This window comes from Lissotriton vulgaris, chromosome 2_1, assembly GCF_964263255.1.
Source record: "Lissotriton vulgaris chromosome 2_1, aLisVul1.2, whole genome shotgun sequence".
NCBI lineage: Eukaryota > Metazoa > Chordata > Amphibia > Caudata > Salamandridae > Lissotriton > Lissotriton vulgaris.
In genome coordinates, this window is record NC_141687.1 from 1960001810 (window position 1) to 1960073898 (window position 72089).

Here is a 72089-nt window from a genome sequence, read left to right on the forward strand (position 1 = left end):
TTGAGCAAAATATTTGTCTAAAATTAGCCGAACTACGAATTCTGATTTACTCACCTGTTATCACGAGAGACGTCAGTACTGCATCTTTGAGCCCAGTACGGACCCTGAAAAGTAAATCTAAGTGTACTTACCAGTATCTTGTATTTCCTTCCATAGGAATCTATTGTGTGGTTTTCACCAGAAAAGTTTCGAAGTGTCTTTTTTTGAAACATTCAAATATTCCTCTAAAATCAGCTGAACTACGAATTCCGATTTACTCACCTGTTATAAGGAGAGACCTCAGTGCTGCATCTTTCAGCCCACTACTGATCCTGAAAAGTAATTCTAACCATACTTACAGTAACTTGAATTTCCTTCCATAGGCTAACATTGACTGGTTTCACTTGGAAATTCTTCTAAGTGTGGAGTTTTGGAACTTTAAAAAATTCCTCTAAAATCAGCCGAACTACGAATTCTGATTTACTCACCTGTTATCAGGAGACAACTCAGTGCTGCATCTTTCAGCCCAGTACTGATCCTGGAAAGTAGTTTTAACCGTACTTACCAGTAAGTTGAATTTCCTTCCGTAGGATATCATTGCCTGCTATATAAAATATATATACATTAAAAAAATATAAAATATAAAATAAAAATATTACAATTTCAATATTTGTAAAAACATTTTTTTCCAATTTATATTAAAAATATTTAATGTAATTTAAAAAATAAAATATCTAAAAATAAATACTTTAAAACAATGTAGTAAATAAGTATAAAAAAACATAAGAATTAATACATTTAAAAATGATCATTTACAAAACCTTTGAAACTCACTGAAAAAAACATAGGTTTCAGCCACGTTATAGTCAGGAATTAGCATTTAAAAAAACCTTAGAAATTCACGGAAAAAAACATAGGTTTCACACATGTTATAGTTAGCTGGCCATTTCACTCATACAAAACCATTGAAATTCCCCTGTTATAGTTAGTTCAGCTAACTATAACTCACGTACCTGCAATGCACTGCTGATGACGTCACATATTACTCATGACATGGTCAGTAACATCACTCATGACATCACTGATGATGACAGGTTTTGTATGAGTGAAATGTCCAGCTAACTTTAACATGCGTGAAACCTATGTTTTTTTTCGTGCATTTCTAAGGCTTTTTAAATGCTAATTCCTAACTGTAACGTGGCTGAAACCTTCAGTGATATATATATATATATCGTACAAACAGCATTGCTTAGGTGCTGGTGCTGGTCGCACGATGCCGGTGCCGTCGATGGAAGCTGCAACCATCGATACAAGAGTCAATATTCATTCTTCGTATGAAATGAAAAGACGGCACACCAAGTAGTTTTACACTGATATTTTTATGTGCAAAAAGCCTTCGTCAAGTTTACAAGTATTTCTGGATTGGGTTGAGCACACAATGTAAACGTGATAAAGGCACATAAAAATCTCAGTGCAAAACTACTTAGTGTGCTATCTTTTCATTTCATATGATGAAGGAATATTGACTCATATATCTATTCCTGCTGTGTCCTCTCAAGTACTTGGAATTCGAGTGCCTTTTGTGGATATTTATCGCGCTGGCCAGGAGCGCGAGGAGAGGACCCGCCCTCCAAGTTGGCCGAGGGTTTTGCTGGCAACTCTGCAATTTTTCACCCAAGGTATTGGATGACCTAGGCCCACCACGGAGACATGTGCAAGTAAGGGCTGCTGTTAATACAGTCCGTCATTGCATGGGGTGGCGCGGTCACTGTACGAGTGCTGCACGGCCCGACTGAAGCATGTCATTGCGGCTGGGGCATCTGGGGACTTAAGGAGGGCCCTTTGCCATCTCAGAATCGGGACTTATCATCTGTTGCCAGTTCTCCTTACAGCAACATCGAATTCATTGTGGGATCATCATGGTCCGGTCGGAGATTCATTCCCTACAAAGATGCATGCTGGGAATTGTAGTCAAGCCATCTATGACTACGGAGTATCCCGACAACAGCCAACATGGACCAGCTGACCTTCCACCAATGGATAAAGGACGGCAACAGTAAAGGAGCGACATGGCAGATTGCTGATGGTTGCAGCTTGGCTGGCCGAAACGCGTTATGACAGGTTGCGGGAGCACTGCATACAAAAATGAATAATAAAAACTAACTTGGAATCACAGGAAGCGGTGTTCGTGTGTCTCTTCATCGCCGAAAGGAGGCTGAGGATGTCATTGGATTTAATGAGATACATATTTATATATATATATATATTTCTTAAATATATATATATATATATATATATATATATTCAATGAAAAAACCATTGGTTTTAGGCCATATATAGTTAGGAATTAGCATTTACAAAACCTTATTTTACTCGCATAAAACCATTGAAATTCCATATATAGTTAGAAGCGCTAACTATATATCGCGCACCCGCAATCCACTGCTGATGATGTCACATATTACATCATTCATGACATGGTCAGTGACATCACTGATGACATCACTGATGACATCTCAAATGACATCACTGATGACATCACTGATGACAACATCCAGTGATTGTATGTGTCTGTAAAGTTTAAATATGTTTTACATATTGAAGAATGAGTGGATGTATAAGTGTCTGGATGAAGAATTTAGTAGGTGCATGACTGACTGTATGAAAGAGTGATTAAATGTGTCTCACTGAGTGCATGGGTTAGTGACTAAACTGTCTTAATTTGTGCATCAGTATGTTTGTTGTTGTGTAAGCTGCTGCATGTGTTGATCAGTAGCTATAAGAGTGGCCATATGGGTTATCGATTGGTTGCCCAAGTATTTGAATGGGAGGCTGAGTGTGTGTGTGGGTGGCTGGGAGGTGCGTGACTCTGTGCATAGATGTGTAAGCAGTTGATTCACTAGGAGTATGAGTTCAAGAGTGCATGTGGAAACAGCTATATGGGCGGTTGACTGTGCATGGGTCTGTTGGTGAGTGAATGGATTTCTCATTGCTACATGTGCAAGTAAGTACGTATGTAAAACACAATACATGTGAGAGTTGAGATATATAAATAACTGAACATAAGAGCCAGTGAATGTGTGAGTGGCTGTATCGATCACTGTGAGCTTGTATCAGGGATTATATAAGAGAGTAAATATGTGTTATTATATGTTTGAATAAGTAAGATGTGTATAACTGTATAGTTGAGGAAATGGAGGTGTGATTGATTCTTTGCATGACTGACTAGGTGTGTGAGTAACTCCATGGATGAGTGACAGTCTGTGAGTGTCTGTTTATACTGAGTGTATGTAAGGTTATATTAGAGTCTGAAGAGGTTCATTGTATTATCACATGAGTGATGTGATCAGTGATGACAAATGAGATGTCATCAGTGATGTCATTTGAGTTGTCATCAGTGATGTCATCAGTGATGTCATTTGAGATGTCATCAGTGATGTCATTTGAGTTGTCATCAGTGATGTCATCAGTGATGTCATTTGAGATGTCATCAGTGATGTCATCAGTGATGTCACTGACCATGTCATGAATGATGTAATATGTGACATCATCAGCAGTGGATTGCGGGTGCGCGATATATAGTTAGCGCTTCTAACTATATATGGAATTTCAATGGTTTTATGCGAGTAAAATAAGGTTTTGTAAATGCTAATTCCTAACTATATATGGCCTAAAACCAATGGTTTTTTCATTGAATTTTCAAGGTTTTGTAAATGCAAATTCCTAACTATATATCCACTATAACCTATGGTTTTTTCTGTGAATTTCATTGGTTTTTTAATAGCAAATATGAAAAGCTTTAAAATGTCAAGTACGTGATAGATAAAAACATTTTCGTATTTATGCACGCTGATGTGCTTTGAACGCTGCACCCCCCCCCTCCCCTCTTTTGTCTTAGTAGTACTCTCTCTTTGCAGATACTGAAGGGTAGTTAACGCAGGCCTTTACCCCCGTTGTAATCCGTCGTGCCTCCTTGTCTCTCCATTTGATTGATTGTTGTCCAAGCATTTACTGTTTTAGAATTGGTTCTCTTTGAATCATTCTCTATTTACAAACAAGCACAAAGTCGCAATACTCTGTTTAGTCTTTGCAGATAGTGAAAAATCGTGTAAAAAAATAAAAGTAATCGAGCAAAATCAGTAGGCCACTAATTGGATCTCTTTTTGACCTCGCTAAAATAGAAATATTAGGAACAACCCTTCATGAGAAATACGAAAATAGTGAGATGAACTGAGCTCCACACCATGAGGGCTGCAAGACAGCTCGGCTCCATCACCCATCCCGCACAAAATAACGACAAACCCTATGCAAATATTAAAAATATAGACAACACACCAGCAAAGAAACAGGGTAAAACATTTTATTAAAAAACTATTTACATAACGTTGGTTTATAAGATGATGTCAGTAGTGGACCGATGTGTGAATAGATCGAAAGCAGCACAAGGCTCCAAGATCCGGATGGCAAGCTCCTGGATGTTGGGTGCCATAGTTTAGAGTTCTGAATTTCAGCCTTTTTCAATGCCTGTGCTTTGTTGAATCAAAATGGCGGCTTGACACAAAGCTGACTCAAGCGTTGCTACTGATGCTATGCAGACCAAAACTGGTTTTCAGTTTGTACATTTTTCTAGATTTTTCAATCCAAGTTTGGTTGACTTTGTAGAACGATGGCTTCAGATTTTCAACATACGGTGTGGTGGCGCTGACTGGGAGGGGGCGCTTCGCTCCTGCCCCCTCCCCAAGTAAGATTTTCATACGTGAAAGTACGTTAATGGTTTTGGTCCCTGAGATGCTTCGATGTCACTGCCATTCTCAAATAGCATAAGTTCTGGATGTTGGGTGCCATAGTTAAGAGTTCTGAGCAGTGCTTGTAACACTGTCTAAAGCTTATTTCCACCTACTGCAGCTTCACTATTCTCAAAGTAAGTGAGTGTCGTTTGTAGACCTGACTGCATTAGAAAACAATGTGATATGTTACCTTCCTAAACAGCTTGACGGAGGCCCCTGAGGGGCGGTGTGATGGCCATGGACTCGGAGAAGACGCATGGCTCCGACACCCTCCCCAAGTCTTATAGCACTGGTGTAGCCTGAGATCGCCCCCGACATAGGCGGCCGGCTCCCGGGGTCCGGCGGAACTTTTTGCCTTTTGATGACTCTTCAATTCTGGACCTTGTCCCACAATCCGTTTGACCTGAAGACAAGCTGTAGTGGGGCGCCCCTTTATCGTTTTAGTTGCCATTCCGCCCGCTTTTGCTACACTGTGCCTCTTCCGCCATTCAGCTGTTTACAGCCCGCTCTTGCGACTACAACGTCTCGCTCACCATGTAGTTGAGTTGCGCCCGCTCTTGCGGTGCAGCGATAGGCGGCTGCCACAGGACTCTCAAAATGGCGGCCGGCTCTTCGGTTTTGGGCCTGGTCCACTAAAATGGCCCTGGGACACCTTGGAACTCGGACGCTTCCCTGATAGGGCTTGGGTCCCATTCTCGAAAAGCGTCCCCTCAGCCGTGAAGATTCTACAAAAGTCTTGGGGGCCTCCGACTCCCGCAGGCTTCTGGTGGGGAGCGGCTGCCATGATTGCTCGTGGAATGGCCACGACGGAGCTACGAGATGGTAGTGGTCTCATGCTGACGCCTGCTTAAGTCTGAAACATCCAGAAACACTATAGACTACCAATTCGATCAGTTCCGGTAGCGCCCCAACATGACCCGGAAGAGAAGAACTTGCCCTCCCCTCTTTGACTGATGGTTCTTGTTGCCTGTCCCCTCTGTTCTCATTTAACAGAACTTTTTGGACTGCTGAAAGGGGTTGTGTTCTGAACGCTGGTTGGTGGAGACATTTAGACTATATTCTTGACCTACGTTGTCGCGTAATGCGTTTTATGACACGCCGCGTTAGCGCACCTGGAAGTGATCCGAGGCGCGGCGCGCAGCGCGTAACGTAAGCATAACAGGTCATGTGACTTGTTAATAAAACTTTTCATTGGTTCATTTTACTTTTGTTAATTTAATGATGAAAAGCTTGGTCATATGACCTAAAAATTACGCTTTTTATTATTTTCGAACAATATTTTTTTTTCAAACATATGTTATAATATTCCAGGCTAATGTACTTTCCCGGAAAATTTACAACTGTCTTGCAAGTAAAATATATTCCTTTTTCGAGAAAAAGGGCGTTTCTTCCTTCCATGATGGAGCCGTTGAGTAAAAGAGATTCGGCCTGCTGTCTTAGTCGCCGATACGCCTGATTATCAGATTCTTATCGATCACTTTATGTTGCAGACATGAAAAACACAACTGCCCTTGACCATTTATCTTTACTGAGTTCCTACATATTATACCTTTTATCCGTCATGTAATTGGACTGCTTTATTTCACTTGCCTTTTACTGATTCGAAAACAGTGACTAAAAGTAAAAACTTTACCAATGTAAATACTACTACCGTGTTTTGTTTTAAAAACCTTTATTGTGAAAATGTCAGTATACAAATACGGGCCTATAACCACGTGGGCCGGCCACGGAGCAAACTGAAATCGTATATGATGAGGAGACATTTACACTGTAGAGGAACGTAACGAGCGGGCCATTAGGTTGCAAGAACTAAGGTGTCTAACAGTTGCGGAATCGGTGGACATACATTTTGTAATTAAAATAGAACAGGGCCACTTACAATAACATTTTCTAGATATACATTTGCGGGCAAGGAGTTACGAGTCCCATTTATACCGGCGCCATTTTGGGCGAGGCCGGGCAGGTCCAAGATATAGTCAAAATGTCTCCACCAACCATCGGCCAGACCAGAACCCCTTTCGGCCCTTTATGCTACAAGATGGTGTCTTCCATTCAGAAAATATTGTTGGCAGCATTTTGAAAGGAAACAGAAACAGCCGTTCTCCTAGTGAGTTTCACATTGTTACATTTAGGAAGAATGTTGAAGAGTAGTATGTGGAAAATCTGAAGCCATTTTTCTACAAACTCTCAATCAGACTTGGATGGAAAAAAAAAACCTGAAGAATGTACAAACTGAAAACCAATTTTTGTCTGTATAGCACTAACAGTAACGCTTGAGTCAGCTTTGTGTCAAGCCGCCATTTTCATTCAATCAATAGCGTCCCCCTGCACACATTCAGGGACCTGATCGTGTCTTCAGATGAAACGGATTGTAGGAAAAGAAGCAGAAAGGAAAAGGCAAAAAGTTCCGCCGGACCTAGTGAAGCTGCAGCAGGTGCAAATAAGCTTCAGACAGTCTTACAAGCACTGCTCAGAACTCTCAACTGAGGCACTCAACATCCAGGACTTGCCATTCGGATCTTGGCGCCTTGTGCTGGTTCCGACCTATTCACACATCGGTCCACTACTGACATCACCTCATAAGCCAACGGGGCACCCCACGCCGACTTTCGGCGCAGCATTGTAGGATGGCCACACCAGTGCGGCAACTTGCTGGACACAACATCGGGGCCATCCAGATCTCGGCGCGTTCGACTCACTGTACCGCAACAGTGACCGCAACTCAGCTGGACACGCCGTCTTTCGGCGCAGCATTGTAGGATGGCCACACCAGTGCGGCAATTTGCTGGACACCACCTCGGTGCCATCCGGATCTCGGCGCGTTCGAGTCACTGTACCGCAACAGTGACCGCAATTCAGCTGGACACGCCGTCTTTCGGCGCAGCATTGTAGGATGGCCACACCAGTGCGGCAATTTGCTGGACACCACCTCGGTGCCATCCGGATCTCGGCGCGTTCGAGTCACTGTACCGCAACAGTGACCGCAACTCAGCTGGACACGCCGTCTTTCGGCGCAGCATTGTAGGATGGCCACACCAGTGCGGCAATTTGCTGGACACCACCTCGGTGCCATCCGGATCTCGGCGCGTTCGAGTCACTGTACCGCAACAGTGACCGCAACTCAGCTGGACACGCCGTCTTTCGGCGCAGCATTGTAGGATGGCCACACCAGTGCGGCAATTTGCTGGACACCACCTCGGTACCATCCGGATCTCGGCCCGTTGTGCTGCCTTCGGCCTATTCGCACATCGGTCCGCTACTGACGCCGCCTCACGTGCCAACGGATTTTCTACGCTTTTTGTAGCCCTATGCCGCATAACAGGTCATGTGACTTGTTTATAAAACTTTTCATTGGTTCATTTTACTTTTGGTTTCCTAAAGATGGAAGGCTTGGTCATATGACCTAAAAATAACACTTTTCATTGGTTTAGAACATTTTTTTTTCCCAAACTATGAAAGCCCCACCTTGTTTCTAGATCATTCAGACTGAAGCTGGCGTCAGCATGAGAGCACCACCATCTCGTGGCTCCGTCGTGGTCATTCCGCGAGCAATCATGGCAGCCGCTCCCCACCGGAAGCCTGCGGGAGTCGGGGGCCCCCAAGACTTTTGTACAATCTTCACGGCTGAGGGGACGCTTTTCGAGAATGGAGCCCAAGCCCTAGCAGGCAAGCGTCCGAGTTCCAAAGTGTCCCAGGGCCATTTCAGTGGACCAGGCCCAAAACCGAGGAGCCGTCCGCCATTTTAAGAGCCATGTGGCAGCCGCCTATCGCTGCACTGCAAGAGTGGGAGCAACTCAACAACATGGTGAGCGAGACGCTGTAACCGCAAGAGCGGGCGCAACTCAGCTAGATGGCCGCCACCTGGGGAGGCCCGTTCACGCCGCCTCCCCCACGCCCCCCCCCCCCGGGCCGCCGCACGCCAATTTTCGGAGCAGCATTGTAGGATACCAAAACCAGTGCGGCAGTTTACTGGACATCACCTGGGTGCCTGTCGTACATGTTGTGTCAGCCATGTGACACTGGACACAGACCGCTACTGACGAGGCCTCCCCCCGCACCACCCGGGACGCCCCACGCTGTTTTTCTGTGCTGCATTGTAGGATCCCTAAACCAGTGCGGCACCCAGGCGACATCACCTGGGTGCCGTCCAGAACTCTGCACGTTGTGCTGCCTTGGGACTATTCGCACAACAGACCACTACTGACGAGGCCTCCCCCCGCCCCACCCGGGACGCCCCACGCCAATTTTCGGAGCAGCATTGTAGGATCCCTAAACCAGTGCGGCACCCAGGCGACATCACCTGGGTGCCGTCCAGAACTCTGCACGTTGTGCTGCCTTGGGACTATTCGCACAAAAGACAGCTTCTAACCATTGTTGCTTTTTGTGTTGAGAAATGTTTAAATGTTTTTAGTTTTTGTTCCGTTCGTTAAAGTTAATAGTTAATAAAGTTTTATAACCTTACTTTGTTGGAGTGTTATCTATTTTTTTAAAAACGGGTGAATGGGGCCTTGAATCGGGTTATTGTCATGTGTGGGCTTTGGAAGTGTGCTGCTGCAGGATCGGACATTTCAAACTCAAATACACGTTCTTTTTCTTACCTTTCCGAAGCATGGAGCGCAATAGCAAGCAGAGAAAGGGTGATGCACGTGTTAAACACTACCTGACCTGGCAAGTTGCTGGCAGTGCCCCCCCGCCCGCTCCTGAAAGAGGAAACACACACACCGCCGCTCCGAGTACTTCACAAATCTTTAAAAGACCATGCGCTTGTTCATGAGGCTTAAATGGTTTATCACCTCTTCTAGAACCCCTGCATCGACCCTCTGACGTTTCCTGGAAAAATTACCATGTAACACAATACCAAGCCCTGTCAGCTGAAACCCCCAAGGAATCGTGGGGCATATTATCAAGGGGGTTTATCTCCGCTTTTTTGGCTTTAAAAGCCTTGAAAGCGGAGATAAAATTATCTCCCTATTACCAAGCTGTCGCTAACACCAGTTAGTGACAGCTAAAAGGAGATAGCGACCATCTTGGGCCCCGCTTTGCATGTCAGTGATACTTATCACTAATGACATGCAAAGTGGCGTGCCAAGATGTTAGCGACTGGAAACAGTCCCTAACATCGCTACCTGCTATTACCAACTTTTGGAGATATTCGCGCTAAGCGCGAATATCTCCAAAATCTAACACCTGCCCTGAGCAGTTCTTAGCCATGTTATCCAATGGGAGGTGGATAACATGGCTAAGAGCATTTGCTCGATAATACATGAATATCGCTGACTTTTCTGCGATAATAGCAAGGTTTATCTGCGATAAAAATCGCCGATGTACGGCGATAATTTTTGTCTCTAAACAAGTTAGAGACAAAAATTATCGCTAGTTGTTCGTAATATGCCCCCGGGTTTTTGCTTGCAGAAATCGGGAGGCGGGAGACTAGCACTGAAATCAGTAGTCACATGCCTGAATCGGGAGGGTTGGCATGTCTGAATTCTCTACAGCTGGGGCCATAAACTACATCCGCAGGGTTAGGTGATAGCATGGGACCAGCCTGGCATCTAAAATGGCTGCCGTGCACGACAAAATTGTGGCATTGGAAAAAAGGCAAGATGGCGCAGCCACTGGAAGAGATGTATCAACATATATCAGCCTCCTCAGCCACCCTCAGGAAACATAGGGGATTAGGATACGTCTCCCGCACCCCCTTATACCTAGTAATTTAATTAAGGAAGCACAAAATGGCGAATTCCCGTTTCGCTACCAGTTTGCGGCCCAGTTCGCGGCCCGTGAAGCGCTTCTACCGTGAAAAATCATTTTTTTTTATTTTCCCCACGGGACCCTTTAATAACCCCAACAACATTCCTAGGGGGTCAAGAGGGGGATACCTTGCCCCCTTTCATTAAATTCCCCTTTCGTTTTTCACCTCTTCTTCTCTCTCGATCCTACCGAGAGACAAGATGGCGGCCGCTCCGGACTGTTTAGAATGTTGACAGACACCGGAGAGCCAATCAGCTTTCTGCGCGCAAAGTTCCGATAAGCGAAAAGTAAGCGGACCGGATCGCTGCCCGGAGCGCTGTTACAGATATATATCTTGATTTAAACGTTAATTTCTCAAAATCCACTGAAGCACATATATTGAGACCTAGCAAAGGCACATCGGGCTAACAGTCCCTACAATTTTGCCAAGTTTCGTGCAAATCCATTCAGCCGTTCGAGCTAAAAGTGAGGCCAACCGCCCTATGGAAATTAACATGGGAAAAACGCGTTTTGGGACCCCCCTTTTTTCTCAGCCCCCCCTTGACGAAACCCCCCCAAATTTTCAGGGGCTGCTCAGAAACAAAATGTGCCATTTTCCTGAAAATTTCAGCCGATTCCGTCCACAAACGCCAAAGTTATTAGACATAGAATTTTCAGAAATCCCATAGGGAAAAAATCCTAACTATATATACCTACTGGCGAGACGCCAGTAGGTAATATATATATATATATATATATATATATATATATATATATATATATATATATATATATATATATATATATATATGTATATATATATATATATATATATATATATACATATATACATATATTGCGAATATACTTTTTCTTTCTCGGTTCAATGCCTTCGGAACCAGAAACAGGAACAGACTTCTCTTATTTTGGGCACATTTTTTTATTGTTACTTTTGCTTTATGCGCTGTATATATATATTTATTTTTATGGAGTGCAGATTTACTTAAAAATCACGAAATTCAAATCAGCAAGGCAATTTGCTGTGCTGCGTAGCATGAACGGGGAGGGCTGAAAAGCACCATATCTACTAAGCTATGACACTCTTCAGCTCTCTCCCTGCTCCCTCGCTCTGTGCTGGCACAATAGAGGTCTGCCTAGTGCCACACTCTCATGGTGCACAGTGGCCTCCGTTACAGGCAAGATTGTTCATTTGCAGGCAGGGATCCCTTCATGCATAAAAACAATTCTTAGAGGCATATTCTTCTTTCTATGTGTGCTTCTGAAACCTTTCCTTACTTCCGCCGATAACTACAGTCCAGCCATGGACGTAGATATTGAGCAAGAAAAAGAGTGATCCATAGAGATAATTTTCAAGGCAGAATTAGAATGTAACTGTCCCACTAGTACTTGCAGTGTGACCTTTTTGTGTGACAGGGTGAGTTTGAATGTATTAAGTCTGTCACTTTCTCTTGTGGAAGCCCGCATTCGTCTAACATGGAGTCAATCACAATCCCTAGAAATGTAATACATGTTGACAGTTTCTCGGTTTATTTCCTTTTCTAAAGGGACTCCAAGACTCTGCAACAAGGAAACAAAGGTACTGAGTGACTGGCTGCATCTAGTAGACCCAGCAGGGCCTTGGAAAAGGAAATCATCGGGGTAATGTATCAAATTGGGAGATATAAACCTTACAGAAAAGATCCACTGTAGGCAATAACTTAACTGCTCTAAATAAGCACACGAGACCACACAATCCATTGACATACACCTGTCATAGTAAAACATGTCATTAAACTGAAAACACAGAAGACGATAATCGACCGGGTGCACCTGTAACAGCCTGACAGCTGATTAAATGTCTGCCTTTGCCAAGAATACTCTGTGGCCTAGATTACTCAATTTATTTAGGTCATGATCTACTGAGGCATACCTGAGAGTACAGAGGAAGTAACAAGTAGAAATAAAGATATTCCTCCTAGTTATACCTCTGTCAGAGAGGCGCACAGTTTTGGCACTAACCCAGGATTACAATTCTTTGTGTACCTGTGATTGTATTGAAATGCATAGGTGAATGACTGGGAATGCCCATGCTCCACTCACATAACGAATACCCATCGCAAAGGGATGTACGTCAGCGCTATGCACTGGCTCGCATTACTTGGTATTTACTAAAGTACATACAGCCCCGCAAAGTGACTTTGTGTGGCTTTGTAAATGCAGAAAACTATTTTGTGTTGGGACTGCAAAACAAAAATGATACATCCCTTCCACAAAATCTTAGTAAATCTGCCTCACAGGCTCCATGTCATTTACATGCAACAAAGCAGCTGTGGTGCCAATAGGTTTGGAAGAACCAGACTCGTTCACCCATAGGCCCTGCCTGCGCCAGTTGGAGAGAGAGCGTAGTGATAGGTAAGAAAGCACTAGGACTATTAATCTAGTGGCACAGTTAGCAGTGTGGCAGCCTATGCAGTGACACCCAAGTCCAGAAATTAGAGGTGAGTGCAGAATGCATTGCACCAACTGCAGTTTATTTAAGAGACCATCCTTTCCATTCAGAATATTTTTGTTTCATTTTGAATGTGATGAACATAGTCATGGAGAGTGCAAAAGACATTTATTTATTTATAAAGTTTTATATAGAGCTAGCTAGACCTGTGGGTATCAGAGCGCATTACATACACAAAGGAAAATAAAAGATTGCATAACAACGCAGGACATTAGGGTGCATAAAGATAAAAGCAAAGACATAATACTCATATATCTAGTGAGGGGAGAAGGGTGCAAGTGGCAGACAGTCAGCAAACCAACATCCTTGAAGGTCAGAGTGAGAGGGAAGGCCATTAGGTCATGATCCCACATACCCACTGGAAGAGCCCAAAAGTATAGAAGAGGTGGAAAGACATTTGAACTCTGTATACCTGGGGCACTGCATAGAAAAGATGTTTTTTATAGAGAAAAGAAGGAGAAACTAAAGTAAAGTGGGAGATAGAGGAGGCAAAAAGGAAGCAGCAGAGAAACAAAAAGGAAAATAGCAAAAAAGTATGAAGGAGATACATGAAGAAGGAAAGAGGTTACACAGTGGTATAAGGACGAGGACAGCTGGAAAGGTGCTATAGAAGAGAGGGTGAGGAAAATTAGTAGAAAGCAAATGGAGGGAAGGAATGTAGAGAGTGATAAATTAGATCAATGGTATACAAACAAGATAGCATAACGGAAGAGCAGAGACAATGAGAGAAAGAGTGCAGATGAGAACATGAAGCATGATAGATAGATAGATAGATAGATAGATAGATAGATAGATAGATAGATAGATAGATAGATAGATAGATAGATAGATAGATAGATAGATAGATAGATAGATAGATAGATAGATAGATAGATAGATAGATAGATAGAGGATGGGAGAGGAAAAAGTAGAATATATGAATGACAGAGAGAATGGAAAGAAAAGGAAGGTCTGGGAGAAGAATGGGGAAAACATAGGATAATAAGATGTAATGGAAAGGAAGAAATGCAAAGTGAGAGGGAGGAAAGAGATAAGAAAGAAAAAGACCAATGGACAAGGGGAATTTGGGGGGAAAGAGAGAAATGGTGTACATAAACAGGGAGGCCAAAGAGAAAAAGAAAACATCTCATGGTAGAGGACAGAAAAGGAATAAGAACATAAATTGGAATGAGAGAATTGAAAAATGAGAAGGGATTGCAGAGGAAAAGAGAAAATATAAGAAGGACACAAAGTAAAGAACCAAGAGGATGGGAAACGAGAGGTAGGAATAAGATAGGAAGAAAGAGGGAGGAAGAAGGGAGATGTCAACATAGACTAATTGTAGGCAGAAATGGAGAGGGCAAACAGAATGAAATAGAGATCAGCTTTAGAGGTGAGGTAGAAAGGATGATGCAAAAAAAAGGAAGCACAGAGGGACGAGTAAGATGGATGAAGGAAAGAGAGAGATTGGAAGAATTGAGGGAGTATAGGAAGTGAAAGGACGGAAGGAGATGAGAACTGAGAGACCTGTCAGCACAAAGAGTGGATTGAACTGGTGTTCAGAAGAGTGAGGGTCTCTCTACCTAAATTATGGCTGCTTTTACTAAAGACATTAGGTGCAAGTGAGCTAATTTTCTCTGCTAGCATTAGGCCTTGATATGACACCCTGGCAACAACCATGCTATATCTTGTAAGGAAACAACACCTCACTAGATGAGATGAAGCCCTGAGCTCAACTGGGCTACATCCGAACAGTGTGATTTTCATATAAACTGTATTAGAAGCTGTGGAAGTAGCATGGGGCACAAGATGCAAAGACACAAAGTATTAACGACCTTGTGTCAAAAATGACACAAGCTCATCCTATAGGGTAAACATGCAGGTGTGTGTTCCTGATTGTCATGGGCACACAAGGAAACTTGCTCTCTAACTGCATCTCTCTGACACTTAATACCTAACATGACTCTTAAGGCTAACCATGCCTGTCCCCACCTGGTTTAGAGGCATGAGATCCCAGGGCAATATGCCAAAGCTACAAAAATTAATCTGGAATCCAGCAAGAGGCACAATACAAGTGCAAACAGCATTCATACCAAATTTCAAGACATGCCATACCTCTCCATCAACAGAATTGGTATGCTTCAAGTTCTCATTCATTCTTTTAAGAAAGTGACAACAAGCTAACATGTTCTCCATTGCTACCCCAGGTCTACCGGCAGCTGGCAATGCCAGGCTCGTAAATAATTCCTCACCAGAGAATGACAACAAAACTGTGTCATTGGAGACTGCATAATCAATGACTTTAGAATCCTAAGAGATAAGTGAAAGTAGGCAGGATACATAAATGAATTGCCATAAAGGCCAGTATGTTGGAGATATTTGAATAATATTAAAACGTATTATCATTAAATGCCCATCTGGTACATTGCTTAGCCACCACAAACCAATAACTCTGTTCAAGGAGCCTATCCTCTAAGCATCTGTTGGCATATTCCTATTGAAGTTAGTGAGAATAGCTGCGTGTTGCAGGTTATAATATTTACTCAAAAGACAATTGTTCGCTCTCTTTTTCTGATAATAAAATTAATAAATAGTAAAGTAAAAACGGAGCAATAGAAACATTTAATAGATTGAACGAAGTGGTGTAATTCTTTCCCCTGGTATCACAGTCACAAGCTGTCTGGTCTGTTCCTCCTGTCTTCTCTCTAAAGAGGAGCAGATTGGCAGCTGTAGATCAGTTATAAACAATTACTTCTCTTTAACCTTACCCTTTCCCACTCAGTACCGAATGGATACGTCATTAATGTTAGCTGAACCCCCCACCCTAGTCAGTGACTAGAATAGACATCCACTTGTTTCTGAAAACCAAACCAATTAATAAAATAATTTCCTTTATCCGAAGGGAGTTATTTTCCTGTAAGTGGCAACTAATGTTAAATTTCCCTGCCTGGCATGGCCAACCCAAATAGGGGCCAGCATCAGGAAACCCACCTAATATGGGGCAGACCTCCCTAATGCACTGATAGTGGGGACTCTGTGGTGGATAGACCACCACCCCTGATAAACTGCCAGCATATTAGCGCTCAGCTTTTAGCATCCTTAACACTTCCGTCCAGAAGTACTGGTAAAACGCGGATTAGTCACTCTGGGATATAGGATTACCAGATTTACCAGGGCTACACCAGTCACTCAGAAGAAGGCCTTACATGGAAAGTGGAACTGCCGGTCTTCTAAAATGGGAGGACTATGAATTTATATTAGACAAATGCGCTCTGCCAAAATATAAATGACCCCCATAATCTTCACGTTTTGATGGCTAGGTTTAATTTGTATCTGCAAATCCCTTGCAAACATACTCCTTTATTAAGGTGCCATTGAAAAAAACATACAATCAGCTCCAAAAGTTCAATTTTGTTAATAAAAACAATAATATAAACATAAAAATATTAACACAGCTCCGTTTTCTGTATGCATCTATGTAGAGCATACTCGTGGTACAATTATAACTTTTTTCTCTTTAACACTTAGAGCCTGATTACGATGTCCGCCTCACACTGTTGCAGTCTCAGGTCCTGTGTCCAAAGTCCGCACTGTTTGCTCTGTTTGGCAACCGATAGAGAGGTTGCCTATCAGAGCAGCCTTTGGATACAGATACAGGTGCCCGGGTTGGTAATATTTTGACCCTAGCCTATGTAAGTGATCCTTTTACGGCAAATATTTCGTAATATGATCAATTAAAAGGATCTTATGTGAGGACATGTACCGAGGAGCATACATGATAGAAAAACCTGATGAAATTTAGCATGGTCTGAACGAAATGCCCTGGCCGTAATCCTTGGCTGTTTTTATGGAAAAGAAATAAAAAAAATTGAAACTAAAGGCGAAAATCTACCTACAAAAAAGAACTGTGGACTTTTCTTTTGGTGCCCCTTCCAGTGATTCACTCTTAAATATTTCTGTTTAACAGAAGTGTCAATCAACGGTTGACATTTTGGTTGCATGCACCATACTTGAAATTGTAGTGAACTGTTGAGAGAAGCGGGCCAAGGGTTCTTCTGTTGCGAGTATTGAGTATACAATCCCTGCAAAACTACTACGTGCCATCCAAATATTCTATTCTATCGTATTCAAACAACTGGGCAATAATCAAACTTTGCTCAAATATTGGCTTGTTGTCCAAAAGAGTAGTTAAAAGGGGCTTGAAACAAGGGTGCATCCTGGCTCCACTGTTCTTCAATCCGTTTACATACGATCTAAGTGCACACCTCAACAAGTCAAATCACATCCATCAAGACTGGGACATCATCAGTTGACCTTATTACAATATGCGGACGCTATAGTTCTGATGAACTTGCAAGTATTGGACTCCAGAGGCTCTTAAACAATCTCCACACTTACTGTGACAAAAAACGAAAGGGTCGTGAACCTCACAAAAACCCAGATCATGGTGTTCGGAAGGAAAGTTCGGAAGAAAGGTAATTGGCTTCTGGGTGGACTGCCAGTCTCAAGGAACACCTATTATAAATATCTCTGTGTTTGGCTGCAGAAACGCCTTTCCTTCTGCTTGCATTTAAACTCACTAAAGCCACAGACATCATCATTAATTGCAGCCTTTCAATCCTTACTCCCAAAACTACAAAGTCCTACCTTGGCTACTCTTTTTGCTGTGATAAAATCCAAACTCATTCCAAGAATTAGCTTTGGCTCAGCTGATTTTCCAGGAAATATCGGGCCTTTCTTAACTCCGCTCAAAGAAAGGTATTTGCATTCTTTTCCACATAATGCAAAGCACTGCCCCAGCACGATTGTGGCTGGAATTTGGTTTGCTGGACCAAGTATTAGTACAACATGGTTTTCTACTTAAGTACATGTCATTACTAAGGCTATCTGACCGTCGACACTGTGTGCTCAAATATGAGAAGAAATCCAAATGGCAACTCCGAAGACAGACAGCTGGGTGCAAGCTAATGGTTTGGCTGTGAATGCCTTTGAGGCGAATGATCTATGGGAAGCAACACTGTTGCATGCGCTCTTCAAAACATGCTTAAACAAGCAAACAAAGAAGATCTCATGGTTGAGGGAATAGAGATTTTAGTAAAAGAAGCCACATGTGGACAGTAATCGACTCTTACAATCAAACTCACCCGCAACCATACTATTTTATTGAGTCTTTTATTAAATTCAAGTTCCTTCAAGTACACTTCGGCTTGGGACAAACTAAGGACTGCCTGCCGAAATGGACAAGAAAACCTTAGTGTTCTAAATATAGGCTTTGTCTTTACCACATGGAAAGTTACATTGTTTCAACTTGTCCCAAGTTTCTAACCGAACATAAGTTGTTGCTGCCTACCCTTTTTAGGTTTCGCCTAGCGGAAGCTGCGCTCTGCGCAGCTTTTCCGCGCAGGCGAAATCCTGTTGAGAACCGTAGGGTGCTTTGGTTCGGCCCTCGTCGTTGATTGGCTGGCTCCGTAAACGGAGCGTTGCCATTGGACGAGGGGCCTGTCCATCAATGCCGGACCAGACACGGGGGCGTTCCCGACATTCTTTGGCTTTTGCCGACGTCACGGGACGCCGGGAACGCCCCCGTGTCTGGTCCGGCATTGCCGGGACCTGCCTTTGGTGACGTGTCGGGTTTCAGTGTTTGTGGCGGAACAAATTGCAGGTAAGCGATGATGTCTTTTCTAATCTAAATAAGTGTCTCTTTTGAATGCCCCAGCCGAAATGTTTAATGACGTATTTTTTTTGTTTTTCTCTGCAGGTTGCCGGGACCTGCCTTTACTGACGTGTCGGGTTTCTTTGTCTGTGGCGGAACAAATTGCAGGTAAGCGATGGTGTCTTTTGTAATATAAATGACTGTATTTTTTGAATGCACCATCCGAAATGTTTAATCGCGTTTTTTTTTTTGTTTTTCTCTGCAGGTTGCGACGGCCCGGCGGGGGGAACAATTTCCGGTCGGGATCCTTGGCTCGCTGTCTGTCTCCGTCTCCGTGCTCCAAGGGATTTCTTGCAGGTAAGCGATGGTGTCTTTTGTTTTCTCTGCAGGTTGCGACGGCCCGGCGGGGGGAACAATTTCTGGTCGGGATCCTTGGCTCGCTTTCTGTCTCCGTCTCCGTGCTCCAAGGGATTTCTTGCAGGTAAGCGATGGTGTCTTTTGTAATATAAATGACTGTATTTTTTGAATGCACCATCCGAAATGTTTAATCGCGTTTTTTTTTTTGTTTTTCTCTGCAGGTTGCGACGGCCCGGCGGGGGGAACAATTTCCGGTCGGGATCCTTGGCTCGCTGTCTGTCTCCGTCTCCGTGCTCCAAGGGATTTCTTGCAGGTAAGCGATGGTGTCTTTTGTTTTCTCTGCAGGTTGCGACGGCCCGGCGGGGGGAACAATTTCTGGTCGGGATCCTTGGCTCGCTTTCTGTCTCCGTCTCCGTGCTCCAAGGGATTTCTTGCAGGTAAGCGATGGTGTCTTTTGTAATATAAATGACTGTATTTTTTGAATGCCTCATCCGAAATGTTTAATCGCGTATTTTTTGTTTGTTTTTCTCTGCAGGTTGCGACGGCCCGTTGGGGGGAACAATTTCCGGTCGGGATCCTTGGCTCGCTGTCTGTCTCCGTCTCCGTGCTCCAAGGGATTTCTTGCAGGTAAGCGATGGTGTCTTTTGTTTTCTCTGCAGGTTGCGACGGCCCGTTGGGGGGAACAATTTCCAGTCGGGATCCTTGGCTTGCTGTCTGTCTCCGTCTTCGTGCTCCAAGGGATTTCTTGCAGGTAAGCGATGGAGTCTTTTGTAATATAAATGACTGTATTTTTTGAATGCCCCATCCGAAATGTTTAATCGCGTTTTTTTTTTGTTTTTCTCTGCAGGTTGGGACGGCCCGGCGGGGAGAACAATTTCCGGTCGGGATCCTTGGCTCGCTGTAAGGTAAGCGATGGTGTGTGTTGTAATTAATAAATGACTGTCTCTTTTTAATGACTGAGTTTTTGTAAGTTTGTAAAGCTTTTTTTAGAATTAATTTATCTCACTTCTTTTGCAGGTTTTTTTTTTGCGTCGCTGCGTGGTCCCGGGATGTGGGCGTGGTCGCTGTTTCCGGTCGCCATTTTGGACAAGGTGTCTGGCTTCGTGGGACGATGGATTTCAGGTACGCGGTTTAAATTTGTATGTTATTGTAATTTGTTTTATATGTATTCTGTCTTTTTTAGTTTATATTGTAATGTATATTTATTTTTGGGGTCTGTTCTCTCTAATGTTTCTGTGTCGGCTCTCCTTCGTGGCGTGACGACTTGCAGGTAAGCGATGGTGTGTGTTGTAATTAATAAATGACTGTCTCTTTTTAATGACTGTGACTTTTTGTAACTTTGTAAAGCTTTTTTTAGAATTAATTTATCTCACTTCTTTTGCAGGTTTTTTTCTGCGTCGCTGCGTGGTCCCGGGATCTGGGCGTGGTCGCGGTTTCCGGTCGCCATTTTGCGCTCGGTGTCTGGCTTCGTGGGACGATGGATTTCAGGTACGCGGTTTAAATTTGTATGTTATTGTAATTTGTTTTATATGTATTCTGTCTTTTTGGTTTATATTGTAATGTATATTTATTTTTGGGGCCTGTTCTCTCTAATTTTTCTGTGTCGGGTCTCCTTCGTGGTGTGACGACTTGCAGGTAAGCGATGGTGTGTGCTGTAATTAATAAATGACTGTCTCTTTTCTTTTTAATGACTGAGTTTTTGTAACTTTGTAAAGCTTTTTTAGAATTAATTTATCTCACTTCTTTTGCAGGTTTTTTTTTTGCGTCGCTGCGTGGTCCCGGGATGTGGGCGTGGTCGCGGTTTCCGGTCGCCATTTTGGACAAGGTGTCTGGCTTCGTGGGACGATGGATTTCAGGTACGCGGTTTAAATTTGTATGTTATTGTAATTTGTTTTATATGTATTCTGTCTTTTTTAGTTTATATTGTAATGTATATTTATTTTTGGGGTCTGTTCTCTCTAATGTTTCTGTGTCGGCTCTCCTTCGTGGCGTGACGACTTGCAGGTAAGCGATGGTGTGTGTTGTAATTAATAAATGACTGTCTCTTTTTAATGACTGTGACTTTTTGTAACTTTGTAAAGCTTTTTTTAGGATTAATTTATCTCACTTCTTTTGCAGGTTTTTTTCTGCGTCGCTGCGTGGTCCCGGGATCTGGGCGTGGTCGCGGTTTCCGGTCGCCATTTTGCGCTCGGTGTCTGGCTTCGTGGGACGATGGATTTCAGGTACGCGGTTTAAATTTGTATGTTATTGTAATTTGTTTTATATGTATTCTGTCTTTTTGGTTTATATTGTAATGTATATTTATTTTTGGGGCCTGTTCTCTCTAATTTTTCTGTGTCGGGTCTCCTTCGTGGTGTGACGACTTGCAGGTAAGCGATGGTGTGTGCTGTAATTAATAAATGACTGTCTCTTTTCTTTTTAATGACTGAGTTTTTGTAACTTTGTAAAGCTTTTTTAGAATTAATTTATCTCACTTCTTTTGCAGGTTTTTTTTTTGCGTCGCTGCGTGGTCCCGGGATGTGGGCGTGGTCGCGGTTTCCGGTCGCCATTTTGGACAAGGTGTCTGGCTTCGTGGGACGATGGATTTCAGGTACGCGGTTTAAATTTGTATGTTATTGTAATTTGTTTTATATGTATTCTGTCTTTTTTAGTTTATATTGTAATGTATATTTATTTTTGGGGTCTGTTCTCTCTAATGTTTCTGTGTCGGCTCTCCTTCGTGGCGTGACGACTTGCAGGTAAGCGATGGTGTGTGTTGTAATTAATAAATGACTGTCTCTTTTTAATGACTGTGACTTTTTGTAACTTTGTAAAGCTTTTTTTAGAATTAATTTATCTCACTTCTTTTGCAGGTTTTTTTCTGCGTCGCTGCGTGGTCCCGGGATCTGGGCGTGGTCGCGGTTTCCGGTCGCCATTTTGCGCTCGGTGTCTGGCTTCGTGGGACGATGGATTTCAGGTACGCGGTTTAAATTTGTATGTTATTGTAATTTGTTTTATATGTATTCTGTCTTTTTGGTTTATATTGTAATGTATATTTATTTTTGGGGCCTGTTCTCTCTAATTTTTCTGTGTCGGGTCTCCTTCGTGGTGTGACGACTTGCAGGTAAGCGATGGTGTGTGCTGTAATTAATAAATGACTGTCTCTTTTCTTTTTAATGACTGAGTTTTTGTAACTTTGTAAAGCTTTTTTAGAATTAATTTATCTCACTTCTTTTGCAGGTTTTTTTTTTGCGTCGCTGCGTGGTCCCGGGATGTGGGCGTGGTCGCGGTTTCCGGTCGCCATTTTGGACAAGGTGTCTGGCTTCGTGGGACGATGGATTTCAGGTACGCGATTTAAATTTGTATGTTATTGTAATTTCTTTTATATGTATTCTGTCTTTTTGGTTTATATTGTAATGTATATTTATTTTTGGGGTCTGTTCTCTCTAATGTTTCTGTGTCGGGTCTCCTTCGTGGCGTGACGACTTGCAGGTAAGCGATGGTGTGTGTTGTAATTAATAAATGACTGTTTCTTTTTAATGACTGTGACTTTTAGTAACTTTGTAAAGCTTTTTTTAGAATTAATTTATCTCACTTCTTTTGCAGGTTTTTTTCTGCGTCGTTGCGTGGTCCCGGGATCTGGGCGTGGTCGCGGTTTCCGGTCGCCATTTTGGACAAGGTGTCTGGCTTCGTGGGACGATGGATTTCAGGTACGCGGTTTAAATTTGTATGTTATTGTAATTTGTTTTATATGTATTCTGTCTTTTTGGTTTATATTGTAATGTATATTTATTTTTGGGGTCTGTTCTCTCTAATTTTTCTGTGTCGGGTCTCCTTCGTGGTGTGACGACTTGCAGGTAAGCGATGGTGTGTGTTGTAATTAATAAATGGCTGTCTCTTTTTAATGACTGTGAGTTTTTGTAACTTTGTAAAGCTTTTTTTAGAATTAATTTATCTCACTTTCGTTGCAGGTTTTTTTCCGCGTCGCTGCGTGGTCCCGGGATGTGGGCGTGGTCGCGGTTTCCGGTCGCCATTTTGCGCTCGGTGTCTGGCTTCGTGGGACGATGGATTTCAGGTACGCGTTTAATTTTTATATAATTGTAATTTGTTTTATGTGTTTTACAGTCTTTAGCCTATTTGTTTTATATATTTTGCGCTTGTTCTCTCTAATGTTTCCGTGTCGGGTCTCCTCCGTGGCGTGACGACTTGCAGGTAAGCGATGGTGTGTGTTGTAATTAATAAATGGCTGTCTCTTTTTAATGACTGTGAGTTTTTGTAACTTTGTAAAGCTTTTTTTAGAATTAATTTATATCACTTTCGTTGCAGGTTTTTTTCCGCGTTGCTGCGTGGTCCCGGGATCTGGGCGTGGTCGCAGTTTTGGTCGCCATTTTGCGCTCGGTGTCTGGCTTCGTGGGACGATGGATTTCAGGTACGCCATTTAAATTTGTATGTCATTGTAATTTCTTTTATGTGTTCGGCCTGTTTTGTTTATATTGTAATGTATTTCTTTTTTGGGACTGTTCTCTTTTGTGTTTTTGTGTAGGGGCTCATTCGTGGCATGACGACTTGCAGGTAAGCCATGTTGTGTTTTGTAACAAATGACTGTCCCTTTTCAATGCCCGTGAGTTTTTTAACATGGAAAAGGTATTTTTGAGTTTATGTATATTCCTTTCTTTGCAGGAATTGAACGGCGGCGGCGTGCGAACGATTTCCGGTCGCCATTTTGTCATGGGATCTTTGGCTGTCTGTCTCCGTCTCCTTGGTCGAAGGAATTTCAGGTACGCGATTTAAATTGTAATGTAATTAGTATTTCTTTTACAGGTGTTCAGCCTTTTTTGTTTATATTCTTTTAATGTTTCTTTTTTGGGCTGTTCTCTCTAGTGTTTCTGTGTAGCCTGCCGTGACGTGTCGGGTTTCCTTCCCCGTGGACGAACAACTTTAAGGTAAGCGCTGTTGTCATGTCTTAGTGCGACTCGGTGTAGATAGATTCAAATGTAATTTGTATTTTCTTACAGGTGTTGTAGATTTAACGTAACAGGTGTTCGGGCTATTTTGTTTATGTTCTGATGTTTCTTTTTTGGCCTGTTCTCTCTAGTGTTTCCGTGTCGGGTCTCATCCGTGGCGTGACGACTTGCAGGTAAGCGATGTTTTTGGTAACTAAAGAATTACTGTCACTTTCGAATACCCGGAGTGTTTTGTTACGTTTCAAAAGTAATTTCTAACTTCATTTCTTTCCCTTTATTTGCAGGAATATGTCGGCGGCGTGGTGTCGTAATTCTATTATGCTTACTTTAATAGTTATTTTATATCGTGTGCTTTCTGTGTAGGGAATTATTGGAAAGAGCTATCGTGTTTTTCTACTTTAACAAAATGATATTCACCAGCACTTCTTTTTGTATTTGCAGGCAGCGTGGCGCCAACTCGTCTACCACTAAGCTTTGATATTCAAGATCGGCAAAAGTCGCACATTGCCACTAAGTACTCTAACGAGTCACAGCATCCACGACCTTTTCATTCGGCCAGACAGCCTCCTATCGGCAATTTACATATGTCGAGACAGCAACATCCTAAACAACATCTCACCTACATGTTCTTAACAACAAACTTTGCAAGTCTTTTGTTATTTAATGAACTAACTGCGGTTTTTTTTGTCTTCCACAGTATGTAAAGGACTACAGCCACGGAAAGAAACATTTCTTCGAGCGAGCTCAGAAGGTATACTTCGTGACAGTGGACTGGAGCCTCTCGATTTCTCGACCGATCTCAGGAGGTATACTTCGAGACAGCGGACTGGAGCCTTTCGACATAAACTGTAAGTTCCTTCCTGTCTGTGAAAGTAATTTGTCCTTTTGAGCTGCGGTATTACGACCACAATTTTCAGTTTTACACGCGCAACAAAGTAGTAATAATATGAATCACTTTAGAATTAAATTTTGTTGCCTGTACGTTTGTCCAATTTCACCATGTTTTTGTTTAATGCGTTTGAGTTCTTTTTGGTACATTGGCAATAGGTACATTTACGATATAAATGTTGTCGGATGTCTCCTTTATTCATGAACTTTTTGGATGCCTTGTTTGTGCGATGCCACATTTTATTTAATATGCATAAATCGTGGGGCTGAGTTAGCTGACCACAAGCATGTATTTGTCGCAACACTAGATTTAGTCAAAGCACGAAGGCCTGTTACATTTACTGAGAGCATAAAGAACAGTTAGGATAAGGTGAGACCGACGACTTTCAGTGCAAAGTTATACATCGGCAAACTGTGCATGTAGGAGGAAAATGTAGGTAGATTTACGATATAAATGTTTGCGCATGTCTACTTTATTGATGGCCTTTGAAAATTCGAACACATGCTTACTTTGTAAGGCCTTGCTGTTTAATGCAATTCGTCATTATGTACATTTTGGGTGCCTTGTTTGTGCGATGACAGATTTTATTTCATATGCTCAAATTGTTGAGCTGAGTTAACTGAACACAAGCATGTGTTTGTCGCAACACTCGATTTAGTCACAGCATGAAGGCCCGTTACATTTACTGAGAGCATAAAGAACAGTTAGGATAAGGTGAGACACGACGACTTTCAGGGCTAACTAATACATCGGCAAACTGCATTTAGGAGGAAAATGTTTGCGCAGGTAAGTTTAGCCCTTTCTGTGAAAATAATTTGTCCCCTTTTTTAGTTCATATGCTCAAATCGTAGGGCTGAGAGTTAGATGAGCACAAGCATGTGTTTGTCGCAACACTAGATTTAGTCAGAGCATGAAGGCCCGTTACATTTACTGAGAGCATAAAGAACAGTTAGGATAAGGTGAGACACGACGACTTTGAGTGCAAAGTTATACATCGGCAAACTGCATTTAGGAGGAAAATGTTTGCGCATGTAAGTTTCTCCCTTTCTGTGAAAGTCATTTGTCCCAGATTTTATACTGAGAGCATAAAGAAGTTAGGATAAGGTGAGACCGACGAGTTTCAATGCAAAGTTATACATCGGAAAACTGCATTTAGGAGAAAAATGTAGGTAGATTTACGATTTAAATGTTTGCGCATGTCTACTTTATTCATGGCCTTTGAAAATTCGAACACATGCTTACTTTGTAAGGCCTTGCTGTTTAATGCAATTCGTCATTATGTACATTTTGGGTGCCTTGTTTGTGCGATGCCAGATTTTATTTCATATGCTCAAATCGTAGGGCTGAGAGTTAGATGGGTACAAGCATGTGTTTGTCGCAACACTAAATTTAGTCATTGCATCAAGGCCCGTTACATTTACTGAGAGCATAAAGAACAGTTAGGATAAGGTGAGACACGACGACTTTCAGTGCAAAGTTATACATTGGCAAACTGCATAAAGGAGGAAAATGTTTGCGCATGTAAGTTTAGCCCTTTCTGTGAAAGTAATTTGTCCCCTTTTTTTATTTAATATGCTCAAATCGTAGGGCTGAGAGTTAGATGAGCACAAGCATGTGTTTGTCGCAACACTAGATTTAGTCAGAGCATGAAGGCCCGTTACATTTACTCAGAGCATAAAGAACAGTTAGGATAAGGTGAGACACGACGACTTTCAGTACAAAGTTATACATCGGCAAACTGCATTTAGGAGGAAAATGTTTGCGCATGTAAGTTCAGGCCTTTCTGTGAAAGTAATCTGTTCTTTTGAGCAGCGGTATTACGAGCACATTTTACAGTTTTTATACGCGCAAACAAATCAGTAATAATACGTATTACTTTAGATTTAAATTGTCTTGCATATACATATTCCCAATTTCCCCATGTTTTTGTTTAATGCCTTTGAGTTCTTTTTCATACATCGCCAATAGGTACATTTACGATATAAATGTTTGCAAACTGTGCATTTAGGATGAAAATGTTTGCGCATGTAAGTATGCCTTTCTGTAAAACTAATTTGCAGTAAGAATACGTATCACTTTACAATTCAATTGTGTTGTATATACATTTTGCCAATTTCACCATGTTTTTTGTTAATCCATTTCAGTGATTTAGGTCAGACTAATCTTTCACACACACATATATATATATGTTCAGTTACAACTTTAGTTCACAAACTGCTTTGCACGATGCGAGAAATTAAATAAAACACTGACAACATTCCTTCTTTTTTTTTCACAACGTGCATGCGCGGATTTCTATATTTTTAAAGGCACATACAAACCAGTAACGTGACGCAAATAATTGCCATACTATTACATTAGAACGCATTAATTGCTAGTACGCAAAGCTTTGGCTAAGATTCAATTTGCACAGTTTGAATGAGAAAATCACTGCTTTTTTGGCCTGCACTCATAATATTTTGCTAATGCTATTTTTGTTTTGTAGGGTAAAAAAGTACACGTTTGTTGCAACTGACCCATCGACTACACAATTTGAAATTAGTTATATAAACACGGTATGTTAATACTTTATTTATTTTACTTAATACATTTCGTTTTTTAATAATTGCTGTTTGTACTAAGCATTCTTTGCTGTATACTTATACACAAAATTTCGCTCCTAAAGCACATCTTATGCTTTTGTACAAGAGCGCCACTGGTAAAGTTGGAATCAACAGAGAAGTAAAACTTATAACAAACACTTTTTGGAAAGGTCCCTGTAGGGAATGCTTTGACTCATTTACCACACGCAATATACATAGATCTCTTTATTTCCTGCCTTCCCTTTCAATTTCTTTCTTGCCTTTCCTTATGTCTCTCTTCTGCATTTACTCTGCATCTCCTTCACAATTTTACATTCAATGTCCTTTCTTTCACTCTCGCATTATTCTTCTCTCCTTTTCTCCGACTTTCTCTTTCTTTTGCTCTCCTTCTCTCTCCTGCATTCTCACTCTTCTGCCCTCACCCTATATATTCATCCCCACCTTCTTTACAGGTCCCGGCAGCAAATGCTTACATACTAAGCTAGCACATGCAACATACATACATTTCACTCTCTTGACTTACAATTCAATTTTGCATTTTTGACTTTATCTCTTTTGCATTTACTCTGCATCTCCTTTCCCATTTTGCCATCAGTCTTTCTCTTTAATTTACTCCTGCTCTATTCTTCCCTCACTATTACACCTACTTTATTTCTTCTTCTCTTTTCCCTCTTTTTTTCATGCCCTCTCTTATACCTTCTCTCTCCTGTTTTAATCTTCTTCCCGTCTATCATGCACACTTTCTTTTACTCCATCTCTATTCAGCTCTCACTTTTACCCATCCTTTTCTTCTCTCTCGTGCTCTCTATTTTTTGCGTCCTCCCCCTTCTGCTTGCTATCTCCCGACTTATCTATTATGCTTATCTCTTTTACCTTCTCTTTTCCTATTCCTTCTATCTTTATTTCTCTCACTCTCTTGATATCTTAACCTTTTGCCCCTCTCTTCTTCCAGACACTTTCCACCACTCCTTCTTACTCTCCTCCTTATATCTCGCTCTTTTGTATTCCTTCTTTATTTCTCTCAATTTTGCACACTCTACCTATCTTACTTTCACACTCTTGTGGTTTTCTTCTTTATATACCCTTTTTGACATTCTTTTGTCAAAAAAAGTTCCTCACGTTCTCTCTTGCACTCTCTCTTCCTTTTTTCAATTACCAGCTGCTCTCTCCTTCCTTCTTGCTCCCTCTCTATTATGCTTCACTCTTTATCTATCATACTTCAATTTCCTGCACTCTTACTTCTTTATTTTTGTCTTTATTTTTGTCGTCTTTTCACTTCTTTGCATTCTCTCCATATCAAGCTTCTTTTTAACTTGCACGGTTCATCATCCTTCTTTTTTATTTTCACTCCTTTTCTTTTTGCCTATCTTCCCCTCTTTCTATCCATCTCTCTCTTCTTCCTGACCTCTATCTCTTTCCACCTTGTTATTTTATAGTCTTTACTACTATACTAGTTACTCTATAATACATACTGCTTCTAATTCTCTATTTACAACTTCTAATATACTTCACACAAATGTCCTCACTCTTCTCAAACTTTTGCTAACGGTATATTTTGCTTTTACAGGACAAAAAATTTGCCATTTGGTGCAACTGCCCCATCGAGGACACATCTTTCAAATTCGTTCATTCAACACGGTACGTTAATACTTAAAACTTATTTTACTTTAGACATTTTTGGGTAGTACTTCCTGTCTGTACTGGGCATTCTTTGCTAGATAGTTATACACAAAAGTTTGCCTCATAAACAACATTTAATTTACTTTGGAGATGAAAGCAGCACTGGTGAGGTCGTAATCAGGAGAGAGGTCAAAGGTAAAGGAAAACTTATAACTAAGACTTTGTTCTTTCTGTCTGTACTGGGCATTCTTTGCTGGATATACACAAAAGTTTGCCTCATAAACAACATTTGATTTAGTTTGGAGATGAGCAAATGATTAGATACTGAGACAGCACATGCAACATATATACATCTTTCTCTTGCCTTCCCTTTCAATTTTGCATTCTTGCCTTTCCTCTCTCTTGCATTTACTCTGCATCTCATTCATGATTTTGCCAGCAGTCTTTCTATTTTATTTACTCCTGCTCTATTCTTTCCTCACTTTCTCCTACTTTCCTTCTTTTTTTTCCTCTCCCTCTTTTGCATCCTTTCTCTTCTACACTCTCTCCTGTATTCCCCTCTTCTCTTTCTTTCTATCATGCACTTTCTTTTACTCACTCTATTCTGCTCTCACTTTTACTCCTCCTTACCTTCTCTCTGATGCTCTTTCTAGCTTGCGTCTCAGCTTGCTCTCTCTACTTATGCTTGCTCTCTCCCTACTTATCTATTATGCTTATCTCTCCTTCCCTCTCTTTTCCTATTCCTTCTATCTTTATCTCTCTCCCTCTTGCTATCTTATCTTTTGACCCTCTTCTTCTTGCATACCCTTTCCATCTCTCTCCTTTCTTTCTCTACTTCCTAAATGTAGCTGTCTCTTGAATTTATTCTTTATCTCTCTATTTCCTGCGTCCTTTCTCCTTTCTGCTTCCTCTCTCCCTTTTCTATCATGCTTATCTCTCCTGCCATCTCTTTTCCTATTCCTATCTTTATCTCTCTTTGCATGCTCTTACCTTTTGCCCCTCTCTTCTTCTTGCATACTCTTTCCATCTCTCTCCTTTCTTTCTCTCCTCCTTATGTTGCTATCTTGTATTCCTTCTTTATTTCTCTTTATTTTGCCCACTACATCTTACATTCACAATCTTGTGCTTTTTTCATCTATACACACCTTCTTTCTTCCATCACAATCTGTTCCCTCCTGCTCTCTTTATTGCTCTCCTATATATATCTCTCTTTTCTGCTCTCTCCTTCTCCCTACTACCCCCTATTTCAACTGCTCTCTCTTTCCTTCTTGCTCCCACTCTATTATGCTTCTCTTTTTATCTCCCTCCTTTCTGCTCTTTTCTCTTTGTCATCAATCTCCCTCTTGCACCCTCTTCCAACTGCTCCATACTTACTTATTTCTTGCTCATGCCCTCCTTCCCACCCTCTCTTTACCTCATGCATTTTCTCTCTCCTTTGCTCTCCCTTTTGCCCTCTCTTTTACTTTCACTTTCTATCTCCTTCCCTATGTTGTTCTCCATTTCCATCTTGCACTCCTTCTCCTTTTTGTCCTCTGACTCCATTCTGCACTCTCTTATCTCTCCTTTTTGCTCTTTTTTCTCTCTCCTGCACCCTATTCCATCTCCTCTCTCTCCTTCCTTCTTCCTCCCTCTCTATCATGATTATTTTTGTATCTCCCTTCTGCTATTTTCCCTTTGCCATCACTCTCCCTCTTGCCCCCTCTTCCAACTGCTCCCTTCTTAATTCTTTCTTGCTCATGCACACCCTGCTTTCTCTCTTCCTTGCTCTTCCTTTTGCACTCTGTGACTTTCACTTTCTATCTCCTTCCCTATCTTGTTCTGGCTTTCCATCTTGCACCCCTTCTATTTTTTGCCCTATGCCTCCATTCTGCAGTCTTTTCCCCTTTCTACGTTCTCTCTCAAGATTTCCATTATCTTGCGTCCTCTTTACTTCCTTATCGATCATACTTCTATCTCCTGCACCCTCTTCCTCTTTCTCTATCTTCTTTTTACCTCGTCTCTGCGTACTCCGTTCTTTTTTTTGCACTCTCTCTTCTTTTTTAAAATTACTTCTTTATTCTTTCTTCTCTATATCTCTCCTTTCTGCTCTCTTCCTTCTTCTTCCTGCCCCCTATTCCATCTGCTCTCTCCTTTCTTCTTGCTCCTTTTCTATCTATCATGCTTCTCTGTCCTGCACTCTCCTTCTTTTCTAATACTCTCCGTGTTCCTCTTCCTCCCTATCTTTCATTCTTCTCTCTATCTCTTTTATGCTTTCTTTTCTCTCTACCATACCTCTCTCCTGCACCCTCTTCCATCTGCTCTCTCTCCCTCCCTCCTTGCTCATGCCCTACTTCTTACTCTTCCTTTACTTTCTGCCTTTCTTCTTACTCCTGCGTATTATCTCCTTCCTGCCTTCACTCTCCATCTCTGTCCTTAAAAGATACCATCTCTTACCTGCAAGAAATCCCTTCTACCATGGAGACAGAGACAGACAGCAAGCCAAGGATACAGACCGTAAATTGTTACCCCCACTGTGCCGTCGCCAAATACCTGCAGAGAACAACAAAAAAAAATACGTCATTAAACATTTCAGCTGGGGCATTCAAAAGAGACAGTCATTTATATTACAAAAGACACCATCGCTTACCTGCAATTTTTTCCGCCACAGACAAAGAAACCTGATACGTCATCAAAGGCAGGTCCCGGCAATGCCGGGCTACAATCGGGGGCGTCCTGGCGTCGTTTTGTCGGCAAAAGCCAAAGAATCTTGAACGCCCCTGAGTCTGCTTTAAATTGACGGACAGGCCCCTCGTCCAATGGCTAGGCTCAATTTATGGAGCCAGACAATGAATGACGAGGGCCGACCCAAACACACACTACAGTTCTCATTAGCTTTTGGCCTGCGCAAAAAAGCTGCTCCCTTTGCGCCCTGCGTCCTTTCTCCTTTCTGCTTGCTCTCTCTATCCTTTTCTATCATGCTTATCTCTCCTGCCCTCTCTTCCTATTCCTTCGATCTTTATCTCTCTCCCTGTTGCTCTTACCTTTTGGCCCTCTCTTCTTCTTGCATACCCTTTCCATCTCTCTCCTTTCTTTCTCTGCTCCTTATGTCGCTATCTTGTATTCCTTCTTTATTTCTCTTTATTTTGGCCACTCCATCTTATATTCACACTCTTGTGCTTTTCTTCATCTACCCTCTCACCTTCTTTCTTCCATCCCTCTCTTTACATCATGCTTTTTCTCTCTCTCCCTTGCTCTCCCTTTTGCCCTCTCTCTTACTTTAACTTTCTATCTCCTTCCCCATATTGTGCTACATTTCCATCTTGCACTCCTTCTCTTTCTTGCCCTCTGACTCCATTCTGCACTCTCTTCTCTTTTCTCTCTCCTTTTTGCTCTCTTTCTTCTTACTCTTGACTCTTATTCCATCTGCTCTCTCTCCTTCCTTCTTACTCCCTCTCTATCATCATTCTTTTTTTATCTCCCTTCTGCTATTTTCCCTTTGCCATCACTCTCCCTCTTGCCCCCTCTTCCAACTGCTCCCTTCTTAATTCTTTCTTGCTCATGGACACCCTCCCTTTAACTCCTGCTTTCTCTCTTTCTTGCTCTTCCTTTTGCACTCTGTGACTTTCACTCTCTATATCCTTCCCTATGTTGTTCTGCCTTTCCATTCCTCCTTCTTGCTCATGCCCTACATCCTACCCTCCCTTTTTCTCTCTCTCTTGTCCTCTCTCCTTCCTGTCTTCACTCTCTATCTACGTCTCCATCTTGTCTTCACTTTCTATCTTGCACTTTTTTTACTTGCTATCTTCTCACTCCATTCTGCACTTACTTCTCTTCTTGCTTTCTAGCTCTCTTGATCTCTTATGTGTCTCCTCTGTTCATCAACACTTTCTAGCTACTTTGTGTGCTTTACACACTTTTCCACTTCACTTTACTAAGTTAGTGTGAGCATCCCTATAAGGCTATATAGAGGATGTTAACTATAGTGTTTATTTAGGAACACTATGCAACAACTATAGAACACCCTGGACAAACGCAATGACTTATATTTACAACTAATTGTGTGAAACTTTTATATGTTTGTCTGTTATTTCTTTTACAGGTGCACAAACACTCCGCAATTAGGAGTATTTTTGGAATGAGCAATTGCTCTTCCCCCTTTTTTTATGCACTAAATCATTTTTTTGATATTTTGACTTTCACGCCCCCAGGTCAGGGTGGGCGATTAGAGAGTCCATACCGCCGGGGTATAATTCTGTCATTATAAATGCCTAAGGAAATGTAAACAACTGTAAAACATGAAACATGTTGACTGACTAATTAGTATTTTAAATTAACAAATCCATTACCTTGGGCATTAAATTCAGACACATAACTCTTTCATTTGTGTACTAAGCATCAAGAATTATAGATTTTTACTTACACATTAGGCAGTTTTAATTATAAAACTCACAACATGCCTTTTTCACAAAACCTGCTCCGCAGTCTTCTGGCGTCGTAGCACACCAAAGAGGCATTCGGCCTCTTTGGTGGGGCCCAATGATGAAGCATGACACTGACTAGGTCGGTGTGTGAGGGCTTTCTTTTCCACCTAAAGTGAGTGTGCAATTCCCCAGTTGCATCACTCAGTATCTGTGGCAAATTCAGATGTATTTAACGTCTCTTCTATTGTTTATTTAGATTTAACAAGGGATTAAGTGTTCCTTAATCTCACTACCTCTCCTATTCCTTTGTACTTGCTTAAAATTACAAACAATGCATCTAATACACTATTTACAACTTCTCATAAAAATAACTTCATGTAATTTACATTTCGATTTTTTTGTAGCTTACATTCTACACCTCTATATCCTCTCTTCCTTATCAGACTTCTCTCTTTTCCTTATCTTTCTCTTCATCTTTCCACTACTCTCAATATTGCCTAACCACCCCTCTTTATTAACATCTCTTCGTCCTGCCCTACATCTCTCTCTATCTTGCTCACTTTATCCTCCTTACTACTATACATTACTAGTTAGTCTATACTACATACACTTCTAAAACTCGATTTACGACTACTAATATGCTTCACTCAGTCCACACACATACTACACATACAACTTCTACACATAGTCTGGAGTATCAAGCCACTTTTATTATATTAATATGTCAACTCAATATTAATGCTTGTTTCATTCTTCCTTAGATTGCCAATTGATTGAATAACATCAGACGTTCTGAATTGTTTGACACAACATCAGTGAAAACATCATCACGGTAAAAGTATCTATTTTGCTTCTGTATTGACTTGTAAGTATAGAAATAGCAAGGGAAAAAGCAAGACACATATCAACACACACCCATATATATATATATATATATATATATATATATATATATATATATATATATATATATATATATATATATATATATATATATATATATATATATATATATATATATATATATATTTTGTATATACTTAGAATTCGAAAAGATCATATAGAAGATTTCCATAGGTAACATTAATCTTAAGAAAAAAAAATAGTAAACAAAAAAGTAAAAGTAATTGCTTTTTCTTTTGCTACCAGCTCCAACTATAAAACAAGTCCAAAACAACAATAGAGTGGATTTAGAGAAAAAAAACTAGACAAAATCAGATATATAATTAGTTATTAAAAAAATATATATATATTTATATACTTAACATTGAAAATTATTTCTTTTATAAAGACAATTGCTAATTGTTTGGAAATATATACAATTAGAAGTATGTTTTTTAAATAAGCTATCAACCTGTAACTTGGAATATATTTAACAGTAAAATAACTATATATATATACATATAAATATATCCAAATATATATATATATATATATATGCTAATAGTATAACTTATAGCTAGTACATCACTAAAATTGTAAACAAAATACATCTAAATCTGCTACCTAAAATACAAAGCAAAAAAATAGTGTTCAATTAATTGCCTTGCATTATAGTTAAGTACAAAATAAAATATAAATTAGCAATAGATATATATATATATATATATATATATATATATATATATATATATATAGATTAAATAAGAGAACGAAAATAGACTCGCGGATAACAAAAAAATCTAGCAATACTGTAGCGATATCAAATTATTTCATAAATTAGATTAGCTAACATGCAAATAATAGCAGCAGATTATCATCAAGGTCATGACAAATTTACATGCAATTCGAGAGGTTATCAATGCTTGCCAAATAGTACTTTTGCAATTATACACAACTATTACAAAGATGCACATACATGGACTAAAGAAGACTTGCATTACATTATGAAATTAGGTGATGCTTTATATATAGATATGCATTTACTTAATAGCGAACAACTTAGGCATCCAGATGAGTTACCTAATTTTATTGAACACAATACTACTATCTATTCTCTTAAACTTAAAGAACCTTATTATGGAGACATATTACAACAATGTGACCCTTCGTTTCCAAATCTCAACAAAATATTAAAACCTGCACTTGATTCCAACTCCGGTGTTATACTTTGCATGGAAATTTATGTTATTTCCATTTTTAAGAAAAATGATTCATACTTTGTATTTGACTCACATAGTCGTGATAAGACTGGAATGCCTCATCCAAATGGAACATGTATTACTATACAGTTCACATTTGAAAAACTTCTAGAGTACATCACTAATCTGGCACACTATCTTAAGAAACCAAACCTGAATTGTGTGCCGTATGAATTAACTCCAATACAAATAAGTACGATTACAAAAGAATCACTTCAAAAAGCAATGGTGCGTCATGAAAAAAATAAGAATGCAGTAGCACCGAAAATTTTTTATGTGTATTCTACTAAAGGTAGTGAAAAATTTTTCACACAAGCATTTGAAATGCGTATAGAAAATGCCAAAAAAATCCTTCAGAGATGTCAATCTAAAAAAAATACTTTTTGGAATAAGGAACAGCCATTAGCATTTTTAGATAATACTCCTAGTACTAGTACGTATTCCTGTGCAATTCTCACTACAACAGGGCCTAATAATCAATCTAAAAAGAACAGCAAGCAGATCAGCACAACACAATATACTAATACACCAGAAGAGACTACTCCTACTGACACATATGCAAGTATACTTAAGAAAACACTTAAGAGCAACACAGAAAGACAACATATTAATAGCACACACATAAATCTACAACAAACAATACCAGCAAGTAAGTTAAATACCAACACATATTCTACTAATGTAATTAATAACACACACATAAATGTACAACAAACAATAAACACAAGTAATGTACATACAAACACATATTCAAGTGATTACTATAATACATATAAACTTATTACTGGAAGTAATGACAGTTTACTTCATGATAATATACACAATAGCACATTGCAGAACAAGGAAAGTAGCACAAATAATACCAATATAGATTCACATATTTTAACACAAACACCACAAGAAATTCCCTTTTTACATAACACACATCCACAGGACAAAAATACACATAGTGATAAAACTAGTCACTATACACATTGTCTTCAAAATAGTATATTTGCTATTCTAAAGAACTACTGTAAACCAGCATATATTTGGGATAGTGTAGACTTGCACTGTATTATGAATCTTGGAGATGCTTTGTACACTGAAATGCACTCTGTCGGTGAACAAGATTGTATGCAACCTCTAAAGTTACCAAATTACATAGTTAGCAATGACATAATCTATTCTACAAAGCTCAAAAAATGCTTTAGCGAAGAACTAACAAAATCAGCACAAACTTTACATAGTAAATTTATATCTGCACTAACTTCTACAATTAATTCACAAACTGGTATATTGATCTCTATAGGTAGATATATAATTTCAGTCTTCAAAACTCTACATACATACTCTCTATTTGATTCACATAGCCAAAATGAAAATGCAATACAACATCCTAATGGAACATGTATTGCTATCAACCTTGACTCTATTAATCTTATTATAGAATACATCCTAAAATTAGGCAATAGAGAACAAATTACTAATTCTGAGAGTATTACTTTAGATTTAACTACAGTGAACATAACAACAATTAGCAAAAAAGGTTTACACCAAACACAACGGAATCATAGACAAGGAAATGTAAAGTCGAGAAAAAGCATATATGTTCATACGACACATATATCTATAAATGCATTAGGGGAAATTCCTTCGAATAACTTACAAGTAGAAAATACAATACTAAACACACAAAACAGCAATAGTCAGGACAATAGACTGCATGTAACAGAAGACAGTTATTTAGCTTCACACATAGCTCTTAACAATACTGAGATAATAAACACATTAACAGCTAATGTTGAATCACTAATTCAACCAACCAATATAGAAATTCTAGAAGTAAACAGTACTAGAAAAAGAAAACAGACACAAAACAAAGAGAATGAACTTAATCATAGACATATAGCAGGTCAAACAACAAATGAGATAATTAGGATATTTCAGGAAGAAATAAGATATGGACCCGAGTACACATGCACTATTTGCAATCAACTCTGGCATAAGCAAAGTCTTCAAAATACACACAGTATTAGTAAGAGAGCTAAATTCATAGAATGTAATATTAGCAAATACAGAACAAATGAGATATGCAGAACATGTTACACATATATATCAAAAGACAAAATACCTCCATGTTCAGTATATAATGGGATGACATTTCCTGATATCCCACCAGTCTTACAGTTGCATAACTTAGAAGAAAGATTAGTATCGCCAAGAATACCTTTTTTACAAATTAGAACATTACCACGTGGATTCCAAAAATCTCTATCAGGTGCAGTAGTAAATGTCCCTGCAGACGTTATGACAACAGTAACTGTTTTACCAAGGCAAATTAATGATAACATGACAATTCCAATAAAATTAAAAAGGAAATTAAGTTATAAATCTTATACCCATTATGAAAATGTTAGACCAAACAAAGTTAAACGTGCAGCTTTATATTTAGCCACTACAAGCACTTTGTTTCAAGAATATGGAATCACTATTAATGAAGATTGGGATTATACAACACAAGATATACATTCTTGTGATGAGACTTCAGATACAAGTAATACGTCAGATTCCTCAGACAACATTCCAGCAGGAAATTTAGATACTATGTTAGATAATGAAACTATTACTACAGAAACAAATAATATTTTAAGTTTAGCACCTGCAGAATATAACACACCAAGAGGCCTGTATGAAGACAAAGATTCTGAATATTTGGCATTCCCAACTATATTTGGCGGGAAACGAAGGCCGACTAATGAAGAAAGGCATGTCCCAATACATTACAGCACAATCTGTCAATCAGAAGTAAGAAGTAATGATCTAAGAGTAGCAAAGTGTGTTACTAATCTTTTCTTTAAATTAAAAACATTACACATTAAACAATTACAGAGCAAAATATTTATATCTCTTAGGAAATACTTTAATAATGGAAACATTATAACTGCCAAAGACATAAAGAATAAATTAGATACAATTTTGCAGTATAATGAAGGATACAAAATACTTAAAACTATCCGTAGTTCACCACCATATTGGGAGCAATGCAAAAAAGACCTCTTTGCTATGATTAGACAATTAGGATTACCAACATTTTTTTTAACGTTATCTGCTGCAGAAACGAAATGGTATCACTTAATTAACATATTATTACGTACAGAAAAGAGACCAGAATGCACAAAAGAAGAATTTAACAATATGTCATGGGAAACAAAATGCAAATTAATACAGCAGAATCCCATTACATGTGCAAGACATTTTGACTTTCAAGTTCGGAAATTATTTAATTCTGTTTTATTGCATGAAAGTAATCCAATTGGCAAAATTATTGATTACTTTTATAGAGTGGAATTCCAACAACGGGGATCACCACATATACATGCTATAATATGGATAGAAAATGCTCCACTATATGAAACTTCTGATAGAGATGAAGTCACTACTTTCATAAATAAGTATGTTACATGTGCAAAAACAGAAGAACCAGATATAGAGTCTTTACTACCTCTACAAAGACACGGCCATACCAAGAACTGCCGTATCAAACATAAAAGAACATGCAAATATCATTATCCCAGATATCCAATGCCTGAAACTTTTATACTAGAACCAATAGAGCTAGACAAAACAAATAACGAGCTCTTACAGCAAATTGAACTAATACATCTAACTATAAATAGCCAAGAATTTACAAATTATACTTTTGAACAGTTTTTGCATTCAATGAACATAGATCTAAAACAATATACTTTATGTATACAATCTATTATACAAAAAAATACTATTTTCTTGAAAAGAACACCAGCTGAATGCTTTATAAATAACTACAATCCAACTATTTTGAAAGCATGGCAAGCAAACATAGATATACAATACATCTTAGATGCATATGCATGTGCTGTGTATATTGTTTCATACATTAGTAAATCACAGCGAGGAATGAGCAAACTAATTGCCCAAGCTGCTAAAGAAGTACATGCTAATCCAAGTATTAAGGAACAACTTAAGCATATAGGGAACAAATTCTTAAACTGTACAGAAATAAGTGCACAAGAAGCAGCATATCTAATACTACAAATTCCTTTACGGAAAAGTTCAAGATCTTTTGTATTTATCAATACAAGTCCTAATGAAAAGCGTACATACTTATTAAAAGACATCGAAACTATCAATTCTTTACCAGATGAGTCTTGTAAAATACAATATGATAATATTATAGTCAGGTATAGTAAACGCCCTGTAAAATTAGAAACATGTACATTAGCTGACTATGCATCTATGTATAATGAAAAGAAAAAATGTAAAGGAAAAGAAGAAACAGGCCATGACAATTTCCTTATTGAAAATAACTTTCATAGCTCAGATGACGAAGAACTTGAGATAAATTTAGTAGACGAAACAAACTGCATAAAAAGAAAAAAAGCAAGAGTAATTCGCTATTGCAGATTTAACATCAAAAATGACTCAGAAAATTACTATAGAGAATTGCTCATGCTTTTTTACCCATGGCGAAATGAACATAATATAATTAATAACAAGGGAACTTATTATGAACGCTATCTAGAACTTAAAAATGCAGTTGATTCAAACCATAATAAATATAATAAACATAATAAACAACTAACAACTAATAGCAATGAAACTAGTATATTAGATACATTGCTACCACCAATAGATACAGAAGAAGATAACACCATATGCCATGAAGTGCAAAATAATGAAAACCCATTGTATGACCTATCATTTGATTTAGGGATTAGAAGTACAAGTAGAGAAGAATCAATAAGCAATAACATAATGCCAAAAGAACAATATGATAGTATAATGCAAAATCTAACAGAAGAACAACTTAACTTTATATATCATCATTTGCATTGGGTTAAAACTAAAGAAACACCATGCTACACATTTTGTACAGGTGGTGCAGGAGTAGGCAAAAGTTTCCTTATAACAGCACTTTACCAAACATTAGTACGTTATTACAATACAAAAGCAGGAGAAAACCCAGATAACATATATGTATTGCTTACAGCTCCAACTGGCAAAGCAGCACATAACATTCAAGGACAAACACTACATAGTACTTTTAAAATACCTATTTCACAAACACTAACTCATAGACAGCTAACTCATGAGAATAGAAGCACACTACAAGGTCAGCTAATGCATCTTAAATTGCTAATAATTGATGAAATATCAATGGTAGGGGCTAATGTATTCAACTTTATACATAATAGATTGCAAGAGATAAAAATGTCTGATCTCCCTTTTGGCGGTATATCTATTTTAGCAATTGGAGACTTTTACCAATTGAAGCCAGTTTTTGACCCATACATATTTGACAACCCAAAACATTCATATAGGCCAGTAAGTACTAATTTATGGCAGACACATTTCAAGTTATTTGAGTTGACTAAAATAATGAGACAACAAAATGACTTGCCATTTGCTCAACTACTAAACAGATTAAGAGAAGGGAAACAAACAAATGAGGATATTATACAGATAAAAACACGAGAAATAGAGCCACCTGAAAACATTAGCAAAACGATCCCTTACATTATGGGAACTAACAATGAAGTCAATAGCGTAAATAATGCAGTTTTATTAGAACATATAACCCATTACCCAGTTTACACAGCTACAGCAATAGATACAGTTGCAGCAGACTTAAGTGAAGCAGTAAAAAAAAAAATACTAAAACAGTTGCCCACAGATTCTACTAAAACAATGAGCCTGCCATCAATATTACATATTGCATTGCAATTAAGATATGATTTAACTAACAATATAAATGTCAATGATGGTTTAACAAATGGTGCAACAGGTATAGTAGAATTTGTGGAAACTATCAATAACAGCCCAAATGTAATTTGGATTAATTTTGATAAAGAAACAGTAGGCAAATTAACAAGACAAGAAAACAAACACATATATCACAGTAATATTTTGCCTCATTGGACACCCATTCATGCTATTACACGGCATTTCCAATATACACAGAAATTTATAACTATTATACGCAAACAATTCCCATTGAGACAATCCTCTGCAAGAACTATACATAGAACACAAGGAGAAACAATTGAGCCCATTTACATTCACTTTAACAACAGTAAAGTACATCATCTACATTATGTAGCTTTAAGCAGAGCTAAATCTTTAGACAACATATACATTAGAAACTTTCAGCAAGACAAAATAGCTGTACATCCAAAAGTGCATGAAGAAATGACACGTTTAAGAACACACATGCTATTACAAATATCAGTACCACAATTACATAGCTATAGACAACAGTGTAATATAATTGTCCATAACATACGGTCCTTGCAAAGAAATTACACTGCTATGAAATCAGACAAAAATATCATGAACAGTGATATTATATGCCTTACTGAAATCAACACAACTAGAAAAGCAGATAAGAATACGTTCTTAATAGAACAATATCACCTAGTATTATTTGATAAATTTCACAACCAGCACACTAAGCATGGTATTGCCATTTACTACAAAAAAAACATGCTTTTATCGCCAATATATCAAACACAACACGAAATTGACTTTTTAATTTTCACTCTGCATCTTAATGATTCTGAATACTTATTTATTATACTGTACAAACCACCACATGTACTTTTGCAGACATTATTACAAGCTTTAAGTAGCATAATTTACTTGTATCCAAATTCAAAATATGTCATCATGGGAGACTTCAATATAGATTTAACACAAATGTCACCAAACAGAACTTTGCTATTAGAATATATGCTGCAGCAATTTCAATGCCAGCAAAAAATACAACAATACACAACAGACTACAATTCTACACTAGATCACATCTATACTAATGACAACATCATGCACTACGGTACATTAGAATCATATTACAGTGATCACAAAGCATTATGGGTGGCAGTTTAAAATGCAACCACTTCATTAACATGCTATTTTATTACAGGTAATAGCAAAAGGGGAAAAATGTATGCTCAGAATGTGTACTAACATTTTCTCTCATTTCAGATGATTTCCATAGAAGACCTCAAAAAAATGAAACATGAAGACAACAAACCTTACCAAAAAACAATCCGAGCCAACGTAATAAAATGTTCGACAAAAACAAACTATACAAATGCTAAACAAGAGCACAAAGTAATGTATCATCTAGCTCTAGCTGATGAAAGTAGTTGCATTAAAGCAACGTGCTACAATGAGCCATTTTACCAGCAAACTAAAGAAGGGAATGGAATTATGATTCGCAATTTCTTAGCCAAAAACAATGTGATTATCATCACGAAACAAACGAAACTATCACGCATGATGCCCTTATCTATACCTCAAGAAATAATACAGGAGGCACAATATATCCTACAACCCCCTGCTCCACCAATATCACCGATAAAAACAGTAAAAGCAGCTTCACTACGCTCATTAATGAGCATTTCTGGGACTATTGCTGAGGTAAGCTTATAAAAAAAAAATTCACCCTTTTACACACACACTATATACCAAAAAGTATTGCACACAATACTTACACCTTTGACAAACTCTCACTCTTTGACAAACTCTCGCTCTTTGACAGACTCTCTCTCTCTTTGACAGACTCTCTCTCTCTTTGACAGACACTCTCTCTTTGACAAACTCTCTCTCTTTGACAGACTCTCTCTTTCACTCCCTCTCTCTCTCTTTAACAGACTCTCTCTCTCTTTAACAGACTCTCTCTCTCTTTGACAGACTCTCTCTCTCTCTTTGACTCTCTCTTTGACTCTCTCTTTGACTCTCTCTTTGACTCCCTCTCTCTCTCTTTGACAGAGTCTCTCTCTCTTTGACAGACTCTCTCTCTCTTTGAGCAGACTCTCTCTCATTGACTCTCTTTGACTCCCTCTCTTTGACAGACTCTCGCTTTGACAGACTTTCTCTCTTTGACAGACTATCTCTCTCTTTGACACCATCTCTTTCTTTAACAGACTCTCTCTTTCTTTGACAGACTCTCTCTTTCTTTGACAGACTCTCTTTGACTATCTCTCTTTGACTCACTCTCTCTTTGACAGACTCTCTCTCTTTGACAGACTCTCTCTCTTTGACAGACTCTCTCTCTCTTTGACAGACTCTCTCTCTTTGACAGACTCTCTCTCTTTGACAGACCCTCTCTCTTTGACAGACTCTCTCTCTTTGACAGACTCTCTCTCTTTGACAGACTCCTCTCTCTCTTTGACAGACTCTCTCTCTCTTTGACAGACTCTCTCTCTTTGACAGACTCCTCTCTCTCTTTGACAGACTCTCTCTCTCTTTGACAGACTCTCTCTCTTTGACAGACTCCTCTCTCTCTTTGACAGACTCGCTCTCTCTTTGACAGACTCGCTCTCTCTTTGACAGACTCTCTCTCTTTGACAGACTCCTCTCTCTCTTTAACAGACTCGCTCTCTCTTTGACAGACTCTCTCTCTCTTTGACAGACTCTCTCTCTCTTTGACAGACTCTCTGTCTTTGACAGACTCTCTCTGTCTTTGACAGACTCTCTCTGTCTTTGACAGACTCTCTCTGTCTTTGACAGACTCTCTCTGTCTTTGACAGACTCTCTCTGTCTTTGACAGACTCTCTCTCTTTGACAGACTCTCTCTATCTTTGACTGACTCTCTCTCATTGACTATCTCTCTTTGACTCTCTCTTTGACAGACTCTCTCTTTGACAGACTTTCTTCAACAGACTGTCTCTCTTTGACAGACTGTCTCTCTTTCACAGACTGTCTCTCTGACAAACTCTCTCTTCTCTCATTGACTATCTCTCTTTGACTCTCTCTTTGACAGACTTTCTTCAACAGACTGTCTCTCTTTGACAGACTGTCTCTCTTTGACAGACTGTCTCTCTTTCACAGACTGTCTCTCTGACAAACTCTCTCTTTCTTTGACAGACTCTCTCTCTTTGTCAAAGAGAGAGAGAGTCTGTCAAAGAGCGAGAGTCTGTCAAAGAGCGAGAGACTGTCAAAGAGCGAGAGTCTGTCAAAGAGCGAGAGTCTGTCAAAGAGCGAGAGTCTGTCAAAGAGCGAGAGTCTGTCAAAGAGCAAGAGTCTGTCAAAGAGAGAGAGTCTGTCAAAAAGAGAGTCTGTCAAAGAGAGAGAGAGTCTGTCAAAGAGACAGTCTGTCAAAGAGAGAGACAGTCTGTCAAAGAGAGAGAGAGTCTGTCAAAGAGAGAGAGAGTCTGTCAGACTGTCTCTCTTTGACAGATTGTCTCTCTTTGACAGACTCTCTCTCTTTGACAGACTGTCTCTTTGACAGACTCTCTCTCTCTTTGACAGACTCTCTTGGGGCCTGTTCTCTCTAATTTTTCTGTGTCGGGTCTCCTTCGTGGTGTGACGACTTGCAGGTAAGCGATGGTGTGTGCTGTAATTAATAAATGACTGTCTCTTTTCTTTTTAATGACTGAGTTTTTGTAACTTTGTAAAGCTTTTTTAGAATTAATTTATCTCACTTCTTTTGCAGGTTTTTTTTTTGCGTCGCTGCGTGGTCCCGGGATGTGGGCGTGGTCGCGGTTTCCGGTCGCCATTTTGGACAAGGTGTCTGGCTTCGTGGGACGATGGATTTCAGGTACGCGATTTAAATTTGTATGTTATTGTAATTTCTTTTATATGTATTCTGTCTTTTTGGTTTATATTGTAATGTATATTTATTTTTGGGGTCTGTTCTCTCTAATGTTTCTGTGTCGGGTCTCCTTCGTGGCGTGACGACTTGCAGGTAAGCGATGGTGTGTGTTGTAATTAATAAATGACTGTTTCTTTTTAATGACTGTGACTTTTAGTAACTTTGTAAAGCTTTTTTTAGAATTAATTTATCTCACTTCTTTTGCAGGTTTTTTTCTGCGTCGTTGCGTGGTCCCGGGATCTGGGCGTGGTCGCGGTTTCCGGTCGCCATTTTGGACAAGGTGTCTGGCTTCGTGGGACGATGGATTTCAGGTACGCGGTTTAAATTTGTATGTTATTGTAATTTGTTTTATATGTATTCTGTCTTTTTGGTTTATATTGTAATGTATATTTATTTTTGGGGTCTGTTCTCTCTAATTTTTCTGTGTCGGGTCTCCTTCGTGGTGTGACGACTTGCAGGTAAGCGATGGTGTGTGTTGTAATTAATAAATGGCTGTCTCTTTTTAATGACTGTGAGTTTTTGTAACTTTGTAAAGCTTTTTTTAGAATTAATTTATCTCACTTTCGTTGCAGGTTTTTTTCCGCGTCGCTGCGTGGTCCCGGGATGTGGGCGTGGTCGCGGTTTCCGATCGCCATTTTGCGCTCGGTGTCTGGCTTCGTGGGACGATGGATTTCAGGTACGCGTTTAATTTTTATATAATTGTAATTTGTTTTATGTGTTTTACAGTCTTTAGCCTATTTGTTTTATATATTTTGCGCTTGTTCTCTCTAATGTTTCCGTGTCGGGTCTCCTCCGTGGCGTGACGACTTGCAGGTAAGCGATGGTGTGTGTTGTAATTAATAAATGGCTGTCTCTTTTTAATGACTGTGAGTTTTTGTAACTTTGTAAAGCTTTTTTTAGAATTAATTTATATCACTTTCGTTGCAGGTTTTTTTCCGCGTTGCTGCGTGGTCCCGGGATCTGGGCGTGGTCGCAGTTTTGGTCGCCATTTTGCGCTCGGTGTCTGGCTTCGTGGGACGATGGATTTCAGGTACGCCATTTAAATTTGTATGTCATTGTAATTTCTTTTATGTGTTCGGCCTGTTTTGTTTATATTGTAATGTATTTCTTTTTTGGGACTGTTCTCTTTTGTGTTTTTGTGTAGGGGCTCATTCGTGGCATGACGACTTGCAGGTAAGCCATGTTGTGTTTTGTAACAAATGACTGTCCCTTTTCAATGCCCGTGAGTTTTTTAACATGGAAAAGGTATTTTTGAGTTTATGTATATTCCTTTCTTTGCAGGAATTGAACGGCGGCGGCGTGCGAACGATTTCCGGTCGCCATTTTGTCATGGGATCTTTGGCTGTCTGTCTCCGTCTCCTTGGTCGAAGGAATTTCAGGTACGCGATTTAAATTGTAATGTAATTAGTATTTCTTTTACAGGTGTTCAGCCTTTTTTGTTTATATTCTTTTAATGTTTCTTTTTTGGGCTGTTCTCTCTAGTGTTTCTGTGTAGCCTGCCGTGACGTGTCGGGTTTCCTTCCCCGTGGACGAACAACTTTAAGGTAAGCGCTGTTGTCATGTCTTAGTGCGACTCGGTGTAGATAGATTCAAATGTAATTTGTATTTTCTTACAGGTGTTGTAGATTTAACGTAACAGGTGTTCGGGCTATTTTGTTTATGTTCTGATGTTTCTTTTTTGGCCTGTTCTCTCTAGTGTTTCCGTGTCGGGTCTCATCCGTGGCGTGACGACTTGCAGGTAAGCGATGTTTTTGGTAACTAAAGAATTACTGTCACTTTCGAATACCCGGAGTGTTTTGTTACGTTTCAAAAGTAATTTCTAACTTCATTTCTTTCCCTTTATTTGCAGGAATATGTCGGCGGCGTGGTGTCGTAATTCTATTATGCTTACTTTAATAGTTATTTTATATCGTGTGCTTTCTGTGTAGGGAATTATTGGAAAGAGCTATCGTGTTTTTCTACTTTAACAAAATGATATTCACCAGCACTTCTTTTTGTATTTGCAGGCAGCGTGGCGCCAACTCGTCTACCACTAAGCTTTGATATTCAAGATCGGCAAAAGTCGCACATTGCCACTAAGTACTCTAACGAGTCACAGCATCCACGACCTTTTCATTCGGCCAGACAGCCTCCTATCGGCAATTTACATATGTCGAGACAGCAACATCCTAAACAACATCTCACCTACATGTTCTTAACAACAAACTTTGCAAGTCTTTTGTTATTTAATGAACTAACTGCGGTTTTTTTTGTCTTCCACAGTATGTAAAGGACTACAGCCACGGAAAGAAACATTTCTTCGAGCGAGCTCAGAAGGTATACTTCGTGACAGTGGACTGGAGCCTCTCGATTTCTCGACCGATCTCAGGAGGTATACTTCGAGACAGCGGACTGGAGCCTTTCGACATAAACTGTAAGTTCCTTCCTGTCTGTGAAAGTAATTTGTCCTTTTGAGCTGCGGTATTACGACCACAATTTTCAGTTTTACACGCGCAACAAAGTAGTAATAATATGAATCACTTTAGAATTAAATTTTGTTGCCTGTACGTTTGTCCAATTTCACCATGTTTTTGTTTAATGCGTTTGAGTTCTTTTTGGTACATTGGCAATAGGTACATTTACGATATAAATGTTGTCGGATGTCTCCTTTATTCATGAACTTTTTGGATGCCTTGTTTGTGCGATGCCACATTTTATTTAATATGCATAAATCGTGGGGCTGAGTTAGCTGACCACAAGCATGTATTTGTCGCAACACTAGATTTAGTCAAAGCACGAAGGCCTGTTACATTTACTGAGAGCATAAAGAACAGTTAGGATAAGGTGAGACCGACGACTTTCAGTGCAAAGTTATACATCGGCAAACTGTGCATGTAGGAGGAAAATGTAGGTAGATTTACGATATAAATGTTTGCGCATGTCTACTTTATTGATGGCCTTTGAAAATTCGAACACATGCTTACTTTGTAAGGCCTTGCTGTTTAATGCAATTCGTCATTATGTACATTTTGGGTGCCTTGTTTGTGCGATGACAGATTTTATTTCATATGCTCAAATTGTTGAGCTGAGTTAACTGAACACAAGCATGTGTTTGTCGCAACACTCGATTTAGTCACAGCATGAAGGCCCGTTACATTTACTGAGAGCATAAAGAACAGTTAGGATAAGGTGAGACACGACGACTTTCAGGGCTAACTAATACATCGGCAAACTGCATTTAGGAGGAAAATGTTTGCGCAGGTAAGTTTAGCCCTTTCTGTGAAAATAATTTGTCCCCTTTTTTAGTTCATATGCTCAAATCGTAGGGCTGAGAGTTAGATGAGCACAAGCATGTGTTTGTCGCAACACTAGATTTAGTCAGAGCATGAAGGCCCGTTACATTTACTGAGAGCATAAAGAACAGTTAGGATAAGGTGAGACACGACGACTTTGAGTGCAAAGTTATACATCGGCAAACTGCATTTAGGAGGAAAATGTTTGCGCATGTAAGTTTCTCCCTTTCTGTGAAAGTCATTTGTCCCAGATTTTATACTGAGAGCATAAAGAAGTTAGGATAAGGTGAGACCGACGAGTTTCAATGCAAAGTTATACATCGGAAAACTGCATTTAGGAGAAAAATGTAGGTAGATTTACGATTTAAATGTTTGCGCATGTCTACTTTATTCATGGCCTTTGAAAATTCGAACACATGCTTACTTTGTAAGGCCTTGCTGTTTAATGCAATTCGTCATTATGTACATTTTGGGTGCCTTGTTTGTGCGATGCCAGATTTTATTTCATATGCTCAAATCGTAGGGCTGAGAGTTAGATGGGTACAAGCATGTGTTTGTCGCAACACTAAATTTAGTCATTGCATCAAGGCCCGTTACATTTACTGAGAGCATAAAGAACAGTTAGGATAAGGTGAGACACGACGACTTTCAGTGCAAAGTTATACATTGGCAAACTGCATAAAGGAGGAAAATGTTTGCGCATGTAAGTTTAGCCCTTTCTGTGAAAGTAATTTGTCCCCTTTTTTTATTTAATATGCTCAAATCGTAGGGCTGAGAGTTAGATGAGCACAAGCATGTGTTTGTCGCAACACTAGATTTAGTCAGAGCATGAAGGCCCGTTACATTTACTCAGAGCATAAAGAACAGTTAGGATAAGGTGAGACACGACGACTTTCAGTACAAAGTTATACATCGGCAAACTGCATTTAGGAGGAAAATGTTTGCGCATGTAAGTTCAGGCCTTTCTGTGAAAGTAATCTGTTCTTTTGAGCAGCGGTATTACGAGCACATTTTACAGTTTTTATACGCGCAAACAAATCAGTAATAATACGTATTACTTTAGATTTAAATTGTCTTGCATATACATATTCCCAATTTCCCCATGTTTTTGTTTAATGCCTTTGAGTTCTTTTTCATACATCGCCAATAGGTACATTTACGATATAAATGTTTGCAAACTGTGCATTTAGGATGAAAATGTTTGCGCATGTAAGTATGCCTTTCTGTAAAACTAATTTGCAGTAAGAATACGTATCACTTTACAATTCAATTGTGTTGTATATACATTTTGCCAATTTCACCATGTTTTTTGTTAATCCATTTCAGTGATTTAGGTCAGACTAATCTTTCACACACACATATATATATATGTTCAGTTACAACTTTAGTTCACAAACTGCTTTGCACGATGCGAGAAATTAAATAAAACACTGACAACATTCCTTCTTTTTTTTTCACAACGTGCATGCGCGGATTTCTATATTTTTAAAGGCACATACAAACCAGTAACGTGACGCAAATAATTGCCATACTATTACATTAGAACGCATTAATTGCTAGTACGCAAAGCTTTGGCTAAGATTCAATTTGCACAGTTTGAATGAGAAAATCACTGCTTTTTTGGCCTGCACTCATAATATTTTGCTAATGCTATTTTTGTTTTGTAGGGTAAAAAAGTACACGTTTGTTGCAACTGACCCATCGACTACACAATTTGAAATTAGTTATATAAACACGGTATGTTAATACTTTATTTATTTTACTTAATACATTTCGTTTTTTAATAATTGCTGTTTGTACTAAGCATTCTTTGCTGTATACTTATACACAAAATTTCGCTCCTAAAGCACATCTTATGCTTTTGTACAAGAGCGCCACTGGTAAAGTTGGAATCAACAGAGAAGTAAAACTTATAACAAACACTTTTTGGAAAGGTCCCTGTAGGGAATGCTTTGACTCATTTACCACACGCAATATACATAGATCTCTTTATTTCCTGCCTTCCCTTTCAATTTCTTTCTTGCCTTTCCTTATGTCTCTCTTCTGCATTTACTCTGCATCTCCTTCACAATTTTACATTCAATGTCCTTTCTTTCACTCTCGCATTATTCTTCTCTCCTTTTCTCCGACTTTCTCTTTCTTTTGCTCTCCTTCTCTCTCCTGCATTCTCACTCTTCTGCCCTCACCCTATATATTCATCCCCACCTTCTTTACAGGTCCCGGCAGCAAATGCTTACATACTAAGCTAGCACATGCAACATACATACATTTCACTCTCTTGACTTACAATTCAATTTTGCATTTTTGACTTTATCTCTTTTGCATTTACTCTGCATCTCCTTTCCCATTTTGCCATCAGTCTTTCTCTTTAATTTACTCCTGCTCTATTCTTCCCTCACTATTACACCTACTTTATTTCTTCTTCTCTTTTCCCTCTTTTTTTCATGCCCTCTCTTATACCTTCTCTCTCCTGTTTTAATCTTCTTCCCGTCTATCATGCACACTTTCTTTTACTCCATCTCTATTCAGCTCTCACTTTTACCCATCCTTTTCTTCTCTCTCGTGCTCTCTATTTTTTGCGTCCTCCCCCTTCTGCTTGCTATCTCCCGACTTATCTATTATGCTTATCTCTTTTACCTTCTCTTTTCCTATTCCTTCTATCTTTATTTCTCTCACTCTCTTGATATCTTAACCTTTTGCCCCTCTCTTCTTCCAGACACTTTCCACCACTCCTTCTTACTCTCCTCCTTATATCTCGCTCTTTTGTATTCCTTCTTTATTTCTCTCAATTTTGCACACTCTACCTATCTTACTTTCACACTCTTGTGGTTTTCTTCTTTATATACCCTTTTTGACATTCTTTTGTCAAAAAAAGTTCCTCACGTTCTCTCTTGCACTCTCTCTTCCTTTTTTCAATTACCAGCTGCTCTCTCCTTCCTTCTTGCTCCCTCTCTATTATGCTTCACTCTTTATCTATCATACTTCAATTTCCTGCACTCTTACTTCTTTATTTTTGTCTTTATTTTTGTCGTCTTTTCACTTCTTTGCATTCTCTCCATATCAAGCTTCTTTTTAACTTGCACGGTTCATCATCCTTCTTTTTTATTTTCACTCCTTTTCTTTTTGCCTATCTTCCCCTCTTTCTATCCATCTCTCTCTTCTTCCTGACCTCTATCTCTTTCCACCTTGTTATTTTATAGTCTTTACTACTATACTAGTTACTCTATAATACATACTGCTTCTAATTCTCTATTTACAACTTCTAATATACTTCACACAAATGTCCTCACTCTTCTCAAACTTTTGCTAACGGTATATTTTGCTTTTACAGGACAAAAAATTTGCCATTTGGTGCAACTGCCCCATCGAGGACACATCTTTCAAATTCGTTCATTCAACACGGTACGTTAATACTTAAAACTTATTTTACTTTAGACATTTTTGGGTAGTACTTCCTGTCTGTACTGGGCATTCTTTGCTAGATAGTTATACACAAAAGTTTGCCTCATAAACAACATTTAATTTACTTTGGAGATGAAAGCAGCACTGGTGAGGTCGTAATCAGGAGAGAGGTCAAAGGTAAAGGAAAACTTATAACTAAGACTTTGTTCTTTCTGTCTGTACTGGGCATTCTTTGCTGGATATACACAAAAGTTTGCCTCATAAACAACATTTGATTTAGTTTGGAGATGAGCAAATGATTAGATACTGAGACAGCACATGCAACATATATACATCTTTCTCTTGCCTTCCCTTTCAATTTTGCATTCTTGCCTTTCCTCTCTCTTGCATTTACTCTGCATCTCATTCATGATTTTGCCAGCAGTCTTTCTATTTTATTTACTCCTGCTCTATTCTTTCCTCACTTTCTCCTACTTTCCTTCTTTTTTTTCCTCTCCCTCTTTTGCATCCTTTCTCTTCTACACTCTCTCCTGTAATCCCCTCTTCTCTTTCTTTCTATCATGCACTTTCTTTTACTCACTCTATTCTGCTCTCACTTTTACTCCTCCTTACCTTCTCTCTGATGCTCTTTCTAGCTTGCGTCTCAGCTTGCTCTCTCTACTTATGCTTGCTCTCTCCCTACTTATCTATTATGCTTATCTCTCCTTCCCTCTCTTTTCCTATTCCTTCTATCTTTATCTCTCTCCCTCTTGCTATCTTATCTTTTGACCCTCTTCTTCTTGCATACCCTTTCCATCTCTCTCCTTTCTTTCTCTACTTCCTAAATGTAGCTGTCTCTTGAATTTATTCTTTATCTCTCTATTTCCTGCGTCCTTTCTCCTTTCTGCTTCCTCTCTCCCTTTTCTATCATGCTTATCTCTCCTGCCATCTCTTTTCCTATTCCTATCTTTATCTCTCTTTGCATGCTCTTACCTTTTGCCCCTCTCTTCTTCTTGCAAACTCTTTCCATCTCTCTCCTTTCTTTCTCTCCTCCTTATGTTGCTATCTTGTATTCCTTCTTTATTTCTCTTTATTTTGCCCACTACATCTTACATTCACAATCTTGTGCTTTTTTCATCTATACACACCTTCTTTCTTCCATCACAATCTGTTCCCTCCTGCTCTCTTTATTGCTCTCCTATATATATCTCTCTTTTCTGCTCTCTCCTTCTCCCTACTACCCCCTATTTCAACTGCTCTCTCTTTCCTTCTTGCTCCCACTCTATTATGCTTCTCTTTTTATCTCCCTCCTTTCTGCTCTTTTCTCTTTGTCATCAATCTCCCTCTTGCACCCTCTTCCAACTGCTCCATACTTACTTATTTCTTGCTCATGCCCTCCTTCCCACCCTCTCTTTACCTCATGCATTTTCTCTCTCCTTTGCTCTCCCTTTTGCCCTCTCTTTTACTTTCACTTTCTATCTCCTTCCCTATGTTGTTCTCCATTTCCATCTTGCACTCCTTCTCCTTTTTGTCCTCTGACTCCATTCTGCACTCTCTTATCTCTCCTTTTTGCTCTTTTTTCTCTCTCCTGCACCCTATTCCATCTCCTCTCTCTCCTTCCTTCTTCCTCCCTCTCTATCATGATTATTTTTGTATCTCCCTTCTGCTATTTTCCCTTTGCCATCACTCTCCCTCTTGCCCCCTCTTCCAACTGCTCCCTTCTTAATTCTTTCTTGCTCATGCACACCCTGCTTTCTCTCTTCCTTGCTCTTCCTTTTGCACTCTGTGACTTTCACTTTCTATCTCCTTCCCTATCTTGTTCTGGCTTTCCATCTTGCACCCCTTCTATTTTTTGCCCTATGCCTCCATTCTGCAGTCTTTTCCCCTTTCTACGTTCTCTCTCAAGATTTCCATTATCTTGCGTCCTCTTTACTTCCTTATCGATCATACTTCTATCTCCTGCACCCTCTTCCTCTTTCTCTATCTTCTTTTTACCTCGTCTCTGCGTACTCCGTTCTTTTTTTTGCACTCTCTCTTCTTTTTTAAAATTACTTCTTTATTCTTTCTTCTCTATATCTCTCCTTTCTGCTCTCTTCCTTCTTCTTCCTGCCCCCTATTCCATCTGCTCTCTCCTTTCTTCTTGCTCCTTTTCTATCTATCATGCTTCTCTGTCCTGCACTCTCCTTCTTTTCTAATACTCTCCGTGTTCCTCTTCCTCCCTATCTTTCATTCTTCTCTCTATCTCTTTTATGCTTTCTTTTCTCTCTACCATACCTCTCTCCTGCACCCTCTTCCATCTGCTCTCTCTCCCTCCCTCCTTGCTCATGCCCTACTTCTTACTCTTCCTTTACTTTCTGCCTTTCTTCTTACTCCTGCGTATTATCTCCTTCCTGCCTTCACTCTCCATCTCTGTCCTTAAAAGATACCATCTCTTACCTGCAAGAAATCCCTTCTACCATGGAGACAGAGACAGACAGCAAGCCAAGGATACAGACCGTAAATTGTTACCCCCACTGTGCCGTCGCCAAATACCTGCAGAGAACAACAAAAAAAAATACGTCATTAAACATTTCAGCTGGGGCATTCAAAAGAGACAGTCATTTATATTACAAAAGACACCATCGCTTACCTGCAATTTTTTCCGCCACAGACAAAGAAACCTGATACGTCATCAAAGGCAGGTCCCGGCAATGCCGGGCTACAATCGGGGGCGTCCTGGCGTCGTTTTGTCGGCAAAAGCCAAAGAATCTTGAACGCCCCTGAGTCTGCTTTAAATTGACGGACAGGCCCCTCGTCCAATGGCTAGGCTCAATTTATGGAGCCAGACAATGAATGACGAGGGCCGACCCAAACACACACTACAGTTCTCATTAGCTTTTGGCCTGCGCAAAAAAGCTGCTCCCTTTGCGCCCTGCGTCCTTTCTCCTTTCTGCTTGCTCTCTCTATCCTTTTCTATCATGCTTATCTCTCCTGCCCTCTCTTCCTATTCCTTCGATCTTTATCTCTCTCCCTGTTGCTCTTACCTTTTGGCCCTCTCTTCTTCTTGCATACCCTTTCCATCTCTCTCCTTTCTTTCTCTGCTCCTTATGTCGCTATCTTGTATTCCTTCTTTATTTCTCTTTATTTTGGCCACTCCATCTTATATTCACACTCTTGTGCTTTTCTTCATCTACCCTCTCACCTTCTTTCTTCCATCCCTCTCTTTACATCATGCTTTTTCTCTCTCTCCCTTGCTCTCCCTTTTGCCCTCTCTCTTACTTTAACTTTCTATCTCCTTCCCCATATTGTGCTACATTTCCATCTTGCACTCCTTCTCTTTCTTGCCCTCTGACTCCATTCTGCACTCTCTTCTCTTTTCTCTCTCCTTTTTGCTCTCTTTCTTCTTACTCTTGACTCTTATTCCATCTGCTCTCTCTCCTTCCTTCTTACTCCCTCTCTATCATCATTCTTTTTTTATCTCCCTTCTGCTATTTTCCCTTTGCCATCACTCTCCCTCTTGCCCCCTCTTCCAACTGCTCCCTTCTTAATTCTTTCTTGCTCATGGACACCCTCCCTTTAACTCCTGCTTTCTCTCTTTCTTGCTCTTCCTTTTGCACTCTGTGACTTTCACTCTCTATATCCTTCCCTATGTTGTTCTGCCTTTCCATTCCTCCTTCTTGCTCATGCCCTACATCCTACCCTCCCTTTTTCTCTCTCTCTTGTCCTCTCTCCTTCCTGTCTTCACTCTCTATCTACGTCTCCATCTTGTCTTCACTTTCTATCTTGCACTTTTTTTACTTGCTATCTTCTCACTCCATTCTGCACTTACTTCTCTTCTTGCTTTCTAGCTCTCTTGATCTCTTATGTGTCTCCTCTGTTCATCAACACTTTCTAGCTACTTTGTGTGCTTTACACACTTTTCCACTTCACTTTACTAAGTTAGTGTGAGCATCCCTATAAGGCTATATAGAGGATGTTAACTATAGTGTTTATTTAGGAACACTATGCAACAACTATAGAACACCCTGGACAAACGCAATGACTTATATTTACAACTAATTGTGTGAAACTTTTATATGTTTGTCTGTTATTTCTTTTACAGGTGCACAAACACTCCGCAATTAGGAGTATTTTTGGAATGAGCAATTGCTCTTCCCCCTTTTTTTATGCACTAAATCATTTTTTTGATATTTTGACTTTCACGCCCCCAGGTCAGGGTGGGCGATTAGAGAGTCCATACCGCCGGGGTATAATTCTGTCATTATAAATGCCTAAGGAAATGTAAACAACTGTAAAACATGAAACATGTTGACTGACTAATTAGTATTTTAAATTAACAAATCCATTACCTTGGGCATTAAATTCAGACACATAACTCTTTCATTTGTGTACTAAGCATCAAGAATTATAGATTTTTACTTACACATTAGGCAGTTTTAATTATAAAACTCACAACATGCCTTTTTCACAAAACCTGCTCCGCAGTCTTCTGGCGTCGTAGCACACCAAAGAGGCATTCGGCCTCTTTGGTGGGGCCCAATGATGAAGCATGACACTGACTAGGTCGGTGTGTGAGGGCTTTCTTTTCCACCTAAAGTGAGTGTGCAATTCCCCAGTTGCATCACTCAGTATCTGTGGCAAATTCAGATGTATTTAACGTCTCTTCTATTGTTTATTTAGATTTAACAAGGGATTAAGTGTTCCTTAATCTCACTACCTCTCCTATTCCTTTGTACTTGCTTAAAATTACAAACAATGCATCTAATACACTATTTACAACTTCTCATAAAAATAACTTCATGTAATTTACATTTCGATTTTTTTGTAGCTTACATTCTACACCTCTATATCCTCTCTTCCTTATCAGACTTCTCTCTTTTCCTTATCTTTCTCTTCATCTTTCCACTACTCTCAATATTGCCTAACCACCCCTCTTTATTAACATCTCTTCGTCCTGCCCTACATCTCTCTCTATCTTGCTCACTTTATCCTCCTTACTACTATACATTACTAGTTAGTCTATACTACATACACTTCTAAAACTCGATTTACGACTACTAATATGCTTCACTCAGTCCACACACATACTACACATACAACTTCTACACATAGTCTGGAGTATCAAGCCACTTTTATTATATTAATATGTCAACTCAATATTAATGCTTGTTTCATTCTTCCTTAGATTGCCAATTGATTGAATAACATCAGACGTTCTGAATTGTTTGACACAACATCAGTGAAAACATCATCACGGTAAAAGTATCTATTTTGCTTCTGTATTGACTTGTAAGTATAGAAATAGCAAGGGAAAAAGCAAGACACATATCAACACACACCCATATATATATATATATATATATATATATATATATATATATATATATATATATATATATATATATATATATATATATATATATATATATATATATATATATATATATATATTTTGTATATACTTAGAATTCGAAAAGATCATATAGAAGATTTCCATAGGTAACATTAATCTTAAGAAAAAAAAATAGTAAACAAAAAAGTAAAAGTAATTGCTTTTTCTTTTGCTACCAGCTCCAACTATAAAACAAGTCCAAAACAACAATAGAGTGGATTTAGAGAAAAAAAACTAGACAAAATCAGATATATAATTAGTTATTAAAAAAATATATATATATTTATATACTTAACATTGAAAATTATTTCTTTTATAAAGACAATTGCTAATTGTTTGGAAATATATACAATTAGAAGTATGTTTTTTAAATAAGCTATCAACCTGTAACTTGGAATATATTTAACAGTAAAATAACTATATATATATACATATAAATATATCCAAATATATATATATATATATATATGCTAATAGTATAACTTATAGCTAGTACATCACTAAAATTGTAAACAAAATACATCTAAATCTGCTACCTAAAATACAAAGCAAAAAAATAGTGTTCAATTAATTGCCTTGCATTATAGTTAAGTACAAAATAAAATATAAATTAGCAATAGATATATATATATATATATATATATATATATATATATATATATATAGATTAAATAAGAGAACGAAAATAGACTCGCGGATAACAAAAAAATCTAGCAATACTGTAGCGATATCAAATTATTTCATAAATTAGATTAGCTAACATGCAAATAATAGCAGCAGATTATCATCAAGGTCATGACAAATTTACATGCAATTCGAGAGGTTATCAATGCTTGCCAAATAGTACTTTTGCAATTATACACAACTATTACAAAGATGCACATACATGGACTAAAGAAGACTTGCATTACATTATGAAATTAGGTGATGCTTTATATATAGATATGCATTTACTTAATAGCGAACAACTTAGGCATCCAGATGAGTTACCTAATTTTATTGAACACAATACTACTATCTATTCTCTTAAACTTAAAGAACCTTATTATGGAGACATATTACAACAATGTGACCCTTCGTTTCCAAATCTCAACAAAATATTAAAACCTGCACTTGATTCCAACTCCGGTGTTATACTTTGCATGGAAATTTATGTTATTTCCATTTTTAAGAAAAATGATTCATACTTTGTATTTGACTCACATAGTCGTGATAAGACTGGAATGCCTCATCCAAATGGAACATGTATTACTATACAGTTCACATTTGAAAAACTTCTAGAGTACATCACTAATCTGGCACACTATCTTAAGAAACCAAACCTGAATTGTGTGCCGTATGAATTAACTCCAATACAAATAAGTACGATTACAAAAGAATCACTTCAAAAAGCAATGGTGCGTCATGAAAAAAATAAGAATGCAGTAGCACCGAAAATTTTTTATGTGTATTCTACTAAAGGTAGTGAAAATTTTTTCACACAAGCATTTGAAATGCGTATAGAAAATGCCAAAAAAATCCTTCAGAGATGTCAATCTAAAAAAAATACTTTTTGGAATAAGGAACAGCCATTAGCATTTTTAGATAATACTCCTAGTACTAGTACGTATTCCTGTGCAATTCTCACTACAACAGGGCCTAATAATCAATCTAAAAAGAACAGCAAGCAGATCAGCACAACACAATATACTAATACACCAGAAGAGACTACTCCTACTGACACATATGCAAGTATACTTAAGAAAACACTTAAGAGCAACACAGAAAGACAACATATTAATAGCACACACATAAATCTACAACAAACAATACCAGCAAGTAAGTTAAATACCAACACATATTCTACTAATGTAATTAATAACACACACATAAATGTACAACAAACAATAAACACAAGTAATGTACATACAAACACATATTCAAGTGATTACTATAATACATATAAACTTATTACTGGAAGTAATGACAGTTTACTTCATGATAATATACACAATAGCACATTGCAGAACAAGGAAAGTAGCACAAATAATACCAATATAGATTCACATATTTTAACACAAACACCACAAGAAATTCCCTTTTTACATAACACACATCCACAGGACAAAAATACACATAGTGATAAAACTAGTCACTATACACATTGTCTTCAAAATAGTATATTTGCTATTCTAAAGAACTACTGTAAACCAGCATATATTTGGGATAGTGTAGACTTGCACTGTATTATGAATCTTGGAGATGCTTTGTACACTGAAATGCACTCTGTCGGTGAACAAGATTGTATGCAACCTCTAAAGTTACCAAATTACATAGTTAGCAATGACATAATCTATTCTACAAAGCTCAAAAAATGCTTTAGCGAAGAACTAACAAAATCAGCACAAACTTTACATAGTAAATTTATATCTGCACTAACTTCTACAATTAATTCACAAACTGGTATATTGATCTCTATAGGTAGATATATAATTTCAGTCTTCAAAACTCTACATACATACTCTCTATTTGATTCACATAGCCAAAATGAAAATGCAATACAACATCCTAATGGAACATGTATTGCTATCAACCTTGACTCTATTAATCTTATTATAGAATACATCCTAAAATTAGGCAATAGAGAACAAATTACTAATTCTGAGAGTATTACTTTAGATTTAACTACAGTGAACATAACAACAATTAGCAAAAAAGGTTTACACCAAACACAACGGAATCATAGACAAGGAAATGTAAAGTCGAGAAAAAGCATATATGTTCATACGACACATATATCTATAAATGCATTAGGGGAAATTCCTTCGAATAACTTACAAGTAGAAAATACAATACTAAACACACAAAACAGCAATAGTCAGGACAATAGACTGCATGTAACAGAAGACAGTTATTTAGCTTCACACATAGCTCTTAACAATACTGAGATAATAAACACATTAACAGCTAATGTTGAATCACTAATTCAACCAACAAATATAGAAATTCTAGAAGTAAACAGTACTAGAAAAAGAAAACAGACACAAAACAAAGAGAATGAACTTAATCATAGACATATAGCAGGTCAAACAACAAATGAGATAATTAGGATATTTCAGGAAGAAATAAGATATGGACCCGAGTACACATGCACTATTTGCAATCAACTCTGGCATAAGCAAAGTCTTCAAAATACACACAGTATTAGTAAGAGAGCTAAATTCATAGAATGTAATATTAGCAAATACAGAACAAATGAGATATGCAGAACATGTTACACATATATATCAAAAGACAAAATACCTCCATGTTCAGTATATAATGGGATGACATTTCCTGATATCCCACCAGTCTTACAGTTGCATAACTTAGAAGAAAGATTAGTATCGCCAAGAATACCTTTTTTACAAATTAGAACATTACCACGTGGATTCCAAAAATCTCTATCAGGTGCAGTAGTAAATGTCCCTGCAGACGTTATGACAACAGTAACTGTTTTACCAAGGCAAATTAATGATAACATGACAATTCCAATAAAATTAAAAAGGAAATTAAGTTATAAATCTTATACCCATTATGAAAATGTTAGACCAAACAAAGTTAAACGTGCAGCTTTATATTTAGCCACTACAAGCACTTTGTTTCAAGAATATGGAATCACTATTAATGAAGATTGGGATTATACAACACAAGATATACATTCTTGTGATGAGACTTCAGATACAAGTAATACGTCAGATTCCTCAGACAACATTCCAGCAGGAAATTTAGATACTATGTTAGATAATGAAACTATTACTACAGAAACAAATAATATTTTAAGTTTAGCACCTGCAGAATATAACACACCAAGAGGCCTGTATGAAGACAAAGATTCTGAATATTTGGCATTCCCAACTATATTTGGCGGGAAACGAAGGCCGACTAATGAAGAAAGGCATGTCCCAATACATTACAGCACAATCTGTCAATCAGAAGTAAGAAGTAATGATCTAAGAGTAGCAAAGTGTGTTACTAATCTTTTCTTTAAATTAAAAACATTACACATTAAACAATTACAGAGCAAAATATTTATATCTCTTAGGAAATACTTTAATAATGGAAACATTATAACTGCCAAAGACATAAAGAATAAATTAGATACAATTTTGCAGTATAATGAAGGATACAAAATACTTAAAACTATCCGTAGTTCACCACCATATTGGGAGCAATGCAAAAAAGACCTCTTTGCTATGATTAGACAATTAGGATTACCAACATTTTTTTTAACGTTATCTGCTGCAGAAACGAAATGGTATCACTTAATTAACATATTATTACGTACAGAAAAGAGACCAGAATGCACAAAAGAAGAATTTAACAATATGTCATGGGAAACAAAATGCAAATTAATACAGCAGAATCCCATTACATGTGCAAGACATTTTGACTTTCAAGTTCGGAAATTATTTAATTCTGTTTTATTGCATGAAAGTAATCCAATTGGCAAAATTATTGATTACTTTTATAGAGTGGAATTCCAACAACGGGGATCACCACATATACATGCTATAATATGGATAGAAAATGCTCCACTATATGAAACTTCTGATAGAGATGAAGTCACTACTTTCATAAATAAGTATGTTACATGTGCAAAAACAGAAGAACCAGATATAGAGTCTTTACTACCTCTACAAAGACACGGCCATACCAAGAACTGCCGTATCAAACATAAAAGAACATGCAAATATCATTATCCCAGATATCCAATGCCTGAAACTTTTATACTAGAACCAATAGAGCTAGACAAAACAAATAACGAGCTCTTACAGCAAATTGAACTAATACATCTAACTATAAATAGCCAAGAATTTACAAATTATACTTTTGAACAGTTTTTGCATTCAATGAACATAGATCTAAAACAATATACTTTATGTATACAATCTATTATACAAAAAAATACTATTTTCTTGAAAAGAACACCAGCTGAATGCTTTATAAATAACTACAATCCAACTATTTTGAAAGCATGGCAAGCAAACATAGATATACAATACATCTTAGATGCATATGCATGTGCTGTGTATATTGTTTCATACATTAGTAAATCACAGCGAGGAATGAGCAAACTAATTGCCCAAGCTGCTAAAGAAGTACATGCTAATCCAAGTATTAAGGAACAACTTAAGCATATAGGGAACAAATTCTTAAACTGTACAGAAATAAGTGCACAAGAAGCAGCATATCTAATACTACAAATTCCTTTACGGAAAAGTTCAAGATCTTTTGTATTTATCAATACAAGTCCTAATGAAAAGCGTACATACTTATTAAAAGACATCGAAACTATCAATTCTTTACCAGATGAGTCTTGTAAAATACAATATGATAATATTATAGTCAGGTATAGTAAACGCCCTGTAAAATTAGAAACATGTACATTAGCTGACTATGCATCTATGTATAATGAAAAGAAAAAATGTAAAGGAAAAGAAGAAACAGGCCATGACAATTTCCTTATTGAAAATAACTTTCATAGCTCAGATGACGAAGAACTTGAGATAAATTTAGTAGACGAAACAAACTGCATAAAAAGAAAAAAAGCAAGAGTAATTCGCTATTGCAGATTTAACATCAAAAATGACTCAGAAAATTACTATAGAGAATTGCTCATGCTTTTTTACCCATGGCGAAATGAACATAATATAATTAATAACAAGGGAACTTATTATGAACGCTATCTAGAACTTAAAAATGCAGTTGATTCAAACCATAATAAATATAATAAACATAATAAACAACTAACAACTAATAGCAATGAAACTAGTATATTAGATACATTGCTACCACCAATAGATACAGAAGAAGATAACACCATATGCCATGAAGTGCAAAATAATGAAAACCCATTGTATGACCTATCATTTGATTTAGGGATTAGAAGTACAAGTAGAGAAGAATCAATAAGCAATAACATAATGCCAAAAGAACAATATGATAGTATAATGCAAAATCTAACAGAAGAACAACTTAACTTTATATATCATCATTTGCATTGGGTTAAAACTAAAGAAACACCATGCTACACATTTTGTACAGGTGGTGCAGGAGTAGGCAAAAGTTTCCTTATAACAGCACTTTACCAAACATTAGTACGTTATTACAATACAAAAGCAGGAGAAAACCCAGATAACATATATGTATTGCTTACAGCTCCAACTGGCAAAGCAGCACATAACATTCAAGGACAAACACTACATAGTACTTTTAAAATACCTATTTCACAAACACTAACTCATAGACAGCTAACTCATGAGAATAGAAGCACACTACAAGGTCAGCTAATGCATCTTAAATTGCTAATAATTGATGAAATATCAATGGTAGGGGCTAATGTATTCAACTTTATACATAATAGATTGCAAGAGATAAAAATGTCTGATCTCCCTTTTGGCGGTATATCTATTTTAGCAATTGGAGACTTTTACCAATTGAAGCCAGTTTTTGACCCATACATATTTGACAACCCAAAACATTCATATAGGCCAGTAAGTACTAATTTATGGCAGACACATTTCAAGTTATTTGAGTTGACTAAAATAATGAGACAACAAAATGACTTGCCATTTGCTCAACTACTAAACAGATTAAGAGAAGGGAAACAAACAAATGAGGATATTATACAGATAAAAACACGAGAAATAGAGCCACCTGAAAACATTAGCAAAACGATCCCTTACATTATGGGAACTAACAATGAAGTCAATAGCGTAAATAATGCAGTTTTATTAGAACATATAACCCATTACCCAGTTTACACAGCTACAGCAATAGATACAGTTGCAGCAGACTTAAGTGAAGCAGTAAAAAAAAAATACTAAAACAGTTGCCCACAGATTCTACTAAAACAATGAGCCTGCCATCAATATTACATATTGCATTGCAATTAAGATATGATTTAACTAACAATATAAATGTCAATGATGGTTTAACAAATGGTGCAACAGGTATAGTAGAATTTGTGGAAACTATCAATAACAGCCCAAATGTAATTTGGATTAATTTTGATAAAGAAACAGTAGGCAAATTAACAAGACAAGAAAACAAACACATATATCACAGTAATATTTTGCCTCATTGGACACCCATTCATGCTATTACACGGCATTTCCAATATACACAGAAATTTATAACTATTATACGCAAACAATTCCCATTGAGACAATCCTCTGCAAGAACTATACATAGAACACAAGGAGAAACAATTGAGCCCATTTACATTCACTTTAACAACAGTAAAGTACATCATCTACATTATGTAGCTTTAAGCAGAGCTAAATCTTTAGACAACATATACATTAGAAACTTTCAGCAAGACAAAATAGCTGTACATCCAAAAGTGCATGAAGAAATGACACGTTTAAGAACACACATGCTATTACAAATATCAGTACCACAATTACATAGCTATAGACAACAGTGTAATATAATTGTCCATAACATACGGTCCTTGCAAAGAAATTACACTGCTATGAAATTAGACAAAAATATCATGAACAGTGATATTATATGCCTTACTGAAATCAACACAACTAGAAAAGCAGATAAGAATACGTTCTTAATAGAACAATATCACCTAGTATTATTTGATAAATTTCACAACCAGCACACTAAGCATGGTATTGCCATTTACTACAAAAAAAACATGCTTTTATCGCCAATATATCAAACACAACACGAAATTGACTTTTTAATTTTCACTCTGCATCTTAATGATTCTGAATACTTATTTATTATACTGTACAAACCACCACATGTACTTTTGCAGACATTATTACAAGCTTTAAGTAGCATAATTTACTTGTATCCAAATTCAAAATATGTCATCATGGGAGACTTCAATATAGATTTAACACAAATGTCACCAAACAGAACTTTGCTATTAGAATATATGCTGCAGCAATTTCAATGCCAGCAAAAAATACAACAATACACAACAGACTACAATTCTACACTAGATCACATCTATACTAATGACAACATCATGCACTACGGTACATTAGAATCATATTACAGTGATCACAAAGCATTATGGGTGGCAGTTTAAAATGCAACCACTTCATTAACATGCTATTTTATTACAGGTAATAGCAAAAGGGGAAAAATGTATGCTCAGAATGTGTACTAACATTTTCTCTCATTTCAGATGATTTCCATAGAAGACCTCAAAAAAATGAAACATGAAGACAACAAACCTTACCAAAAAACAATCCGAGCCAACGTAATAAAATGTTCGACAAAAACAAACTATACAAATGCTAAACAAGAGCACAAAGTAATGTATCATCTAGCTCTAGCTGATGAAAGTAGTTGCATTAAAGCAACGTGCTACAATGAGCCATTTTACCAGCAAACTAAAGAAGGGAATGGAATTATGATTCGCAATTTCTTAGCCAAAAACAATGTGATTATCATCACGAAACAAACGAAACTATCACGCATGATGCCCTTATCTATACCTCAAGAAATAATACAGGAGGCACAATATATCCTACAACCCCCTGCTCCACCAATATCACCGATAAAAACAGTAAAAGCAGCTTCACTACGCTCATTAATGAGCATTTCTGGGACTATTGCTGAGGTAAGCTTATAAAAAAAAAATTCACCCTTTTACACACACACTATATACCAAAAAGTATTGCACACAATACTTACACCTTTGACAAACTCTCACTCTTTGACAAACTCTCGCTCTTTGACAGACTCTCTCTCTCTTTGACAGACTCTCTCTCTCTTTGACAGACACTCTCTCTTTGACAAACTCTCTCTCTTTGACAGACTCTCTCTTTCACTCCCTCTCTCTCTCTTTAACAGACTCTCTCTCTCTTTAACAGACTCTCTCTCTCTTTGACAGACTCTCTCTCTCTCTTTGACTCTCTCTTTGACTCTCTCTTTGACTCTCTCTTTGACTCCCTCTCTCTCTCTTTGACAGAGTCTCTCTCTCTTTGACAGACTCTCTCTCTCTTTGAGCAGACTCTCTCTCATTGACTCTCTTTGACTCCCTCTCTTTGACAGACTCTCGCTTTGACAGACTTTCTCTCTTTGACAGACTATCTCTCTCTTTGACACCATCTCTTTCTTTAACAGACTCTCTCTTTCTTTGACAGACTCTCTCTTTCTTTGACAGACTCTCTTTGACTATCTCTCTTTGACTCACTCTCTCTTTGACAGACTCTCTCTCTTTGACAGACTCTCTCTCTTTGACAGACTCTCTCTCTCTTTGACAGACTCTCTCTCTTTGACAGACTCTCTCTCTTTGACAGACCCTCTCTCTTTGACAGACTCTCTCTCTTTGACAGACTCTCTCTCTTTGACAGACTCCTCTCTCTCTTTGACAGACTCTCTCTCTCTTTGACAGACTCTCTCTCTTTGACAGACTCCTCTCTCTCTTTGACAGACTCTCTCTCTCTTTGACAGACTCTCTCTCTTTGACAGACTCCTCTCTCTCTTTGACAGACTCGCTCTCTCTTTGACAGACTCGCTCTCTCTTTGACAGACTCTCTCTCTTTGACAGACTCCTCTCTCTCTTTAACAGACTCGCTCTCTCTTTGACAGACTCTCTCTCTCTTTGACAGACTCTCTCTCTCTTTGACAGACTCTCTGTCTTTGACAGACTCTCTCTGTCTTTGACAGACTCTCTCTGTCTTTGACAGACTCTCTCTGTCTTTGACAGACTCTCTCTGTCTTTGACAGACTCTCTCTGTCTTTGACAGACTCTCTCTCTTTGACAGACTCTCTCTATCTTTGACTGACTCTCTCTCATTGACTATCTCTCTTTGACTCTCTCTTTGACAGACTTTCTTCAACAGACTGTCTCTCTTTGACAGACTGTCTCTCTTTCACAGACTGTCTCTCTGACAAACTCTCTCTTCTCTCATTGACTATCTCTCTTTGACTCTCTCTTTGACAGACTTTGTTCAACAGACTGTCTCTCTTTGACAGACTGTCTCTCTTTGACAGACTGTCTCTCTTTCACAGACTGTCTCTCTGACAAACTCTCTCTTTCTTTGACAGACTCTCTCTCTTTGTCAAAGAGAGAGAGAGTCTGTCAAAGAGCGAGAGTCTGTCAAAGAGCGAGAGACTGTCAAAGAGCGAGAGTCTGTCAAAGAGCGAGAGTCTGTCAAAGAGCGAGAGTCTGTCAAAGAGCGAGAGTCTGTCAAAGAGCAAGAGTCTGTCAAAGAGAGAGAGTCTGTCAAAAAGAGAGTCTGTCAAAGAGAGAGAGAGTCTGTCAAAGAGACAGTCTGTCAAAGAGAGAGACAGTCTGTCAAAGAGAGAGAGAGTCTGTCAAAGAGAGAGAGAGTCTGTCAGACTGTCTCTCTTTGACAGATTGTCTCTCTTTGACAGACTCTCTCTCTTTGACAGACTCTCTCTCTCTTTGACAGACTATCCCTCTTTGACAGACTCTCCCTCTTTGACAGACTCTCTCTCTCTCTTTGACAGACTCTCTCTCTCTCTTTGACAGACTCTCTATTTGACAGACTCTCTCTTTCACAGACTCTCTTTCTCTTTGACAGACTCTCTATCTCTTTGACAGACTCTCTATCTCTTTGACAGACTCTCTCTCTCTTTGATAGACTATCTCTTTGACAGACTCTCTTTAATTTCTATTACCAATTTTATCTTACAGGAAGAAGAAATAAAAACAATTGTTATTGCCGGACAAGATACAAAACTTAAATCAATAACTGTGAAAGACACAACGGACTCAGTAAAAATAACTCTTTGGAGAGATGCCACAGACTTTCCCATTGAAATTGGATCCTACATTAAGATGACGCACTTGACAGTGCATGAATTTAACAACAATAAAATGTTAAACACAACAAGGAATACACAATTTCAAGTAAGTACAAATTATGAAAATATTAATAACTTGCTCTACTACTCAATCTATACTATCTACTTCTTAAAACACCATCAAACTCTATATTCACTAATTAAAATTCACTCAAACTATCGCTTCTAATACTCTCTATCTAAATGCATTAAGCTACACTATGTATTATACTAATCACTACTATAAAGCTAACTTATACTCTCCACTTTATTAAAACGTATTTTTACTAAAGTATCTATAACATTACAAAACAGTCTATAATCCTCTATTATACCTTTTCACTATACGTACTCACAATCTATCCTTTCTTAAACTATCTTCACTACTTATTAACATTATTTAAGACTGCATATATCAAGAAATTTGTCCGTAGGTCAACACAAGAAAAGAAATAAAATAACTTCATAAATATGAAATTAACTAAATTCTTTTTCCTTCACAGAAAATAGAACCGCCAGAAGAAGAAATAAATATGACTATATATAGCCTCGAAAATGCGAATCAGGAACACAGTACACTAAATGTACATATTGATAATGCAGAAAATTTACAATCAGTCGAAATAGATAACAATATTCTACTGGACTACTTCCAAATACCACCGGACATTGACGACATTCAAGAAGCACTAATGCCAATCTTGCCCAAAAATGTCAATGTAATATTACAAAATGGATACATACGGAAAATACATGAGTTGTGAACAACAACACAATACTTGACTGTAAATCAATGTACAAAATGGGAGATATTCAAATTATGTTTCAGTAAAAAGGCTAAAAATACAGTATTTTAATTAAAGTTTCATTTGCTTGCAAACAATAACACTAAATATATATTTACTTAAATAAAAATTTTTAAAGGTTTTTATCTTGTATTCTCTTTGACTGACTGTCTCTCTTTGACAGACTCTCTCTCTTTGACAGACTCTCTCTCTTTGACAGACTCTCTCTTTGACAGACTCTCTCTCTCTTTGACAGACTCTCCCTCTTTGACAGACTCTCCCCCTTTGACAGACTCTCCCCCTTTGACAGACTCTCCCTCTTTGACAGACTCTCCCTCTTTGACAGACTCTCCCTCTTTGACAGACTCTCCCTCTTTGACAGACTCTCCCTCTTTGACAGACTCTCCCTCTTTGACAGACTCTCCCTCTTTAACAGACTCTCTCTTTGACAGACTCTCTCTCTCTTTGACAGACTCTCTCTCTCTTTGACAGACTCTCTCTCTCTTTGACAGACTCTCTCTTTGACAGACTCTCTCTTTGACAGACTCTCTTTGACAGACTCTCTCTTTGACAGACTCTCTCTCTCTTTGACAGACTCTCTCTCTTTGACAGACTCTCTCTCTCAGACTCTCTCTCTCTTTAACAGACTCTCTCTCTCTTTGACAGACTCTCTCTTTGACAGACTCTCTCTTTGACAGACTCTCTCTCTCTTTGACAGACTCTCTCTCTCTTTGACAGACTCTCTCTTTGACAGACTCTCTCTCTTTGACAGACTCTCTCTGTTTGATAGACTATCTCTTTGACAGACTCTCTTTAATTAAAAATGAGAGATATTCAAATTATGTTTCAGTTAAAAGGCTAAAAATACAGTATTTTAAATAAAGTTTAATTTGCTTGCAAACAATAATACTAAATATATATTTACTTAAATAAAACTTTTTAAAGCTTTTTATCTTGTATTTGCATTATTATTACAGAGTACATAAGATATGTTAATGGACAATTTTACTTGAAAAAGACTACAACAAATGTAATTATTCTATAGCAAATTGAGCTACATGCAAAAATGTTAATGTGTAAATTTTTTTTTACAGAAGCTACACCACATGTGCACTCTTTCGATGTTATGTAGCAAATTCATCTGGCTTATACATTGTGAAAAAATGGTAACATAAAAACATATCCAACGTTCATTAAAAATGCTACTCCCATGATAATGCTCATACGCCCACATTTTCATCCATCCACCCATCATTCATCCCACCACCTTTTCATACATCATTCATACATGCAACATTTTCTCCATCCAAACATCCATCTAACATTACAGTCTCCCAAATATACATCCATCCACACACCCTTTCATCATCCATCATTCATCCACTTACCTTTTCACACATCCATCCATGCAACTTTTCAATTAGCCTTTCATCCTCCTATCCATACATCATTCATCCATCCACGCTATCATCTATACATCCATACGCCCACCCTTTCTCCATCCACACATCATTCACCACAGCACCTTTTCACACATACATCCAGCCATCTTTTCTTACATCCATACTTCATCCGTCCACCCTTTTATCCTTTCATGCATCCTTTCATCCACACTTTTATTCATCCATCCACACTTGCATCGTTCTATCCATACATCCATCCTTTTCACATCCACCCTTCAATTCATACACCCACCTACATTTGCACACATCCATCATTCATGCAACATTTTTATTAATACATCCATCTACCATTTATTATACTAACAATACATCCATCCACACTTTCAGTTTCCCATACATACATCCATCTTTACACATACACACACTTCTATCCATCCACTCATCATTTGTCCAACAGCATTTTCACCGATCCATCAATCATTCGTCCATGCAACATTTTTGACATCTATCTTAAAAATTAATTCCCCAATCTATACACACATCAACGCATCCATCAAGCCACACAATACTTATCCACCTACATTTTCACTCATACATCATACATCCATGCAACATTTTAACTATCCATCCTTTCATTTTTCCATCCATCCATCATGCTTCATCCATTCAATCTTTCATCTATACATCTATACATCAATACACACACTTTCATCCATCCACCCATCATTCATCACACCACCTTTTCACACCTCCATACATAATTCATTCAACATTTTATACATCCACCTTTTATTACATCCAGCCTTCTTCCGTCCACCCTTTCATCATTCCACGCATCCTTTCATCCATTCACACATTCAACACTACATCCTGCATCCAACCACACTTTCATCCTTCCATCCATACATCCATCCTTTACACATCCACACACCTTTTCACACATCAATCATTCATCCATGCAACATTTCAGACATCAATCTTCTAATTATTCGAAAGTTATGGAATTGTTAAAACTAGTAAAGTCACTATGCAATATAGTTCCTATGCATAGTTCAGTGGCATCCTAAAATGCCTTATTGATGTTTTACAACAAAACGTGAAAACACTTTCTAATACCTTGACTTCATTGTATATGTTGTTTGAAGAACTTTCAAAGCAACTGCCTGCATCCATCTAACAGTGCCATGCATCCTTTCATACACACTTTTATTCATCCATCCTTCATCCAGCCACACTTCCACATTTCCATACATCCATCCTTTACTCATCCACCCTTCAATCTATACACCCATCATACAGCCACATAAATTTCAACACAACCATCCATCACATTCATTTACCATTTCATTCTACTAACAATACATCCATCCACTTTCAGCTTTCCATCCATACATCATTTACACATCCACCCTTCTATCCATTCACTCATCATTTTTCCAACAACTTTCTCAACTATCAATAAATCATTCATCCATGCAACATTTTCTACATTAATCTTAAAAATTCATTCCACAATCTATACACACATCACATCCTTCCAGCCACACATTATTTATCCACATAGCTTTTCACACATGCATCATACATCCATGCAACTTTAACTATCCATCCTTTCATTCTTCCACCCATCCTTCATACATCCTTCATACATCCATCATTTTATCTATACATCAATTCACCCACACTTTCATCCATCCACCCATCATTCATCACACCACCTTTTCACACATCCATCAATTAACTCACACTTTCATCCATCCACCCATCATTCATCACACCACCTTTTCACACATCCATACATCATTCATCCATGCAACATTTTATACATCCATCCACCTACATTTTCTTTTATCCGTCCTTCCGTCCAACATTTCATCCATTCA

General features: G+C 38.2%; 1 protein-coding gene and 1 long non-coding RNA gene across 2 annotated transcripts; both read left to right on the forward strand.

Moving 5' to 3' along the window:
• The first annotated feature begins 28974 nt into the window (after positions 1-28974).
• On the forward strand, positions 28975-42663 carry LOC147733553 (uncharacterized). Its single transcript, XR_015308532.1, has 3 exons — positions 28975-29046; positions 34190-34260; positions 42575-42663. It is a non-coding gene; the product is annotated as an uncharacterized LOC147733553 (long non-coding RNA).
• A 6633-nt stretch (positions 42664-49296) lies between these two features.
• LOC147733554 (uncharacterized) lies at positions 49297-69751 on the forward strand. The gene is made up of 6 exons (XM_086958146.1): positions 49297-50197; positions 51792-51862; positions 57006-57076; positions 65386-65823; positions 67870-68085; positions 68522-69751. The coding sequence occupies exons 4-6, from the start codon at positions 65386-65388 to the stop codon at positions 68780-68782; spliced, it is 915 nt and encodes a 304-aa protein (XP_086814272.1). The 5' UTR covers positions 49297-50197; positions 51792-51862; positions 57006-57076; the 3' UTR covers positions 68783-69751.
• The last annotated feature ends 2338 nt before the right edge of the window (positions 69752-72089 follow it).

Excerpts from the sequence above, each read along its gene's own strand:
- LOC147733554 (XM_086958146.1), top strand. The coding sequence starts at position 65,386 with ATGATTTCCATAGAAGACCTCAAAAAAATGAAACATGAAGACAACAAA. Across the intron at positions 65,824-67,869 it reads TTTCTGGGACTATTGCTGAG|GAAGAAGAAATAAAAACAAT; the intron begins GTAAGCTTATAA and ends TTTATCTTACAG. Across the intron at positions 68,086-68,521 it reads CAAGGAATACACAATTTCAA|AAAATAGAACCGCCAGAAGA; the intron begins GTAAGTACAAAT and ends TTTCCTTCACAG.